Source organism: Pinus tabuliformis, chromosome 4_2, assembly GCF_031772625.1.
Source record: "Pinus tabuliformis cultivar Carrire ecotype Pingquan chromosome 4_2, CPIR1, whole genome shotgun sequence".
Lineage (NCBI taxonomy): Eukaryota > Viridiplantae > Streptophyta > Pinopsida > Pinales > Pinaceae > Pinus > Pinus tabuliformis.
The window spans coordinates 683,076,033-683,148,121 of NC_142304.1; the positions used below are offsets into that span (position 1 = coordinate 683,076,033).

At 36.6% G+C, this 72,089-nt stretch overlaps 1 protein-coding gene and 1 pseudogene across 1 annotated transcript; both read right to left on the reverse strand.

The window, feature by feature from the left end:
* Window positions 1-20,174: 20,174 nt before the first annotated feature.
* Window positions 20,175-20,762, reverse strand: LOC149171281 (putative pentatricopeptide repeat-containing protein At3g23330 pseudogene; annotated as a pseudogene).
* A 12,086-nt stretch (window positions 20,763-32,848) lies between these two features.
* Window positions 32,849-36,290, reverse strand: LOC149171282 (putative mediator of RNA polymerase II transcription subunit 26b). The gene is given in 9 exon segments (XM_089427460.1): window positions 32,849-33,467; window positions 33,586-33,676; window positions 33,895-34,021; window positions 34,310-34,337; window positions 34,666-34,751; window positions 34,860-34,927; window positions 35,191-35,514; window positions 35,731-36,031; window positions 36,033-36,290. Coding segments are annotated over 3 exon segments (576 nt in total). The 5' UTR covers window positions 36,164-36,290; the 3' UTR covers window positions 32,849-33,467; window positions 33,586-33,676; window positions 33,895-34,021; window positions 34,310-34,337; window positions 34,666-34,751; window positions 34,860-34,927; window positions 35,191-35,370.
* Between the last annotated feature and the right edge of the window lie 35,799 nt (window positions 36,291-72,089).

A 72,089-nucleotide genomic window follows, 5' to 3' on the forward strand; every position in this document is an offset into this window, starting at 1 on the left:
CCATGGGTGAATGAATACCATGGGTGGATTTTACAATACCACGGGCAAATGCCATTTACAATACCATGGGTAAATTCCATGGGTCGATGAATAATATGGGTGGATGAGTACCATGGGTGGATTTTACAATACCACGGGCAGATGCCATTTACAATACCATGGGTAAATTCCATGGGTCTATGAATAATATGGGTGGATGAGTACCATGGGTTGATGCCATTTTCCATTCGAATCATTCCTCCCTCCTTAAGAAGCAATGGTCCCCATTGCGTAAAGTTCCCTCCTGCAAAGCCTTTGTGGAATACGAAGAGCCACTGAAGATAAGGGTTTTATGTGGTTAACCCAAAACCCTGATAAACGAAGATCCGAGGATAGAGATACCCTGTAATGCGTGTGACCAACTGTGATACTAACAATGTGTGGCCTAGCAAATGGACTTCGATGACAAAGATTTTGTGCAGTTGACCCATAACCATGATGTTGGTTGCTGATGAAGTAGCAAGTGCCTACATAGCCTAGGGTGGGAGGGCACGTCTCCAAATAACCCAAGTTGAATGCTACTATGTTGAAACTGATGAATGTGAAGCAGGTGCCTACTAAAGTGGGGTGGGAGAGCACGTCTCCAATGGAAACCCACTCCGAATGCTGCTCCAAAGTTAAAATGGACATAACTCGGCCAATATAGCTCATAATATTTATTATAACTCGTTTTTAGAAGCAGAAGGATCATTTTGCATCTTCCCATGAGTTGGAAATCCCTATCTGGACACTCTAAGATCTCAGATTCGCACTGCAACAATTCCGTCGTCACAAAAATTCTGATAAAATAACTGATTTTAAAGAAGCGATATCTCCCACGTCCGAACTCTGATTCGACCCATTTTTTTTTTTGAAATTGGGTGATTTTTCGAGAGGAATCCAGATCTGGTATTTGTTTTTGTAAATTTGGTACCAAATATTTCAGATCTGATCTTCAAAGTCTCCGCCCAAAAAAAAATTCCTGCAAAAAATGAGAAAAGAAAAATTCTTCCTGCTTGACCCAAGAAAGTGCTCTGTGGAGGTTGTAGCACATGCCTTAAGTTTGTTGAATATTTCTGCAAAATTTGAAACTGAAATATGCATCAAACCCTCATTCCCATGGAATCATAACCTGCTCTGATACCACTGATCTGGATCTTGGGAGGGGGCCCCCGAGATCTAAAAGATTGAAATGGATCTTGGGGTAGAGAGACCCCAAGATCTGAAAACTTGCATTGCCAGAAGAAAAATAGGAGAATGCCCAATAAGCAAAACCACAAATAAGCTTTTTATTAAAACCCACTGATCTAGATTTAAACAGGAATGCAACAAAATACAAAGATAACCATAAAGACAGATATGCAGCGGAAATAATACTTCATTTCATTACTGGAAAATACTGAAATATGCTTACAAACAGAAGTGGAAATAAACCAGCTAGGGCAATGGTAGCTTATCTCTGAGAAGAGATGTGGCAGCTACATGCCTCTGAACTGTAAAGGCTACCTTGTGGCGGACAATCTGTCCTTTACAAAATGTGACTTGTTACTTATAGCATTTTTCAGTTACAATACCACGGGTCAATTCCATGGGTGAATGAATACCATGGGTGGATTTTACAATACCACGGGCAGATGCCATTTACAATACCATGGGTAAATTCCATGGGTCGATGAATAATATGGGTGGATGAGTACCATGGGTGGATATTACAATACCACGGGCAAATGCCATTTACAATACCATGGGTAAATTCCATGGGTCTATGAATAATATGGGTGGATGAGTACCATGGGTTGATGCCATTTTCCATTCGGATCAATGATTTCATGTCACTTTATAACACTTTCCAATTCAACACTTTCATTTCCTAGAGTAGGCAACATTTCCTTTCTGCATTAAGAATAGTTTTCCCTTTGCTATTTGGTAGTCAGACTCCTTCTAGTCAATAGAAGACTAGTTTGAAAAACCCTAGTGGTATATTGCCCTAGTTGAAAAGTGACAAGAGTAGACCATTGCATCTACTGTGTATACAACACTGTCACCTCCAAGTTTGAATGAACCCTGGGTTGATGAAGTGAAGTTGTAGCCCTAAGAGTTGCAACATTCTTGCTGCAATACTAGAGCTCATCAACTTTTGGATCCGTTGTCGGGGAGGTGTCTAAGTAGATGTGATTTATTATTTCTATTTTGTCTTTCATTCAACAGATAGTTGAAATATTTTCTTTCTTTCCATTCTGCAAGTAGTTCCATTCAGCAAATAGTTGCAAATATTTTATTTCTTTCCATTCTACAAGTAGTTCCATTTCAACAAATAATTGCAAATCCTTCTTTCTTTCCATTCTGCAAGTAATTCTAAAAAAACCCTGAAAAAAAGAAAAAAACAAATTCCTTTCATGCCTCGTAGGAGTAGAGACAACTCAGGAAAAATTTTGTCAAATACCCCCACCACATCTAACATCCAACCTTCCCTCTTCTTCGGTGGTTGTGAGCTAGAGGACCCACTAGGCAAACAACCAAAGATCTTTGAAGATCATATTGAGGAGGAAGAAGAAGAAACCATTCCACCAACCTACACCATGGCTGAAAATAGAAATGGGATTGAAAATAGAGATGGAGCTGAAAACAGGACTAAGGGTATTTTTCCCATTAGAGAAACTAATGGAGATGCTAGGATGAAAAAAATAAGCCCCTCTGCCCTTACTTACTTCCATGGCTTAACCTTAGAGGATCCGGATACCTTTTTGTTTGAATTTGTTGTAATATGCAGAACTTATGATTATATCTCTGACGACCAGAAGTTGAAATTGTTCCCATCCACCCTCAAAGATGTAGCCTTGTGATGGTTTATGGGTTTACCTGGGGACAATATCATTACCTGGGCTCAAATGCAACAAGCCTTCAATAATAAGTACAAGGATTATTGTAGGTCCAAAGATACCAAAGAGGAAATATTTAGAATGACCTTGGGACATGATGAGTCTTTGGAAGATTATAAGGAAAGGTTCCAACTCAGTTACAAAAGGGCCAGACGAACCCTTGATCCTGAATCACTTAAGCTAGTCCTTCTTAAGGGGATTAGGGAAGATCTCCTAGAAATCATAAACATGCTGTCAAGAGGGGGCATCTATCAGTTACCCTGTGATGACAAGACAATTTTCAAAAATCATTCTAGCGCAGCCAGGAAGAAGGGTAGGGGTAGTCAAGCTTTGGCCATTTCATCCTCCTCCAACACATCCATCAAAAGTGAAACCGGGAACATGTTGGAAGACTTCAAGAGTGAAATTTTGTATACCCTTTCTTTGCAAATGGACACCATGCAAATCAAGAGGAAGCAGGAAGAAGCAGAAAGAGCATTAGCTGTATTTTTCCCTAGATGCACCAGAAGGCACCCTAGATATGAATGTCCATTGAATCTTATAGAGATCTACTTGGTCTGTGAGGAGAACCACTCCATAGAAAAGTGCCCTTATCTGCATGATTGAAAGTTGTGTATCAGGGAACTGAAGGGGTGACTGAACAACTCTGCTATATCAACCAAAGAATGCATTAAGGAACTTGACCAAACCAGCAAGGCATGCAAGGGGCATCCTATTCATATTACAACCCTAACCAGAATGCATCCAATCCCCCTTGGTTCCCTCCTGCTAGTCCTTCATGGTCCACACCTTCTCCCTAGTATTTTCACCTCAATACCATTCCCAACCTGCCGATCAATCATTTCAGCCATATGCTCCTCCACAACCTCAGTGGAATACACCATCCCAGGGGTGGAGACCCCCATACAATCAATCTCCAGCCTTATTGCCTCCACCTCCATCTCAACCATAGCTCCTTCACCCTGCTCCACCTAAGAAAACTCAAATTCCTGCTCAACCAAATCAGAACCCGAACAAAAAACAAGCACAATAGGTCTATAGTGGGGAAACATCTTACCTTGCCTATTATGTGGAAATTCAAGAAACCAACCTTAGGTCTGGAAGAGTTCTTCCAGATAATCAACCTCCATCTCCACCTGAGGATCTTGAAGAGGAAAAGGAGGAGAATGTTCCTCAAGCCAATCCACCTCCTTTTCTTGAGAGGTTAATCCATCCTATCCAGCACACCCTAGAAGAGACTGAACTTCTGGGTGAATTGAAAAACATGTGTGTTAAAATCCCGCTCCTCCAAGATATTAAGCATATCCTCATCTACAACAATTTAATCAAGGATAAATGCTTCAAACATCCTGGGAGGTGAAAGAAAGACAACCCTACCATTAATGTCAGTGGACAATTGTCTGACTTAATGTTGGGGCGAGTGATTTGCCTGAAGTATCTAGATCCTGGAAGTCATGTGGTAGATGTGCACATCGATGGTATCATTGTCCCCCATACCTTGATTGATATTGGGGTTGCCATCAATGTGATGGCTAAGGAGACTATGCTTAAATTGAATCTCCAAGGATTATTAAGGAAGACCGCAACCCTCCTGCAACTTGTAGACAAATCTATAGTAGCTCCTGAGGGAGTTATTAAGGATGTGATGATCTCCATTGATTCCTGGGAATACCCTGCTGACTTCTTAGTTCTCCAACCTAATACCAAGTTCAATGGTTATTCTCTCATCCTTGGAAGGCCATGGTTAGCCACTGCTGATGCTTACATAAGTTGTAGGGCTGGGAATATGACCATTAAAAATGGGCATTTGTCCAAATAATTTGTCTTGTACCCGCCTGCTCAACCATCTCTAGAGCATGACTTACCTTTATGGTTATAATAGGAGGAGGAAGATGAAGTCTACTCTTCCCCAATCTGTACCCTAGATGCCGCTATAGGAGGGGGGCAACCTGATGAAGACGACCTGATTGAGCAAATCCTCTACAATCATCCCCCCAACACCATGTCTCTTGAGGAGTTAGTAAACAAAGCTGAAGATAACCCTTGGAATAATTTGTGCCTAGACGACTCAAGTCCCACTCATGTCAAGATGATAAAATTTGGGCCAGAACATTGAAAATCAACCCCTCTCTTTCTGCACCTCAGGAAGAGGAGTTATGTGACATGCTAAGAAAACATCTGGATGCCTTTTCCTGGAGTTATAAGGAAATTAAGGGAGTGTACCCTTCTATGTGTGCTCACCACATTTACATCAAGGAAGACTACAAGCTAGTGCACCAACCTCAGAGGAGAATGAACCCAACCCTTAAAGATATAGTTAAAGAAGAACTGCAGAAGTTGTTGGATGCAGGGTTCATTTACCCCATCTCAGATAGTGAGTGGGTGTCTCCTCTGGTTCTGGTCCCAAAGAAGAATGGGAAGTGGAGGATCTGTGTGGACTACAAAGAGCTAAACAAAGCCACAAAAAAGGACCATTTCCCTCTACCTTTCATTGACCAAGTATTAGATGGTCTAGTAGGAAAGAAGTTCTTCTCTTTCCTGGATGGATTCAGTGGTTACAATCAAATCCAGATCAGCCTAGAGGACCAAGATAAAACCACCTTCACTTGTCCTTGGGATACCATTTCTTATAGGGTCCTTGCTTTTGGATTATGCAATGCCCTTGCCACTTTTCATAGGGCAATCCTGAGCATCTTTGCAGAGCTACCCCATGACTCTGTGGAAATTTATATGGATGATTTATTTAAATTTATGTGGAAATTTATATGGATAAATATTTTGAGCTGAAAAAGGATGGAATCGTCATGCACAAGGGGAGAATTCATGTGCCGAATTCACAAGGATTAAAGAAATTAGTGTTGAGTGAGATGCATAATGTACCCCATGTTGGACATTCAAGGTACTAGAAGACTATATCAACTATCAGAAATCAATATTTTTGGCTAGGTATGAAAAATGAATTGGTTGATTATATAGTCAAGTGTATAAAGGGCCAAAGGGTGAAGGCTAAGCATAGACATCCAGTTGGATTACTATAACCAATACCCATTTCTAAGTGGAAACGGGAAGTAGTATCAATATATTTTATCACCACTATGAGGCAACATGACTCTGTAATTGTGGTGGTGGATAAACTCACTAATACTCTCCGTTTTATTCCAGTAAGGTCCATACATAAAGCAACCAAAATTGTGGAAATATATAAGAGAGAAATTGCTAGGATAGATAGACTGCCTAAAGCAATTATTTTTAGTCAGGGAATCCAAGTTCACATTTATTTTTTGGAAAATGATATTTAAAGGACTTGGGATTTACATGAGCTTTTGTAAAACATATCACCAAAGTCATATGGGAAAACAAAGAGAATTAATTAGGTGATTAAATATATTTTAAGGATGTATGTGATGGAGAAGCCAACAAGATGAAATAAATACTTGCATTTGGTGGAGTTTTCATACAATAATGGGGATCAAGAATCTTTGAAGATGAGCCCATTTGAGGTTTTGTATATTAAGAAATACAACAAACCTATGAGTTGAGATAACCCAATTGACAAGGCTATTATTAGGTTAGATTTGCTCCAAGAAATGGAAGAGAAAATAATGATAATTAAACAAAACTTGAAGGTTTCCCAGGACATGTAGAAGAAGTATGCAGGAAAAGGCAAGATAAATAAGGATTTTAGAGTGGGAGGCCATGCCTTCCTAAAAGAAAAATCTAAGAAAATGTTATTGAGACTGGGAATATACCTAAAGTTGACAACCAAATATTGTGGGCTATTTAAAAACTTAGAAAGGATTAGTCTGCTTGCACATAGGCTTGCATTGCTTACCTCCATGCATATTCATAATGTGTTTCATGTATATTTTCTTAAGAAATAAGGCACTTGATTGGATTGTCATCCAATTGGGGCACAAGGGAGACCTCCAGATCCTACTAGTGTGAATTTTGGGCAAGAAGATTAAGGTGCTATAGAATTGAGCCATCATCCTTATAAAGGTGCAATGGATGTGTTATAGTCCTAAAGAGGCAACATGGGAGCATACAGATGTCATGAGGGAGGAGTACCCTCAACTTTTTGAAAAATTTTGAATGTAAATATGCATATTATACATTAAGGAAAATGCATAAATAAGGAGGGGCGGGGTGATGTAACATCCCTAGGTTGACCCCTATGTGTATTTGTATATTTCTATTATGATGGTGAGCTAGGGTGTGTTGGACTTGCATGGCTATGTACATAAGTGTTTTGGGGCATGTGTGCTTATGAATATATATTTTAGGGCTAGAGATCCTCTATGGTTTTAGGTTGAAGAGTTTACGTGCTTAAAGGTCAATGAGCCTAGAAATGTAATGTGTAATTACACTCATTATAATAAAATATGGCATTGTTACAAACTAAGTTAGGCAAGAGAGATGGGGGCCTAAGAATCCACAGGTGGGAAAGGGGGCTTAAACCTAGGTAGATAAGTTAAAAAAAAATAAAAGTAAGCCTAGGTCATTATTTTAAAGTTTTATCCTAAGTTCCCAACGAGGTGGAACACATATTCAAGTGTTAGGGTAAGTGAGTTCCTAAAGTGCCACTTGTCATTTTTGGCACATGTATATATAAAGTGAGGATTAGTAAGTCACTAACATCTTGACCATTTTAACCATTCCATTCCATCATTTTGAACATTTTACTTACTTTAGGGAGAGTGAGATCCCCTTGGTACTATGTTTACGTTATGGATCCTAGGTGGATTTAGGTGTGTGCGCACTTCTCTTTGGGTTGTCATGGGGAAGGTTGGAGCCATGGAGGGAGAAGTGTGGAGATAAGTTCCCTAGTGTGAGGCATGGAATGTACCTATAGACACCTAATATTACTTGGAACAACTGGAGCCACAAGGATTTTTGATTTCCTTCTTGGCTTGTGCTAAAGCCCTAGAAAGGTAATGACACAGCTTGAGGAACTGTAGATGCAGAGAAAGGGGTGCATTACCTTGGTTTTATAGACTAATGATGGATGAGAGACCTTGGCCCAAACCTTTTGTTGTGTTTCTTGAGTTTAATACCTTGGCCCAAACCTTGTTGTGCCAACTGTATGACCATAGTGGCTTTAAGTGAGCTTTTTCCCCAGTGAAGTCATAGCCCCAACTCAAGGTTGACCCATTGCTAATAGATTTGGAGAAATGTGGTATTTGGTTGGGTGGGACATTTGAGGTTTGCAATCAATTGGTAATTTATAAAACATGAATTCTCTATTTATGCTTTTATATGTGTTTAATGCTATGGTACTCTAATAATTATATATTGTCCATGTTTCATTATGTTACACATGTTTATATTGTTGTTCAATTCATAATTATTGCTAAATATCATATAGTATGCATTAGGTATGCATCAACAAAGATTAATTAAGGTACCATGAGTACTTGGAATTAAGCTTGGTAGGATGATCTAGCTATGTCATAGAGTAATTATTCAAAATTTGGTTGATTGTGGTGCCATGGTGGGCATAATAATTCATGGTATCAAAATAATTATGGGCCAATTTAAGAAAAAAATTCATAGTTTTTAGGTGGTAATGTGCCTTGGTGGGTGGCTAGGGCGCAATACATCACTAATGAATGATTAAGCATATGTAAATGTTTTAATAAGGACCATGTGGTAGCATTTACATGGTATGCTTAGCATTTGTAATCATGTATGTTGAGAAAGAGTACCTAAGGTCCAAGGCTAATTGAGAAAGAGTACCTAAGGTCTATGAATCCACTAAAGGGGAAGAAGTGATGGGGTCCAAGGGGAATAATATAATCCTATTTAACTCGCATCTCTTAATCTTGTCCTTTTTCTTATTTACCATGTGCCATATTCCAACCTCCTTTCTTTTAATGTTGCTAGTGGATAGTGAAAATGCTAACTTTCATTTTTATAAAGATATGATAGTGGGAATAGAAAGGAGGAAAGGAAAGACTCCATTTTTTTGGGAAGTATAACCACTTCCTACTTTCACCCATCCATGAAAAGTTCAAACAAAATCCTGTTACCCCTCTCACCAACCATTTTGTTGGAAGTTATGGGGGAGCATTACCATTCAATCTCCATGAAAGAAAATGGGTTATCCTTAAGAAGAAATGTAGAAGAAGGGTGGAAAACTAGAGATAGTGAAATCATATTTTACTTTAGCAAGATACTAGGTTGAGTAGTAAAACATCCTTAGAACCTTGTAGAATGGTTGTTCATTAAGTTTGTAGGAACTAAACTCTACTAAAACCTAGTTTGAAAGTGGAAAATGGATTGGGATCCCTTTGTACATATTGAAGAACATTGAGAAGAAAATAATTCCTAAGCTAAAAATGTTACAATCTAAGCACTTTAGTAAAAATAAAATAAAATGGAAGTGCACTTCAATTTGGAGACCTACAAGACTTCTTTAGATAGTTTTAAAACTTAGACAATTTTCATATGCTATACTAGATAACAATATGCAATTGCCACAATATCAAATGCTATGCAATCATTCAACTTACAAGAACAATAGATGTCCCTTCTAATGGTGAACTATTCCAAATTGGGTGTTATATCACTTTCACGAACTGCTTACATAATCCATTTTAAGACACATCATTTCCTACAACATAATTGAATATCCATTATCCATTTCCAAAGGTTAATTACTACATATAGCTCAAGTTCACTAGCCAAAACCAATTAATCAATTCTCTAATATATCAAACCCAAACTAAATGACTTACATAATTCAATCTGAAACACATTGTTTCCTAAAACAAATTTGAGTAGCCATTATCTACCACCTAAGGCCAATTACTACACATAGCTCAAGTTTAATAACCATGATTAATCAATCAATTTCTTTAATATGTAAACTACTACTTGCCTTATAATAATCAAATATAATTTAAAAAAAAACTCAAATTTCATTTGCTACAAAATACATTTTACAATCAACCACCCCCCCAAAAAATTAAAACTAAGACCATGACTCACTTCATTTCCCAACAATGACCACATAATGGATGCTTCAATTATTCTTGAATCTAGAACATTTAATAAATGAAATAAGTCAAAAATCTAAATAAAAATGATGACAAATCTTGAAGACAACTGATATGTACCTAAAAACAATTCACTTTACAACAATGGCTTTGATATCAATGTTATGTCGTATAAATTCGCAATTTAATGACATAGAATCAACAATGCACTTGTACATTTTATTCTTCTAGGTTCAAGCTAAAGCTAAAATTGTCAAAATTTCTGATTGAAATCCACCTTTTCTCAAATCTATACTACTCCTGAAGATAAATCAAAGCATCAAATAACACACAAGCTATCTAGCCTCAATGATGAACATTAGTTGAATAGCATTAATCATTAATGGTTGTAGGACATCTACACACCAATCCAAGAATTTTGACATAATTTATGGATTTAAAGTGCAAGGACATATGGCCTTTTTTCTATTTTGGTTCACATGCAATTACATCTAAAAGTTTAGTGTATTAGGGTTAAAACTGTGAGAAAAGAGACGCAAATGCTTGTTCAAAGATATAATAATTTAAAAATTTTCATCGCAATCGATGATGATTATTATTTATTAAACTTGATTTTATCATAGGACGAAGAGTAAGCCTCCCAATTTGGAAAACCACAACGTTCGATTGTTGGCACACTCATGTTGTAGATTTCAAACACTACGCAATGAAGCTTAGTATATTAATTACGTAATTAATCCTAAACATTGAATGATATGAAGGTTGTAATAAGACCTCAAACATATTAGTAAATAATATTTTAGAAAAACAAAATTTGTTATTATATTATAAAATATATCTTTATTTTCCTATGTTAAACATTATAATCGACACACATATAAAGTCGAAGGAAAAGTAATATGGATCAACTGGAAAACTGATTACTATAGTCCTTGATAGGGACTAATAACTTATTTGGTGAACATATTTTGCCTTCACATTAGAAATTATTAATTTTTTTTTTTTTTTTTTCGAACTAGGCTGAGCCTAGGTCAGGGCTAGTCCCAATGTTGGGTGGAAGAACAATATGCCCACCAGTGGGACGCTATCACCAGGATTTTGCAAAGCTCGATCGAGCTTGGACACCCCTTGGGATAGTTTAATTCCCCCAAAGGTGGTTCCCATCCTCAACCCCTCCCCATGAAATTTGAGGAGGGGTTATAAATCTTGCATATAAACAAAAAATCATGGCATTCATTTCAAGTAATATTTCTATTCCAATAGTTAAAATTACATTCTTAAAAAAAATATTTTAATCTTTGTTTTTATAATGCTAGTAAATCAAAATGAAGTAAAAACGAGATTTCATGTTAGCTCAAAAATTATATGATTAGTCGTTCTATTGTTAAAATGTCATGAAAGTAACCACATTTTAGAAGCAACTTTGTGGAGTACTCATTTCATTAGCCTACTTCAAAAGTAACACTTCATGGGCAAGGAGAATCATAGCAAATATAAAACAAAACCTTAAAGCACTGATTCCAACATGGGAACAACATTTGAAATAAAACCTTGGGAAATCATTTATGAGGTGCCTTTTGTGTATCCAATTCAATGCCTATTGCACCTTTGCCCTCTCCAAATGTCCCTCTCAATTTGGGTATCTAGTTGCTTCTCTTCAAAGTCTGCTCCTAAATATTAACCTCTTTATTTTCAGTATTGTCTTTTACAACAATTGAGGTGGTGCCTGCTCAAGTTCCATCTATTTCAAATGAAGGATTAAATAAATACAAATCCATATAATAGTTCACTTAATTAAAGAGAAATGCATCCAATGATAACTTGTGATTTTCATTGATATTTCAAAACATAAAATAATAAAACAACAAATGTGGTAGGATACAGGGAAAATTTTAAGAACCCCCCTAAATTTATAAATATAATAAATGGTGAATCTCCATGGTATATAGGAAAAATGGAAGGCGATTTTATCAATAATATAATAATATAATATGTATATATAATTTTTTGGCGAATCTCTCACCAGGCAGGCATGGCGAATATTTTACTCAATTATAAATTATTGTAAGATCTTGGCGAGTCTTTCACTAAATAATAAAACTTTGTAAATTCCTAGTGAATCTTAGCATAGGCTACGGCGAATATTTTACTCAATTATAAATTATTGTAAGATCTTGGCGAGTCTTTCACTAAATAATAAAACTTTGTAAATTCCTAGTGAATCTTAGCATAGGCTACATGCTGGTTTAATTCCCCCATTTAAATAGGCTACATTCCAGGTGAATACCATGGGTCAATACCATGTGCCATTTTGGTGAATACCATGGGTCAATACCATGTGCCATTTTTGTTTTTATTAATTCTAATATTAGGGTTAATAATGGTTTTTTTGCATGGTATTAATAACAATCTAGTCCATGGTATTTGTCCCATAGTATTTTGGCCATAGGTTTCACCTAAATATAACCCATTTTTTGAGTGTTCGTAAATATAAGGTGACTTATGGAGTAAATATAAAAAAATGTTTTATTTGTTTACCATACCTCTCGTTTATTTATATTTTTATTAATTTACCATACCTTTTTTACAAATATGGTATTTGGCCCATAGGATTCACTTAAATAAAACCTCTTTCTTGAGCCTTCATAAATAGAACGAGGGTTATGGACTAAATATAAAAAGAGGTTTTATTTATTTACGATACATCTAGTTTATTTATATTTTTATTTATTTACCATACATTTTGAGTAAGTATAAAAAGACGTTTTATTTATTTACCATACCTCCACTTTACTTATATTTTTATTTGTTTACACCCTTACATGTATATAAGGTGACTTATGGAGTAAATATAAAAAACATTTTATTTATTTACCATACATCCACTTTACTTATATTTTTATTTGTTTACACCCTTACATGTATATAAGGTGACTTATGGAGTAAATATAAAAAATGTTTTATTTATTTACCATACCTCTCATTTATTTATATTTTTATTAATTTACCATACCTCTTTTATAAATATGGTATTTGGCCCATAGGATTCACTTAAATAAAACCTATTCTTGAAAATGGGCGAATGGATTCACTTAAATAAAACCTATTTTTGAAAATGGGCGAATGGAAGGTTGTAAGTCCTAATTTCGAGGGCTAAATTTACCTTTTTTACCCTCTCCCTTAAAATAAGGTGGGCTATTTGAGGTGATTTGTAAAAATGTACTATGATACAAAATATTCGCCCACTAAAAATTTAAAACCCCTTAATTTCGCCAAAAGGCTAACATTCGCCCCTAAAATTATCCTTGATAGGATAATCATATAATTTTGTGTAGGTATAGAAAATTTTCAAGGAGGCTAATGACATTGACTCTTCACATGTAAGAGCTCCTAATAAAACAAGTCTATGACTATTTATTTAGGAATGCTTGAGTCACATGTCATATTGTTATTTTGAATGCCCTCTATACAACTAAAACTATTCCATGTGAAGCTTCACACATATCCTCTATCATGAATTTGATTTCCTTATTTGGCCATATCAATTTCCCACGATCTTTTTGATTCATGAATTTACGATTCATGTTTCGCCATTACATGATCCATGTGACAATAATATGGTAAAAAAATAGTCATATGAATCATAGTCAAGATCAGGTTCCAAACCTTGGCTACTTAGTGCTTGTGTAATTTTTCTCTTTCTAATATAATGTTTACACATGTCATTTACGCAATGGTATTTAAAGCAAAATGATAGAGTATAACTTGGGGAACTCTTTAACCCTCTATCTTTGTTCACATGTCATTTACCCAATGGTATTCCAAGCAAAATGATAGAGTATAACTTGGGAAACTCTTTAACCCTCCATCTTTGTTCCCTATATAACACTTAAGCTATTTATTGGAAAATAGTTATTGTTTGTATAAAATAATCCATTATTTTCATAAATGAGATACTACTTTGTTAGAAGAGACTACAAAATGTTTTTATGATAGAAGATATATACAAATTCCATGTAAAATATATTCACATTCACATGTCCAAAATAATTCACAAAATATAAAATATTTATATGAAAATATGTACATTATACCACTACTGTTTTGGAGGGCATAAACACTTATACTCTTATATGATCTTTGTTTTTAGAGATTGGTTAACACTTCATTTAAAATCTCAGTCTTCACTCTATCATTTGTGCACACTCTTGATGACAAAAATTATAGTTTTGGTCTTTTTTTTACAGATTTGTTTACTTTTGAATATGAAATGTGTATAAGGTAGTAAATTATGTTATATATAACTTTACAATTCCATCCTTTCAATATACCAAAGTTATTTGTTTCGAAAACAATTATAGTACAATCTACTTCAATAAATATAAATATGATATAATTATAACCGTTGTCCCGTGAATGAATGGTATAGTGGACTCACATGACACGTAATTATAGGAAAAGAAAGATCTATTCCCAACTAGAAAAACCAACAAGTTGTGTCATTGTAGAATAATAATGTCTTGGTAATGATTAACTTTACAATCTCAATTAAAGATTAGCAAGATATGCTCACACAAACAATATTGAACCAAATAAGTAAAAATTATTAAAATACAACATAAGTTTCTTAACGCATTTATAACTTGTATATATCCAACTTGTAAAATGAACTAGTTCAAGTATGGATAAACTAGTTTATTGACTAGTCCAAAAGCCTCAATAACAATGTTAATGGAAATATGAAAGTTTAAGGATACAAAAAAATGTACTCTTTTGGCATAATGAAAAATACAATACAAACTTAAATAATTTGAAATATTCAGTATCATATGCAGGTTAATGGAAATATGAAATCTTAAGGATACTAAAAAAAACTGTACTCTTTTGGCATAATGAAAAAGACAACAATATGATGAACACCATAGACTTAGACTTACAATGATGGAAGTTTAAATCTCAATCACTTAATTCCAATGGAAGATGAAGGATTCAACCCATTCAACAGGTTTCATGATTTGAATCAATGTTACATGGTCATGATGAATGAATGGCTAAATGGTTGCACACAAGGTTGTATTCACAACACAGATTCACAATTTTATCAACAACCTTTGCTGGAGAACAATATGAACAAAAGAGAGCAACAAATAAACATGCAATATACAATCATTCATGTTTCACATACTAATGATAATTTGTTTCATTCCATTTGGTTCTTCTTCCACAAGATTGCAAGAAGCCTCATTCTAAGCTAATTGGCAATGAATTGGGTAATAGTTTGACACAACATTAGATTGCCTTCATGTATAAGTTAGATTTTAGGTCTGTAACAACGATAACAAGAGTTGTGTGGCAACTTAGTACTTGCCATAGAGTTCTAACACATGGGCAACTATGAGAGGGTAGAAAAACAAAGCTTACAAATTGTAAAACTGTTGATAAAAAAATATTATTCCATCCTTTTGCTGCAGTGTCCATTACATTTTTCAACTTATTCTTATTGGTTTCCAGTGTGCATTAAAAAAACATATAACTTTCAAGCTTATTCTCTCCTTTCGATGCAATATTCACTGCAATTTTCAACTTATTCTCATGGGCTTCCAATTTGCTTTGAGAAAGAAAATAATTTTTAACAGGGAAACAACATTAAGTGCCACATAAAAGAACTCATGGAAAGATAAGGTGAGGCATTACATAATGGGCAACTATGAGAGGGTAGAAAAACAAAGCTTACAAATTGTAAACCTGTTGATAAAAAAATATTATTCCATCCTTTTGCTGCAGTGTCCATTACATTTTTCAACTTATTCTTATTGGTTTCCAGTGTGCATTAAAATAACATATAAATTTCAAGCTTATTCTCTCCTTTCGATGCAATATTCACTGCAATTTTCAACTTATTCTCATGGGCTTCCAATTTGCTTTGAGAAAGAAAATAATTTTTAACAGGGAAACAACATTAAGTGCCACATAAAAGAACTCATGGAAAGATAAGGTGAGGCATTACATAATGTTTCTCGACTTAGCTAAAAAGGGATGACCATTCATTCAGTCGGGAACAACCCAAAATGGATAACCCTGAAACTTTTTCGTTGTGCAACTATTTTAATATTTAAACTTTATCACTTGCACTTATTTAGTCGCAACGCATACATATAGGTCATCAACATTTACATATTAAAGCCAACTTCACATGGTGTGAGCTTATAGCATTTTCAAAATATTGTCTTTCCCTTATATGCCAGCCCCTCAACATATATTACTCTTGCCCACATCAAGTTTGATGCCAAATTTTCAATCAACCAATGGAGTGAAATTATAGAAATAAGTTAGCTCAAGGATGTGCTTTAATGCTTGCCAAAAGGGTGAACAAAACACCAAGTAGAGGAATTATAAAATCTGTGGTTACTAAAACTCAGGATGTTCAAATATTTAGCATTCAAATAAACTTTGGACATGTTTTCCATATCACGATACATCCTCGAGCATTTAAGAGGTTGTTTACGAATAGCCATGTGATACAAGGCCTATGAAACACTGCAGTATGTTAAACAGATTTAGAAAATTAACATAACCTGCAACTAGAAATTGACAATGGAGAAAAATTTAAGTGTTGATTAAATGAGGAACATCATCTACAAGGCATCCAGATTTTATTCCAATGCTATTAACGATTCCAAGACTTAAACATTTTAGTGCAGGTCTAAAACATATTTGCATCCAACTTTGACAAATATAAAATCTCCCAGTTTAGCTATAATGGGTCTTATAAATAGTTGGAAGATATCCTTCAGAATCAACTCTCCTAAGTACAGGAATAGGAAAATACTCATTCCAAAATTGACTGGTCATTCATGAATGCAAATGACCATTGGATGCCTTCTAAAAATTAGTAAGTGTGGTAAGACTTCCAAGACTGGGATGTAACAAGGTTGCAAAGTACAGTTGTGAATCCCTGGACAGCATAACGTTACCTAATGTCCCGACATAAAGGTGAAGAACTGGCTTTTGCACAATCTCTGCTCCGTAGGTGCAATGTTTTAGAACCCTAAACTACAAGAGTTAATCTAATTTAAGTAAAAAAGAAAGGATGTGCTTACGAGAATTTAGGTTAATGGAATTTGGGCCCTATCCCTTTCACTTTGTAATCCCATGTTCCAATTTGGGATTCCAACATGGGTATTAACAAGCATTTGCAAATTACTACAATGGCAAAAATTCATGTTTTACATTTAAATTCATCTTCTTGAAGAACGATGTAAGGATTAATGAATACTTCCTATTTATCATGATCTACATTCAATAAAATAATATAATTCAAAAATATAATATAAACCATGAATTCTATCTCCAATAATATACAAATATAATATAAACCATAATAAGTAGTCTAAAACTACAAACTTATTGTCCAATAAAATTTGTTGAAAAAAAAATATATATTAAAAACTATCTATTTATATTTTCAAAGTCAAACTTTAGATATTGTGTTAATCAAACAAAAATTAATAAGAGTCAAAGGGAAAATCAATTGCTATAGTCCTTACAACTTTAGGTACTATAAGAGTTTTTTCAATGTAGTTGTATAGAAACAATGCTACTCTAGAAAGATTGTGAAAGCAAGAAAGTATTAATCATTGTCATAATCCTCTGATTTCCATTAGACATTTGAAATTCCTAGAATTCTTTATATAAGGGAAAGGGGGGCCAAAATTTCAAAGCAAAACAAAATGTACATGGGCTTGTGTCATTTGTAGTACACTTGGTCTACTACGAGAGAAATAATAAAGCTTTCTATAAATATTGGAAAAATGCTGTGTTGCAAAGAATAAACATGAAATTTTGGTTATTTATATAAAGCGATTCCAAATCACTTTAAAAAGAAGAATAAAGTTCAAGTTCAATGTTTCAAGACTTCAATTCCTAGTTAGATTAGATAAATAGGAGACGGGTTGAATGATGGTGCATAACTTTGTCCACTAGAAAATTGTTTGTGTGAAAGATGGACTAAATTAATCAAATGTTTAGAAAACTTTGTCAATAAAGGAAAAATAAAAATAAAACCAGGTAACATGAGATTTAGGACTAATCCAAAGAAGATAGTGTCTTAGGTATCATGGGCAAAATAAGGGAAAATTTCAGATTCAAACTTATATGATATATCCATGGAAGATTGTACAAATGTAGAATAAATGTCAAAAATGTGTTGGGAAAAGTGGAGGAATATTGTCTCAAATAAATAAAATGGAGTAACAAAGGAATGATCTGTGACAGGATTTGAAAGGGCATAGTTTGACCTTCTAAGATATTACTTGTCCGCTGAAGTTTGTGAACATTAAAAATATTGCCTTATGGCAAGCTGACCCGTACCCACTGGATGAAGAGTTATAGACTTAGCAACGCCTATGTTTATGATTGAAACCCTCTTCTATATCAATTCTCAATATTTAAGGTTCTCATAGTCATCAAGTATACAAGTTTCATGAAAAATGAATCTGGAATATTACATAACCCTACCAAATTGTTTAAGTTACAGAAAGAGTCAAACTTGGGTGGCTACAATTTGCACATCTAGACAACTTTTAAGGATTTACTATGTCTAAGACACAAACAATGTCAAAGACACCCTGCACTTGAAGACATTTAAAATTGGCTCTGCCAATGTTAGAAACATGAAAAAACTATAAACAAAAAGTACAACCTTTCATTATAAACCATGTGGGACTCATCAAAGTCTTAAAATTTTCCATAAAAAAAGTTTGCAAAGGAAAAATGAAGACACAAAATTTAAGCTCTAGATTCATAAATGCATACATGGAGTTTGACAAGAAGGCTTTATTCAGAGTAGATGTTAAAGGCTGAAACTATTGAAAGAGACCAAACTCTCTGATAGCTCATTAGATTTGGCAGAATTAGATAATATTGATAAAATTTTACATTTGGAATGACATCGCTTGAGATTTCTCTTCTTCAACATGACTAGTCTCCACACACTCTTGCAGATGGATTCACATGTCTACTAGAGTTTAATACTTAACCATTGGCAAGAGGTATGATCTGATTCTAAAATATTTGGCCCTAAATATACTAGGATATAGTAGACTTCCCAATAATAGCACTGCGAGAAAATCTGGGTAGGGGGTGTTCCTCAACACTTCAAAAAGAAAGGAATGAGGGGAGATTTTCAATATTTTAAGCGTGTGTGCATATGTAAAATTAAAGAAATGAAAAAAAACCTGTTTCTTGTTTCTCTTATCTCTTAATAAATATAATAACCTCAAAAAGAAGGGAATGGAAGCACCAACATGTTATTACCATACCATATTTAAACAACTCTAAATAAAGTGGCATAGATGCATTTTAACCTTGGATTTATTGATCAAATATTTGTGAGATTTGCACCTCAATTGTTTTGATCACTCTAAGTGTTTAATAAATACATGTTTAAGATAGATCAATGCCAATTTTAATGGTCTAAGAATAGAGTAGCCAAACGACATTCACGACATGTCATCTATTTGATTGCCTGACATATATTCATAAAGTGTTCCCTTTTTTTTCGTTTTTGTAAGCAATATTTTCCTCTTACATGACCCACCAAGAAAGTGTCAAACTTACATTAAGCTAAGATGCCATGACAAGGGAAATTGTTGCACCAAAGTTGCCCAAGACTTGCACCTTGCACCCGAGCCATGCTGCCAAGGGTTGGAGGACCTCCCATGAATTGGAAACCTGGAATAGCATGCCATCTCATCATCCTCACCATTGAACCAACATCCCTTTGGTATAAATGGTTCTTTGTAAGTTTTTACATAACCATGTATCACATATATATTACATATATACATATAAACGTGCAAACCTTTACCATATCTTTGTTTTGACATGAGAAGAAAATTAGGATAGATTTTTATGTTGTCTGTATTTTTACAAGGTAAAATGGCCTCTGACATGCATTTATTATCAAATTTTAACTAAAGGCTGAGACTGATATCTCGAGAGGAAAGCATGCACCTGTTTATTGACCTCAATCCAACTACACCCAGTTGTCTTTCTGACACCTCTGTCTTTCATAGTTTTTCGAACCTTTTCAAAGTCACCCCAACTCCCAGCCGCAGCATAGATGTTTGAAAGAAGCACGTAAGGTACATCACTTTTGGGGTCCAACCCAAGTAAGCTTTCTGCCACACACACTGCCCTAGTTCTAAATTGTTATGGACCCTACAGACACCAAGCAAACAAATCCACACAGCAGCATCACGCTCAACTAGCATTTTCTCTATGAAGTCTCGTGCTTCATCCAGACGTCCAGAACGGAAAGAAGGTCAAAAATACACCGATAGTGCTCCATTGTGGGTGAGATATGATAATATTGGTTCATCTGATTGAAGTATTGATAACCCTCATCCACTAAACCTGCATGGTTACATGCAGACAAAACACAAAGCATGGTGCCATGGTCTGGACTAGTGGCGGAATGTTTCATTTCTTCGAAGAGTTTGAGGGCCTCCTCACCATAGCCATGCATAGCATATCCCGCAATCATCGTTGTCCAGGAGACAACATCTCGTCGCTGCATTTTGTCAAATAATTCATATGACATTTGCATGTTCCCACATTTTGCATACATGTCAATTAGGGCATTGGCCACAATGACATCAGATTGAAATCCACTTCTAATTATTTTTTCATGGATCTCTATACCTTGTTGCAGAGCTGCCAAGTTGGCGCAAAGTGGGAGGATTCGAGCAAACATCTCTGAATCTAGCTTTGCACCTGCCAACTGCATTTGTTTGAAAAGCTTCAGAGCATCCTCATTATGACCGTTCTCGGCAAATCCCGTAATCATTGCATTCCATGAGACCATTACATCCCAGCTTTGGTTCAGGTCTCTAAATTCCCATTCCCGTCCTCCTCTTCCAGCGAAAAAAATCCTCCCCTCTGCTTCTCCGTGCTTGATAAGTAACCCTCCTAGGCGGTCACTGCCTTCTTCACCGTGCTTCTCAGATTTGATTTGGCATATTACATTACATGTAGAGTGAGGTGAGAATAATCATATATTCTTAAGTCATTGTCATGTTCTAAATTTTAATAATTTTATGTTTATAAAGTTTAATAATATTTTATCTTTTATAAAAAAATTAATTATAATAACAAATTTAATAGTTATCAAATATTCATCATATTACTTTAAAAACTATAACTTATATATACATATATATTAATAATAATTAACTTATAACTTTAAACTTTATAATGAACAATTTTTATATTAGAATGATTGGAATTATAAATTTTATTTAACACCTTATAAGTACGAAGTGTTTCATATGTATCTTTTGAATGTTGGGTTTTAGGTAATAACTCTCTTCTCGATCATTTAGGTGTTTAGTCCCTTTTTATTCATTTAAACATTTTTTCTTAATTATTTAATAAGTATATTAGTGCAAGACCTGTGATGTGTGCATATCTAGTTATCATATGCATACAACGTATGCACGCTAATACTCTTTTGCTTATAGATCAAAATGGGTCATTACAAATTTTGTCTTTTGTAATGCTAATAAAATAACATCACTTCTTGCTTTATAATTTTAATTTTTGATAATATTATACCATGTGTATGGTAATAATAATAATTATGAAAAATGGAGAGATAAAAGAGGTATTAGTTAACATCACTCTAGGTTTTATAATTTTATTTTTTAGTAATATTATACCACGTGAATGGCATAATGATAATTATGAAAAATGGAAAGATAAAAGGGATATTAGTGGATTACTCTCTTGATCCATTGAAAATTCATTTCAAAAACTCTATTTCACTTTTAAGAAAAGTTTATTTGAAAAGACAATATAGTGTAAAGTTTTTATGAAAGGAGGAAAATGGAGGAAACTCCAGAGGTTTATTGTTTTTATCTAAATTTTTTATGTAAAAAATATTTACAAAGAAGACTTATTAACCTAAGGGGAAATTCAAATAAGGTGTAATCTTTTGAAATTATCCAAGTTATTATCATGCTCTTCAGGACCACCTTTGATCTAATCAATCTCCATCTTTGATCTAACCAACATTCATGAAGAAAGAATGAAAGAATGAATATGAATAAAGAAAGTGTTTGGATAATCATGTACATAATAGAGTTTCACAACTTCCCAAGGGAAATTATCATCTTCCAATGACTAGCCTCATCATGATATCACAAGGTATGGTGGAGCAATTAATGGACCATCTCAAAATCAAGAGAAGGATTGGATGTGTCATAGAATCATCACATAAAAAGGACACCTAATTTCATCACCTTTATACATGGTATGCAAAAGGATTCCTTCTCAATAGTCTTTCTTAAACTTTGATTAACAAATACAAGAGATAAAATAATCATTTCAAGATCTATTAAGTCATTACTCCCATTCATTGCAATATCACCAGTGAAATTTGTTTTGCTAACTCTCCATCCAAGATCAACATTTTAGTAATCTATCTATCATTAAATGATCTCTTAGATAGATCCAACACTAGGGAAGGGATAAAAGCTATACCAAAAGAAGATGAGTTGTTAACAAGAGGAGATCGAGGAATAGGGTTAAGAAGTGTGTCAAACTTACAAAGGAGAAGAAGAAGTCAGTTTTCAGTAAAGAAAACATTGTTTTGGAGCAAGATTTACCAAAAAAAAAAAACAAACAAACAAACAAAGCTACTTTAGTTAGTAAATTCCATGGTGTATGACTTTCAAACAAATCCCTTACTTGGCGGATTAGGAAAATATGGAAGCAACAAATTGGGTTTCTCCTGTTTTTGACATATTGACTAGAGGCTAGACTACCTCCATTTTCAAGGATGGGGATGACAAAGACAATATCAATAAGGGTAAGTGGTATTGGCCTAGGCATCCTTATTTTGACTCGAACAAAAAAATATTAAGTTCTTATCTAGGTCAAAATGCATTCTCTATCACTAAATGTCCATTTCATTAAGTTTGGGTTATTCTCAATCTAAGCCCCATTGGAGACGACCCAAAATTTGTGTTTTTAAAGTGTGAAAATGGGATTTTTAAGGTGATAAAAAATAACTTTGAATGTGTCAAAATTGTTTTCCAAAATTACAAAAATTGGATTCATGGTGTGCAAACTTAGAATCCAAAAAATCGAAAATCAAATTTTAAGAATATAAAATTAGACTTTAATAAAATTCTAAATTATTACTTAGTCCAATATTAATTGTTTTTAATAGTTATATACTCAAATGATATAGCACAACATATTAGTCACACATTCAAAATAACAAATTATTATTGAATTTCTACATATTTATCATATGAAATCAATATTTTTCTATTCAATAATTAATATATTGAGCATATGATATATCAACCACTTTGGTAATGAAAATATCAAATATTTCTATTAACCATAGAAAACCTTTCATATATTCACAATACAAAAAAAATAAATAGTAAAAGTTTTCAATTATATTTGGTCTATGTCATTCAAATTTTTCAAATTGGATTAAACATCATTTACATGTACTTATTATTCATGCATTCTTAATTATAATTCTTTTCATTATCACATACATTATTTTCTTTAGAGTCATCCATAATAATTGTGTTTCTATGATCATAAATACTATTAAACATTAAATACAATGTTTCAAACATTTATCCAAATTATTTAATATGAGGCAAAATTCCATAATTGAATTGGTTAGTATTATATTTTGCATGAATTCCACTGTATGACAAAAATATTTCAGTACAATAAAAAAATAACAAATACATAACATTTGCACAAAGAGCTAGAAAAAATTACAAGATTTAGTTTTGAAAGTGGTTCTAATAATTGTCCCCTTCATTTGAGGTGGTGGAAGATCAATGAAAATTTGGGCAAGAAAACATTGCGAAGGTGGGTGAGTGGATTAGAATTGAGGATGTGTTAACATGTGTGGTCGAAGCTTATTGGCTTTTTCATTTTGATTAAGGAGAAACTAGCACTAGCTAAATCCTAGTTGCACCACTTATTTTGAGGATCTTCATAAGTTACTAGATTCCAAGACAAGTATCCAAGTTGCACCACTTATTTTGAGGATCTTTGTGCCTATCAAGGCCCCACCTTCATCTGTCAAGCCTCGCATTGGCCTCATCACCTTTGACTTGACCTCGTTGCTCTTAATGAACTATTTCTCCTTCCCTGCTGACTCAGTCGACTTTGTTTTTTTTTTGCGGCTCCACTTCACTCCTCTTGGCCACCCTTTTCATTTTGGTTTGCACAGCATGCCCCAATAGCAAATGAGAAGTCGATGATGCTCCTCTAGCAAGGGAGAAGGAAGTTCTAGGGCTTGTTTTCAAGTTCATTCCACTGCAAAAAGATATTATGAACATACCCTTGATCATATTCAACTTTCCATGGACCATGCATCATTTGAGGCTATGGCAAAAAAAAACAGTACACAGATGCAAAAATTCTTGCCTCAGTTACTGACTAGTTTCCAGTTCCTATCCATACCCACGATAGATAAAATCAATACCTTTGTACCGTGGAATTATACTAACATATCAAAGGCCTTATTGACACAATTCTTGTGGAAAGAGAGGATGCCAAAAGGGATCTTTCTCTTCAACTAGCTATCATTCAAGCAAAACACAGAGAAATGTCTAGATGGGAGAAAATAGGCCAAAGTTGGAGGACGACACGACTGGTCCATGAAAGGAAAGAAAAAATAAGAAATAAGAATTGGATGGCGAAGGAAGGCAACCAACCAGGAAGGAAAGGAAATAGAGGATCGGGAAAGGTGGGAAAAAAAATGAAAGGCCTAGAACCAACTTCAAGTAAAGGACCGAGCAAAAGAGGAAGGAAAACATGAAAGGGAGTATGCAGAACTTGATCAACGCATACTACGTAGGAACCCCAGCTGAGGTGAAAGCTGTAATCTCCGAATGGGAAAGAGAACTAAACACAAACATTGAAAATCAAGAGATCGAGGCAGAGGAATGGGAAACAATCATCAAAGATCCAGGGAATACCAGAGGTTGCCAAATGTTGTTTCACCAAACCATCCAGCAGTATTGGGTCATGAAAAACATCCTGGCCCGCGCTATGACAACCTATAAGGAAAGAGAAGACCCGGAGGAGGATAGACCAACAGAGCCAAGTATGAAGGACCTGCAGAGGGAGATACAATCTATGCAAATGCAGCTGTACAACAACAACCTCAGTCTGAACAGGATCGAACAGAGTCTACAATATATAATGAGAGGTGACGTTCCGGGTTCAAGCGCGAAATCCCCAGCCCCAATTGATTCTTCAGATGAATGAAGCAAACCAACTAGTTTATTTTTGTCTGTATGACGGCTAGCATTTACTTTTTTAGCAAGAATTATATAGATGATAAAGTCGCCAATATAGCATGGATGGTAAGAAAAACTCTTTTTAAATTTTGGACAACGTTTGATGCAGACAGGTGGCCAACAAACCTGGTTTCCTGTGGGCAGGTTGAGGCCACCTGCAATTTTGTAGAAATCAAACTTATTTTCATGAAATATTAATAGAAAAAGGGATCTACCAAGCTTACACAAAAAAATAAGATTATATAAATATTTTTGTTTTTTATTTTTTTTTATCATACATTATCTTATAAGATTATATCAATACAAATACATAAATATAACTGATTTATAAAATATAAATTAATTATTTGTTATTAATTTAATATAAATTTATTTTTATCTCAAATTTATCAAATACAAAAAAAAGCAAAGATATAAACGTCCCTTAAAGAAAAAATCATTAAAATGAATTCAAACTATTATATATTTTATTATTAATTTATTGATATTGTTTTTTATCATTAAGCTAAGTTTCATTAAAATGAATTCAAACTATTTTATATTTTATTATTAATTTATTGATATGGTTTTTTATCATTAATCTAAGTTTCTCCCAATATTGATTAAAAATGGCTTATATGTTATCCATAATGCAGTGTAAACTAATGAAATATATGATAATACAATTATATTATAGATAAAATAAAATTATAATTATTCCATTATTACTTGTGTTTATTTTGAAATAAGTTTTTAGAATTTTAATTAAATTACTAATAAATTAGGTAGATGGTAAGGATTTAACCTCTATGAAATATTCTGAAATAGTTTTAGTAATATGTACAATTTTTTTATTATTCATTTTTCTATTTTTTTAATTAAAATCAATTAATTAACAATGTGCCATATGAACATGTGTCATATTAATAAACGACTTTATTGACCCATGATATTGTAACAAAGGTTATTTAAAAATCTCCATGGGAAAATGGAGGTGAATCCCTCTAGTTAAAAATCTTTTGAAATGTTTCTTTAAATCTATGTATATTTAGCTTATACATTATTGTTTTTATAATTAATAATAATTGAAATAAAATTATAATTTAGTTAATTTTTATGGTTTTTTTAATTTTGACAATGTGAGATGTATCATGTGGTAAGTGTTTTGATGGCAATGAACATTTACTAGCAATTTTATTTATATAGTTGTGCTAATATTAAAAGATTTCACCATAATTAGTTTTGAAAATGATTATGCAATACTTTTATTTCTAGTTTATTTTCAATTCAAAGTTTTAATATGGTACCCAAAACTACTTCGAGACAATATAAGAATATGGCTAGATTCGAGTAATGTTTGCTTGAATAAATAAATTGAGTTATAGTAACAATCATGCCAACCCGTCATCATTATTTCCAATCCAATCTTCATGTCCATTGCTTTTTATCAATCCCCGCTTTTAAAAAAGTTTCAAATTTCATACAATGGGTGAGCATCATGAACAACACTACACCTTCTCACCGTGTTATCTGGGAAAATTTAGGGGAATTCAAGGCACAATTTTGGTTTTAGCCTGATCTAACAAATAATGTTGTTTGCCATGGAATTTAGGTTTAATGATTGATTAACAACTTCTGTGGAATAGGATCAGGGTTCTAAGAGGCCTAAAAATGGAGTAATGGAGAAAGTTTTTAAAAGTGCAAGTACTAATATATGTAGTATGATGTAATATGCAATTCTAGTTGCAACCTTTCGCTGCCCAAATAAATTCAAGAAGAGAGATAAGGTTGCACAGAGACTATGCATAAAGATTTCTCAGTTATTGTCAGTGTGATGTTGTTACTTCAACTCAACTCCATGATGAGATCATTGATAATGAGGAAGATGAAGAGGAAATTATCACATGTTGCCATGATAAAGACAATGACAAGGTAATAATAACACTGGTTAGGCAAATGGAAATAGGGTAGCAATTGCAGCTATGATGAGGCCGAAACCCTCACCAAAGAGATTGAAGAAGAATCCCAAGTTCTCAGAGAGGTCTTTAGGATCAAAGATACTTGCAAAGGCAGAAACACAACCCCATCTAGGTTTGCATATCATACACTTGAGTTAGTGTAAATGTGATCTTCAACTTTAATTAGAAAGTTGGTTTGGCATCATCAAGCAATGTAATGAAACTAAGGAAATCCAAAACTCTGCCAAAGCTTCCATGTCATTTTTTTTTATGGTTAAAACATTTTAAGTAGTCTCACTAGTTGATGCCCATGTAAGTAAATTTTGAAGAGTTTGAATCCATTTTCAAACATTCAAAAATGTGTTAAAACATTTTAAGGAGTGTCACTATTTATGCCCAAGTAAATTTTGAAGAGGTTGAATCCATTTTATACATTAAAAAATGCAACTTATATATATATATATATATATATATATATACACACAAACCACATTTAAGTTTTCATTGTTTAAGTTGCATTTTTTAATATATAAAATGGATTCAACCTCTTCAAAATTATCTTAATTACATAGCTATCAAGCTTCCAAAGAGGTGCAAACATTTTATTCAAGTTTTGCACTCTAAAAGAGGTTTGCACCTAAAGAGATTTGATCTCTCTCGACTCTTACTAGATCCGTGGTTAAGATAGATATGGAGGCAAGGCCCAAATAAGTGCGAAGGAGAAACTAAGTCTCCAAGTACCCTTAATATATATATATATATATATATATATATATATGGTTTCTTGGAAAGGCTAATTGTTTCTCTGTGCATATATGGGCCCCACGTCCATCTCTTAAGCCTCGCATTGGCTTCGACACCTTTGACTAGACCCCATTGCTCCTACCTTGTTGACTCAGCCACCTCTGTTTCTCTTCAAAGGCTCCACTTCTCTCCTCTTGGCCACCCTTTTCATTCTGGTTTTCTCAGGATGCCCCAATAGCAAATGAGAAGTCGATGAGGCTCCTCTAACAAGGGAGAAGGAAGTTCTAGGGCTTGTTTTCAAGCTCATTCTACTACATAGAGATATTATGAACACACCCCTGATCTTATTCAACTTGCCATGGACCATGCATCATTTGAGGTCATGGCACACCAAAACGAGTACACAGATGCAAAAATTATCGCCTCAATTACTGACTAGCTTCCATATCCTAGCCATACCCACAATAGACAAAAGAATACCTTTGTACCGTGGAATTATACTGGCATATCAACGCCCTTATTGACAAAACTCTTGTGGAAAGAGATGATGCCAAAATGGAGTTTTCTCTTCAACTAGCTACCATTCAAGCAAAACACATAGACATAGGGACATGGCCCTTGGTTGGCCAGGATCGAGACCATCCTTTCAAAAGGGAAAGGCCCTACTTCACTTGGCACTATGGCACTAATAGATGTTTCCACTTCGACTTAACCAGTGCTATGAATTTCCTTTTTGTTTGTGGCAACTCATCTCCGAGCCTTTTAAAGTTTATTATTATCATGGGTTATGAGTAGCATAGTTGCAACTTTGTTGTATTTAAATCTATGTATCTTTTTGGACAAAAACATTGCTTTTCCGCTAATAATCCAAAAAGAGACTTTATCCACCATTGATTTGATTTCCCAAGTGACATGAATCTGAAAAATTGATGATATGATGTAATTTTATGACTAATCAATTGAACTTGAAGCTTTTATAAAGGGAAAAAGAGCAGAGCGGTATTTTTTTTTTTTTATTATCCTCCCCACTTAAATCCAATTTATACAAGTGACATGTTGAAATCATATTAAATATATTGTTATAATGTCATTGTATAACTTTAAACCCTATTATATATATATAATTTTATCTTTTCTTTAATAATAAATAAAAATAGTTTTTTTCTTACATTATTTTGTAAAATTTTATCAATGCAAATACAAGATGTCCTTATTTTTAAAAGGTTTTAATTTAAATGAATTTAAACTATTTTATGTTTTATTATTAATTTATTACTATTGTTATTATCATTATTCTAGATTTTCCCAATATTGTATAAAAAATGGTTTTATGCATTGTAAATTAAAAATAATGAAATATATAATAATATAATTATTTTATAAATAAAAGGAGTTGTATATAATGCGACTTTTTGGACATTCCGGTGACGGAATCCGGCGGAAGAAATTGAGGTTAAATCTTGATTTGTTGCAGTTAAAATGGTTTTTTAACTGCATATTTGGATTCAGCACCTGAAAAACCCCTGGGACGCTTTCATTGTGCAGAAACTAGCTATCAAACTTGCGATTCCAATAAATTCCTGCCGGATTTTGACCGGAAAAACCCCGGAAAGGCTTTCAAAAAGTAGCGTTATAGACAACTGCTAAATGGAATAAAATTATAATAATTTTATTATAACATAAATATGTGTGTTTATTTTGGAATAAAGTTTTCATATTTCTAATTTAATTATCAATGTATTAGGCAGATTGTACAGATTTAACCTCAATAAAATATTCTGAAATATTTTTATTAGTATGCATGAATTAAAGATTGAAATTTATTTTCAAAGTCTTTATTCCTTTTCTGCCTTTTTAATTAAAATCAATTAATTAAAAAAATGTCATTTGAATATATGTGATGTTAATAAGCCATGGTATTAGCCCATAATATTGTAATAAAACCTATTTTAAAAATCTCTATGGCAAAGTAAAAGTCAATCCTCAGGGCAGGCCTGGAATTTGATGCCCTGTGGGATTTATTTCAGAACGTATTTGACAGCCAGAAAAATATTTTCCACGTCAAGTTTAACGTTTGGTATACCTCTCCAACACGTCAAAACGACGTCTAATTTCACAGGGAAATGTAAAAATCTATTATGCCCTATTTCATAAGAGTCAGGACTTAAAACCGATACATAACACAGTTTGAAATTAAAAGCTCTATAAATATTCCAGCGTCCCATTGCCTACTACCCTAGTACTTATCATTAATAGAAGAAAGTCTCGAGCTACCATTAGCTGCTCACCCCATACTAATGATATGTAAATAATGGTAGCTCACCCCATATAATGATATGTAAATTTATACTAATGATATGCAAATTTAATATGATGAGACATGGAAATTGCAATGTTACGGACTATGATCTCGCTAGACGCAGCTATTGTATGTTGAATGCTAAATTGGTACGGGTGGGTTTGTATTGGAATTTGGCTGTATCTGATGTTCATTACCTCATTGTAAAACTATTTGTTGCAGCCTCGCAACAAACCTCAATGTAAAACCAAACTGTTGCAGCCCCACAACAAACCTCAGTGTAAAACCAAACTGTTGCAGCCTCACAGCAAATCAAATGTAGTCTGAGTTCTGGACATGCAACTCTGTCCTCCCTAGCGAATTGAAGATGTCTAATTGGAACTTGCCAGCAGTCCTGGATTTGAGTCACCGGCTCCTTTAAAGTAATCTGGTACTTCCCGCATACACTTGTTTGATTTCTTCATAAGGCAGAGGCTTTCAACCATGCCCTTCATCTTTGACGTAAACTGGACTTGCTCCATCTTTGACAACATGCGCTTTCATGGTTCTCGTTTGAATTTTTATCATTGCACGCTAGTTTTTTCCTGTAAAATTCGCAGAATAAATCTGTCATGACTGGCATATTTTGACCAGACTTGATAGTCGTGAGTAATTGTTTCAGAAAAAGAAACACATTATATTTTTGAAGAATATCTTTATCTTCCTTAATCAATCAATTAATTTAGTGATAATTAAATAATATAACCTCGTAAGATTTAATGCAGAAGTCACATGTCAACTGCTCTTGACTTTTCCTCATGGAAGAGAAAGAGAACGGCCATCGAAACTCAGTCTTGAGATGAGATGAGATGTGAATTGAAATTTTAGATTGTGAATAAAAATATTAATTGAAATTTCATGAGCATGTGAGGTGAACATGGAAGGACTTGTCATGTAACTGAAATATGAAGATGAGTGCGGCATTGATTTCATGTTGTTTGGTGAGAGTTTGCAGTGGTCTGGACCTAACAAGGGGTGGGTTTTTTTGGTTGTTAGTGTCAGTGTTTTTAGATGGTCATGTGACCTGGAATATGGAATACTTCTTAGTGTGCCCCACTCTTGGTGGCTTGGGATTGTTAGTGTCAGTGTAGATTGATGGATGCAGCGGCTGCAACTTGACACCGGGCTCGAGATTGTAGCGATGAGCATGAGACACAAACTGCAAACCAGCAAGAAATTTGTTGTTTTATTGGCCATGATGGAAGACTATAAGATTTTTTTCACAGGGAGAATGTCAAAATACAAGAACTCTTGTTAATTTTTTTAATATGTAACACAAAAGAAAAAAATGATAGTCATAAATTTACTGAAAAGGTAAATTGACAGGCATGGAAAACCAACACCCGTGTCCAAATTTTCAAACACCCGTGTCCAAATTTTCAATTGACAGACATTTTTTTTTGAAATTCTAGGCCTGCCTCGGGGTAAAAATCTTTTGAAATGTTTTTTTAAATGTATAAGTTTAACTCATATATTAATTTTTTTAAATAATAATAATAATAGAAATAAAATTATAATTTAATTAATTTTTATGGTTTTTTAATTTTGACACTGTAAAATATATTATGTGGTAAGTATTTTTTATGCCAATGAACATTTAGTAGCAATTTTGTTTATATAACTATACTAATATTAAATTTCATCATAATTTCACATTACTTTTATTTCTAATTTAATTTCAATTCAAAGTTTTAATATAGCACCCAAAACTTCTCATTTAATTTCAATTCAAAGTTTTAATACAGTACCCAAAACGTCTCATTTATTTTCAATTCAAAGTTTTAATATGGTACCCAAATGAATTCGAGACAACATAAGAATATGGCTAGATTCAAGTAATATCTGCCTGAATGAGTAAATTGTATTAAATTGAGTTACAGTGCCAACTCCCATCATTATTTCCAATGCAATCTTCATGTCCATTGCTTTTTATCAATGCCTGCTTTTAAAAAAGTTTCAAATTTCATACAGTAGGGAAGCATCATGAACAACACTACACCTTCTCACGTGTTATCTGGGCAAATTTAGGGGAATTCAAGGCACATCTAACAAATAATGTTGTTTGTCATGGACTTTAGGTTTACTGATTGATCAACAACTTCTGTGGAATAGGATCAGGGTTCCAGGAGCCTAAAAATGGAGTCTGCAGATAAATGGAGAAAGTTTTTAAAAGTGCAAGCACTGATATATGCAGTCTGATGGAATATGCAATTCTGGTTGCAACCTTTGACTACCCAAATAAATTCAGCAAGAGAGATAAGGTTGCACAGAGACTATGCAAAAATATTTTTCAGGTACTCTGAGTGTGATGTTGTTACTTCAACTGAACTCCATGATGACATCATTGATAATGAGAAAGATGAAGAGGAAGTTATCACAGGTTGTCATGATAAAGACAATGACAAATTAACAACAACACTGGTGAGGCAGATAGAAATAGGTTAGCATTTACTGCTATGATGAGGCCAAAACCCTCACCAAAGAGATTGAAGAAGAATCCCAAGTTCTCAGAGAGGTCTTCAGGATCAAAAATACTTGCAGAGCCAAAAACACTAGCCCATCTGGGTTTGCATATCATACACTTGAGTCAGTGTAAATGTGACCTCCAGCTTTAATTAGAAAGTCGGTTCGGCATCATCAAGCAATGCAATGAAACTAAGGAAATCCAAAACACTGCCAAAGCTGCCATGCCATTTGTCTGAATACAGACAGCACATCAAAACATGAAAGGACGTTTTCTCTTCTGCTTTTTTACATTTTGATATGGCATACTCTCAGGTTAGGCACATAGGACTGAGACTTCAAATCAACAAAACCAGGAGAGGAAGGAATCCCAAAGAAAAAAACCTAGTTTTGTCATCTCGATCTTGGAGCTCCTCAAATGTGAGAGATCTAGCCAATCTAAAATTCATCTTCTAATAGATCTAGATCTACTGGAAACAACACAATGCAAATCAGGCCAGCACACAGGCTAGTCAGTTCCTCCTCATCAGAGCTTTTCACACTGGGGCTTTACTTCCTCATTAGAGCTTTTCACACCTCATGGAGCTGCCTCTTGACTACTTTACCTTCCAATATGATGTCACTATATCCCGTTATTCATCCACTGACGATGATGTTGTGACATTGGCCTACTATGAAACAGTTCAGGTCCTGTTTAGGCAGGTCTTGCAATTCCATTACTTGAACTATACGTTGCTTCTTGGCTGCAAAAGCATCATTTTTCCATTAGTTACCAAGTTCATAAGCTAATATCCACTTCATAATTTACCCTATTGCAGGAACAAATTTAAAAATAAAAATACATTCCAACAGACTACAAACCAGTTTCTGATCTTTGATATCTTTTCAGAAGCTACCGTTTTGGTGCTTTGAACTTCAATTTAACATATGCATCACCTGGGGAATTTGGTTTCTGCTGTACAAATACACAAAAGCATGTTTAAAAACATTTCGCTATATTACAAATAGATACAAATAAGTAATGCATATTTACCTACTACAAGCTCCGTCAAACGTACCAGTTACATAATACATAAAAAGCAAGGAATGCTCTTTCAACAGTGGATTATCCATAAATTTATAATCCACAAATTCATCTTCAAATTAGCTTTTACATCCTAGTTTGCTTACATTGTCTCAACATCCCTTGCAATCTGAAGACATTGAAGGTCTACCAGGGCCAGTCTGTGTTTGAGTATTTCTTTTCAAAACCCCAGGTCTTTGTCTGTTTCTTGCTTGCCACAAGGACTGCTATACCCTGTCAGATTACTCTGGTGAGCTAATAGCTTTATTTTATGGGGCTGTTCTACTGTATATTATTTTTTATCATCAAAATTATTATATTTGGCGTTCTCAGTCTTTGCATAACATTAAGATCTACATCTATTACAGAAAACAGTGTCAGCGATGATCAAAAGTCATAAATAACAACAAATAAACCTAATGGCTTCAGGATAAAACAATATCACTTTAGAAACAAAATAGAGTACGTATTATGAATTCCAACAAAAATATATATTTAGAAAGCGAGCCAAGAATAACTTACTCCCATTATCAGCCCTGCAATCAAAGATCTTTATTTCCAAGCACATACAAGCAGCATAAAACCATGCAGTCACAACAAGCTCAGAATCAGGATATCGATACCGATTAGAATCTGCAATATGTATCAATTTCTTCCAAAGACAAACAATATTCCTCTTATATTCAACTTTGGCCTCTTCCTCAATGTGTTTGAAGGTGAGATATCATTTGGTCGTGGAAGAAACCCTGAATTAAGCATAAATTATATGATATTGAAAAAATACCCCAAGACTACTGGGTTTATTCCACGACCAAGTGACATTTCACCTTCAGCCACATTGAGGAAGAAAGCATACTAAACACATATTTGAAGATTACCTAAGCCTGGGTTGTCAGAAAGGAACCCTCATGAAATGGGGGTGAAGGGAGTCCATGTTCATCATCTGCAGAATCTGACAAGGTATCTGCAACAGGCAAAATGACGCATATGAATAAAAACTTATTTTTAAGATCAAAAATCCCTTCTAGTAAAGCATAGGAAAAACTTCAGTAACTTTGGCAGATTCCCATGCCTGCAATTGCTGCCACAGCGACATGAACAGCAGTCTTCACCCATTCATCTTCAAGTTATTTCCAGCCACTGCAGTAGACCACAGAGAAGCAATAAGCACGTTTAAGGCTTTTAATAGGTATGTAGGTAAGTCCAAGTCAGCGGAAATGAACCAGAACGAAAGCCATAAAAGCTGCTCATTTTACTTGTGTTAAGATAAGTTCCCATAATGCAATATAAAAGAAACTGCTGCTGTGACTAAATACTACATTTCTGCATAACCAAACGTTGGAATTCAGAATTAGATTATTCATGCTTCCAATATTGAACCAAGAGGTTTCCGCTTCAAATACCTGGTAAGCCTTTTCACCATATAGACCAAGTTTCCTTTAAAATGTGCTTCTGCAGCTAGTTAACTTATTTCGCAATCTCAGTTGCCGGGATAGAATAAACCATTGCACATGTTGGATATTGAACAAGTTGGAAAAATGGTGTGTGACCTCACATCACATTGGGAAGAACTCCTCCCATCCCTATTTTACATAAAAGAGGGAACTGTGTTCAACTCTGCCATGAAGCACATTTTTCAAATGACTGAAGAAGCATATTTTGAGGGTTTCCACTGTGATTTGAATCAATTACAATCTTCTCAAGCACTTGTACAACTGTCTATCAGACTGCAATACAAAACAAAAGGGGATTTATTTTTTAGAGAAATGAGCGAACCCTTGTGCATGAACTTTTCAAAACTTGTTATTGTTTCAATAAAATATGCATGAGTAGTTATGAAACGTATGTTTAATGGTTGCTAACGAAAAAAACACCCATCAAAGTACTATTGATGTACGAGTTGATCCAATAAAACTGATTGATATTTAACTCAGAACAAACACTACCTCATCTAGGTTTGCAAGAACGTCTTTGATTCTGAAGACCTTCCTGAGAAACTGTGATTCTTCTTCAATCTTTTGGGTGAGGGCTTTGGCCTCATCGTAGCTGTAATTGCTAACCCTGTTCCCATTTGCCTCACCAGTGGTGCTGTTTATTTTGTCATTGTATTTATCATGACATCCCCTGATACCTTCATCGTCATCTTCATCATCAATAATTTCATCATAGGGTTCAGCCAAAATAAGAGCATCACACTCACAGCACCTACAAAACCTAGATGCATACAGTCTATGTGCAACCCTACCTCCTCGTGAATTCACTTGGGCAATCAGAGGCTGCAACCAGGACTTTATATTCAATCAAACTACATATATCAGTCCCTGCCGCTTTAAAAAAACTTTCAATTTCTCCACAGAATCTATTTTTAGCCCCCATAGCACCCTAATCATATTTCACAAATCCTGGATCAATCAAGAAACTTAAAATCCACAACAAACATTGCTTATTAGATCAGCCCAGGGGCATGAATGGATGGAGCCTTTATTTCATGACCAAATGTAGCTGCTCAAACCACCGAATTTTCCATCCAAAACCCAAAATTGTGCCTTGAATCTCCCTAAATTTACCCAGATAACAGAGTGAGAAGGTGGAGTGTAGTTGTTGTTGACACTCTCCTGCTTATGAAATTGAAAAATCTTTAAAAGCAGGCGTTGATAAAAAACAATTTACATTAGGATTGGATTAAAAAAAATGATGGGTAGAAATAACTGATACTGTAACTCAAGATTTTAACATAACTATTCATTTACAAGGTAACATATACACGAGTATTGACAGCTTAAAATGACGCTATACACAGAAGAATCATAGCGCCATGAAAGCCATTCATTCATTTATTCTTAAGACCTGTGTAGGACAAACACGACAATAAAACACGAAAATAAAACATGCATGTCCAGGGAAAAAATAGAACGGTGGGAGCACCACCTCTGCTTTGCTTTGCATTTGTGCAGACACACAAATCGAAACGGTCCAATAAACCTGCATGCAGCCCTATTTGGAAACTGTAGTGACAGACAGGTAAACAGAAATAACAGTACTGCTTTTTTAAGTAGCTCTAGTGGGTTAGTCTGGCTGCCCGCAACTCATGCCGGTCTGCTTTTTCCGCCTTTAATATATTCTGCAGTTACACTCTCTGATGGGACTTGCTTAATTTGGGGCAGGGCCAAAACAAGAATTCTGAGATGCTGCCTTGTATTTTGTAATTAGCTTAATTTGGGGCAGGGCCAAAACAAGAATTCTGAGATGCTGCCTTGTATTTTGTAATTAAAATCGGCATATTTAGAGACTGGACGAAAGCGGTAATTCCTGAGACCCGTAGATGAGTGGCCATGGGAAACGGCATTCCAGTCCCTGCCATGAATTTAGATGTGTATTTAAAATGACAGACTCTGCGATGCTATCATTAATGTAAGCATCCTTTATCACCAAACCTAAGGTATAAATAATGTATTGAAAGAGATGTCAAAATCCAAGCGAACAATCCTTAGAGGAGCGAGAATGAAGTGGAACGAAATTAAAATACAAAATAGTTGTTTCCAAAATTAAAAATATATGGGGCACTTGATTTTTTAAAATTTGAAAATCAAATTATTATTATTAACCAGGCTTAGTTGCTAATTAGTTTAATTATTAAATTTTGAAAAGTATAAAGAGGTTTTGATAAAAATTAGTTTAGTGGAATTAGCATTCGGTGGAGGGGAAAGGTTTTTATTGTTCAATTAAAAATTAACTCACATCAATTTTGGTGTGAAACATGGCCATGGAAAAGCTTGGGAAGAATGGATGTGTTGGAAATAGCATTCACCAAATGTGTTATACACTCTCTGCAACAGGTATAATAAAATTCAAATCTTTAACTTAATAAAAAATTATGAACTGATAATTTCATCGAGTGGCTTGGAATACTAGGTTTGTTTGGTTAACATAGTTAAGGAAACATGTTAATGACTCAAAACCCAGAGAGATATCTGATAGGAGTGAAAGGCTGCCCCTTTACAAATCATTAATGTGTAATTTCAAATAGCTCACTTTTCCTTGAATAACAATAATGAGTTTGCCTACATTCCTCAATAGTGAAATAAGTTATTGAACAATTCCTTAAACTTATAATGTCCAAATAATCTTATTGTTATGACAATAAAAATGTTAAAAATGAAAAACATTTTTATTAAATATCTACATTATATTTCAATTCTCAATATTTCCTTCACCCTAAATGTTAAATTTAGGCACATAGTTCTCATATAATTATTGTTTTGAAATACATTATCTAAATTTACTTTTATATACTATTTTATTAAATATTTAAAAAAAATTGTATTATATGATTTGTGGGAAAAATTCTATTATATGAAAACAATTATGTTATATCATTTAAAAAAATAACTTAGATTAAATGATTTGTGACACTGTTTAAATTAGGGACAAATTTATTTTAAAACAAGTAATGATTTGTTAATGTGTAGAACTTGCATGAAATTTATATAAGAATATAACTTAGATTAAATGATTTGTGACACTGTTTAAATTAGGGACAAATTTATTTTAAAACAAGTAATGATTTGTTAATGTGTAGAACTTGCATGAAATTTATATAAGAATATATGCTTATTGGATAGTTATTTTTTTATATATAATTTCTTTTTCAATATTTTTTCATTAAATTGAAACGTAAATTTGATATAAACGTTTTGTTAAATTATAGTATCAAATTGTTCATTTTCGAAAATTATGATCAAATGCAACAAATTAAAATTTCATTTACAAACCCTGTTTAATTATGCATAATACAAAATGACAAATTGCCAAATTCTTTGAGGAATCTCATCAACTAATCCCTGATTATCTAGGAAAATCACATCTGCATTACACTCTTGGTATGCGGAGGCATGGACACCTACAGTGGCCATGTTGGAGGGATCTCAGATAAAATAAGTCTTGGAACCCCATATGCAAGTCTCTTTGGATAAAATAAGTCATGAAACCGCGAATGTGAATCTCAGATAAAATAAGTCCTGGAACCCCAGATGCAAGTCTCCCCAGAACTTAGGTATGAGTGTGCCCCATTGTTTTCTTCTGCAAAGGTTTCCTCTGGGATGAATTGTTGTCATTAATGAAATCAGATTTTATGAAACCATTGTAATGCTAAGATGAAAAATTCGTATGTTTATGCCTAATGTATTTATTGTTTTCTCTTAAAATGTCTATTCCATATATTAGAGTTTTGAATTTAGGAATTTTTCGTTGCTGAAGAACTGTGTTAACCCAGGTGACAACTTATGTTAAAAATTATGTTTCCAAACCTTGTTCATACTAGAACCTGGACGTTGTCAACCTGCCTTTGATTTTTGTCATTCTTAACGATCTTCGTATCCAATTCAAATCTTCATTACGAGTTTATATGTAGGCATCATTGTGTAGGTTTTAACCCTGCATAGAATTACCTGCAAACTAATTGTTAAAATGAAAAATATACAATGGCGAGAACATAAAAAACAAATATACAGAGATTTTCTCCCGGAACCCAAACCAGGAAAATGAGATTGATTTTTTCATTATATTTCTTTCAATGTTACAATACATTATATACATGCCGAAGCATTCATAAACTCTAATCCATTAACCATGGATTAGAACATAACTGTAGTTCCCTTGACCGAATCTACAAAATACCATGGGTAAAACCATCATGCCAAAAAACCATGCGTGCAAGGCACAAAACCATGGATAGATATGTCCACCATCCTTGGGTCCGCCCAACTGTTATTGACTATATATATATATATATATTAATCGGAGCAATGTGCAATGCTTAAGACTAGTTGTAAAAAGGATATAACACATACGCAACACATTAGAGCTTCCAATCGTTAGAAGAGTCGATGGGGAGGAATAAGTGGAAGAGGGAGGGGAATCCATAGTCGTTTTATATTTAAGCATTGAATTTAGAGTAGTTTCCAACCCTTTCGTGCATGCACAACTTCAGTGTAGAGTGTGGGCACATAGGGAGATGACATTATGTCTTCCCAGCGATTTAATTCACTGTCATATTAACCACATACTCACATGATTATAAAATCAATAACTAACAAATGCCATGGCATCAACACACATATCTCTCATACGTGCATATCTCAAACACATAACAACTAACGATAGCCCTCAGGCAATGTAGCGGGCATGCGATGACGCTATGATGCCACTGAAAATTTTATAACAAAAACCAAATGTTTTTTTCAGTAGGAAAAAATCTGCATAATATATATTGTGTAATATATGGATCGTGATTACATTTAAGACCGCAGTCTTGGAGTATATGGATATAAGGCTCCGAATGGGCGCATATGGAGATGCGTCGGATATAACAGCAGCGTGAAAGCTATGAATCAAAATAAAAAAGAGAGCAGCAGCATGTGCTAGCAACCGAGGCAACATATTTAGAGAGCCTGATAGTATAGAGAGAAAAAACAGATGTACAAACTGTTACCGCCATAGGGAAAAAACATGATCAAATAGAAACCTGTGCACTATTGCGTCTGATATAGATGGATTCGCCAGTCAGTTCTGAGTGGACATAGATCCCATGATGAATGGGAGGATGGAGAGCAAAGGCAGGCTGGAGGCCTGAAAAATGCGCCGATTCCTCCATGTCCAGATATTCCAGCATGTGAGGCAGAAGAGAGCCTGTCTATCAGAACTTTGTTCAGCCCACCATGTAAAAGCATCCTGAATGGAAGAGAAGAGACTGAGTGGGAAACTGTGGAGAAGCGAGAGTTCATGCCAGATTGCTTGGGCAGCAGGGCATTGTAGAAACATGTGAAAATTGGATTCATTGTCCTGAAGACAAAGAACACATCGACCAGGACCGAGCCAACCTTTTCTTTGTAATACATCCCAGGAGAGATTCTTATCATAGAAGAGCAGCCATGAGAAAAGTATGACTTTAAGAGGGCAAGGGGCCTTCCAAAACTTGACTGGAAAAAAAGAGGAAAGGGGAGGGAGATCAGCAATAATGGTGGAGTAAATTTTGCGGACAGAGATGAAATGGATGTTGGAGTCGATGGACCAAATGAGGGAGTCTTTTGTGCCATGTTGGAGAATCCCCTGGTGGGAGAAATGTGAAGTGAAGGATAGCCATAGTGCGTGGAGAGGGGGAGGGATTGCAAGCTGGAGGACGGATTTCCAAATCGGATGTAGAGACGACCAGGAATCAATGAGGGTGTTCCATGTGAATAAGCCTCTAGAATGGAAAAATGAGAGGAGGGGAGGGGGGATCATAGACTCCAGGTTGTAAAGAGTGGGGTCAATACCAATGAGAATGGAGGAGCCAGAGTAGAGAGTCCATTTGAGATGATTCCTGAAGAAAGGATGAATCTTTTTAAAACTGTTCCAAATGGGAGAGCCACATCGAATGCCAAGAGTGGGTCGATGAAGCCAATGAGCCAAGGGGCGTCCTTTGAGATACTTCTGATTTATCAAGTGACTCCATGGACCATCGCCAAATAAGCCTCTGTGTAAGGATTTGCATATGAGCGCCTTGCCAAAAAGATGCATATCGAGAAGGCCCCATCCACCCTTCTCCTTTGGGCGTGAGATGGAGCCCATCTTAACCAAATGGAGTTTGTTGGGGGAGGATCGGCCGCTCCACAAGAAGGTGGCAGCGATGGATTTGAATTGATTGATGACAGAGATAGGTAAGAGAAAGAGGTGACACCAATATACTGATAGTTGAGAGAGGACAGACTGAATCAAGATGTATCTTCCAGCAAGTGAGAGAAGACGCATTTCCCACCGTGAGATCTTGTGGAGGAAACGGTCCACCAGCCATGCCCAGTCCAAACATTGATATCCCATAGCTTTGAGGCGAAAACCCAGATAAGTAAAGCCGTCCTTAATGAGGGCAAGATTGATTCCAAATCGATCTGCAATCCAGAGAGCCAAATCAGGGTCCGAGTTATTATGATATATCACAGATTTCCCACAATTTATCGAAAGACCAGTAGCAGCCTGGAATTTTTTGAAGAGCATGAAGAGGAAAATCCAGGATGGCTTGCAGAGCATGGCGAAGAGGAGGATGTCGTCAACAAAAAAGTTGTGGGAGAGGGAGATGTCTCTGCATATTCGGACCGGCTTGCATCTACCCTCTTCCACAGCAAGGTTGATGTGAGAGCTGAGGCAATTCATGACCAATATAAACAGGAGCGGGGAGAGAGGGCATCCCTGTCGGAGCCCTCTCTCGGCATGGAAGAAAGTTGTTGGAATCCCATTGATAATGACTGAAAACTGGACTGATTCCACGCATGCCATAATCCATTTGATAGCCTGGGGCCTCAAGCCGATTTTGGAGAGAAGAATGTTGAGAAAACTCCAATTGACACAGTCAAAGGCCTTTTTGAGGTCAATTTTGAGAGCGGCAGCGTTGATGTTCTTATTGCAGATAGAGTGGATACACTCCTGAGCCATGGCAACCGCATCCATTATGAGCCGGTCCTTGAGGAAGGCGTGTTGTTCTCTTGATATAAAAGAATTTAAAACCTTCTTCAATCTGTCTGCAATTATTTTTGAAATGATCTTATAGAGAGAGTTGCATAATGAGATCGGTCTATAATCGCCAAAAGAGGAGGGTCGATCGGACTTTGGGATTAGGGCAATAAAAGTGGCCGCAAGAGCGCTGTTAATGCTTCCAGAGAGACGAGACATATCGACCATACATAGGAGATCTTTTTTGAAGAGCTCGTAAAAGTGTGAGAAAAATTCCACCGGCCAGCCATCAGGGCCGGGGCTCTTGTCTTTGCTGAAAGACTTTAAGGTTGCAGAAAGTTCTTCCTCCGTGACAGTCCTGAAGAATGCATCGTTGGCCTCGTCATCGAACATAGTCGGAAGATGTTCAACCGCCCAGAAAGAGTCGGTTATGTCATTTTGTTGTCTCGAGTATTGTTGCCTGAAGAAGCGTGTGGCCTCCGCTGCGATTTCATGTTGAGAGGAGAAACATTGACCTTGCTCGTTTTCAATCTTCCAAATGGAGTTTTTGAGTCTACGTCCATTTGCAAAGGAGTGGAAGAACCGGGTATTCCTGTCCCCATCTTTGAGCCAGGTGGCACGGCTTTTGAGCCGCCATGTGGCCTCTTCTTTTAGGAGAAGAGCGTGTTTTTTCCTTTCAAGGGAGCACAGGGATGAGGCCTTTGCAATAGTTCTACCACTGTTGGGTATGGAGGAGACGATCTCATCTATTTCTGAGTTGATGTCAATAAGATCTTGAGAGTCCTTAATCTTCTTTGAATGCTGCCATGTTTTTGTTTTATCTCTGAGAAGATTGACCTTATCCCGAAATGTTAGGAGGAAGGCGTCTTGTGAATTGATTATGTCCTCCCAGCATTTCTTTATATATTCATTGAAAGAATCGTCCTGGAGGTGGATGGAATTAAATTTAAACGAGTACCCCATTCGACGCTCCGCCTGTGCCCATTCGAGGAAGATGGGCTTATGATCGGAAGTAAGCTCCCCGCCAGTCTTTGCATGAGGCATCCCCCATTGTTGGATAACACTGACGTGCAAAAGAAACCGATCTAACCTTTTCGCTATAAAGGCAGTGTCCAGTCTGCCATTGTCCCAAGTGGGGGCCATGACTGCCGGGCAGATGTCGACAAGATTCCGGTTGAAAAACTCCCTCCGCATTCGGACCGCCATTCTGTCAACAGGGAGGCCGTGCCCCCAACATTCTTCTGAGCTTAAAGTGAGATTGAGATCGCCAGCAACAAGCAACGAGTCAATGTCCATAATGCCTGTGGAAAATAAGGAGTCCCAAAAAGGGGATCTGAGTCTGTATGGGGCATATATATTCAGCAGATTTAATGAGTTCGAGCGCCCCCTAATAGATGCAGTGAGAAGGATGCCTGCGGAGCATTTGTATGCCTTTGCCTTAATAATAGTGGGATCCCACATGGAAACCAATCCTCCAGAGAGACCATCCGCATTGGTGGCGACCATGTGCCAAGAAGGAAACATTTTGCGGAAAAATGCTAAGGAGACCGAGCTGGGGTGCATAGTCTCTTGGATGAAAATGATGGAGGGCCGAGCAGAGAGGAAGGTACCCCTTAGAGCCAAAAACTTTGGGCCGGCTCCTAGGCCTCTGATGTTGTAGGATATAAGAAAGGTCATTTGGACGTCTGTCCAGCCGAGCCTGCTCTAAGGGGCTGAGGGGGAGGGGATTCGAAAATAGGGACATCAACAAGGGGGAGGTTTGATAAGCCTAAATCAGAGGATATGGCCCGGCCTTTGTAGTGTCGACTCCCACCCCGGGTCTTTTTTCTGACAGTGATGTTTCTGGCCGAGTTGGGACTGATAGAGGGGAAGGATGGTTTATGAATAGTCAGTGGCTCCAAAACGGGAGGGTTGCAATTGAGAAGTTGCTCGATGTCACTGTCAAGAGTGTTGGCCGGGGAGTCGGTTGGGGAGTTTAAAGGGGTCGGGGAGTGGTGAATTCCTTTCCCTTTTTGGGAAGCAGAGGGAGGGGACGTGGAGGAGGAGATAGTGATGGGGTGGGAGCCGACCACGAAATCTGAGGCATTCATGGTCGGGGGGGCAGTGACAGGGGCCTCTTCATGCTGTTCCTTGACCGGGGAGCTGCAAAAATCTTCCCTTGAGATATTTGGAGAAGAAGGGATCGCCTCGGTTGCCCCCGGTGAGATGGGAGTGCTTCTGAATCCTGTGAAAATGGGCGAGCCTGGTCTGGACTGTGTGACTTCATTTGAACATCTGAAATCTGCCGATTGGAAAGAAAAATTCTCCCCCAGGGGGGCTTCTTTTTCAGAGTGGGATATAGATCCTTCATGATCCTTGTTGACCCGTGTGGGGGGACGGAGCCTGCGTCTGCGGAAGTGGCAATCCTTGACTAGATGACCGGTGCGATGGCAAGCAGAACAACGGAAAGGAATGCCCCAATAATCTAGCCTTTGGAAGATCTTAATTCCATCCCAAGTGATCTCAATTTGGTCCGGATAGCCCCCTTTATATGGTCTTTCTATGAGGATCCATGCAATTCTCTTATCCTTTTCACCACGGACCCAGGGGTCGACATAAATGAATTTTCCAATAGCACCACCGATGGTTGCAAGAATCTCAGGCGTCCACAGCTGCAGAGGAAGATTCGGCAGTTTGACCCATATCATGCTGTGGGTGGGAGTGTTCTTAAGAGGATCGAAGCCAAGGTACCATCTCGAGAGAGGAAGAAAACTTCGGCCCGAGACCCATGGCCGATTCAGAATCAATTCCAGGTCTTCCTCTTTTTGGAAATGGAAGGAAAACCAGTCCTTCATTAGCCTTGAGATGATTGGAGAGTATCCTATAATGGGAGTCCAGGATTTGGAGATCCAGCTTCTCATCTGAGTTTCATCGAGCTCCGGAAAATACCATTTCCCCACAAGGGCGAACCTTTGGAGGCTTTCAATCCGATCTACAAGAGTTGGACCGGAGACAGTGACAGTCGGTTGTGGAACCGTTTTGACCGGACGTTTTTGGCGCCCCTTTGTGAGACGGGTGGATCCCATGAGGGGAGGGTCCCGCAGCTCTGGTGGCAGGAAGTCGGACAGCGTGGAGTGCCATCTTGGATTTCTCTTGGACAAATTGTGAACTGTCTCGGTATGAATTGCCGCGGCAAATAATTCCTTTGTGGCTGGAGAGTCGCTGTCGGTGGCCATCCCGAGAATAAGAAATAGACAGAGGTTCAATATAAAATCCCTGAAAAAGGATACCCCGTACCTTAGAAAGTGCCTGAAGAAGGATCCCTCGTACAAAGGTAGATCTGTGGAAGAGGAACCGGCGGAGAATATTGCCTAGAGGGAAGGATCTCTAATGATAAAGGACGATAAGATGACAGGCCCGAATGCTTAGAATAATCTAGAAAGAGATCCTTTGGAGAAAGGTGACGGGAGGCTGCCGCCAATTTGACATTTTGAGAGAAAAGGTGGCAGAAGACATTTAAAGAGTCTGATTTGGAATTAAGGAATGTCGCCGGAAAATGGATTTGAAAAAAAAGTTGCGGGAGGATGAACGGAAAGAGATCCGGGAGGGTGGACGGGAAGACCCCCACGTCGTCGAGGAGAATCGATGGCAGGATCAAGAATTACAGTCGATGCAACAACAGCAGCAATGTAACACACACCACCATTTACAGATGCGAAAACGAATGTCTCGGCATGGTCTATAGATATAAAACGTGGATCTGATTCTGCTTAATAGTGAACAAAAACACATCCACATTGAGCAGGGACGACGACAAATTGCTTCATAAAACCAAATGTTAACATTGTAAAACCATAAAAAATATTTGTGTACAACAAAATTAATAGCTCTTAGTCGATACTATATGTCACTATAAAAAGTGACATAATAATTTTCAGTCCATTAAACATTTATACGTATTTAATGTAAATTAGCAAATATTATATAAAATTGTTTAATGCAACTAATATTGTATGTAACTAGTGAAAAATTATTTAATTATTTAATGTGATTGATTTTATTCTTTTACGTTTATACTAGTATGACACAGCAAGGGCAAACCAGCCAAGGACAAAGAAGGATAATGATTAAGCTATGGTTGTGGTTATAATAAGCAGACATAAACAAACTCATGATTCAGATCTTTTTGACAATGATAAGGAAAGGAAATGAAAAACAAGGATGAGTCCATGGCATTGGAATTGTATAAAGGTAATACGGTCACTAATTCTTTTACAGTAGGGTAGGTTGATATAGTGGCTTGGATCGATGTTCAATGGAGAAAAGGGAAGAAGGAAAAACCCAGGTCCTGTCTTGGGAATTAATTCAAGGATTGCAGGATTTATAGTTGGTATTCCAAGATATCTCTATTGGGATAAGCATTTTGCTCCCGGTCTCTTAGTTCTATGTAATGGGGTTTTTATGGGGATTTCTATTTGTGATCTAAAGTTCTTGGGTGTGTCGTAGTGTAATTTTCACCCCAAAAAGAGTTGTATGAATAGTCACGTATTCATGTTTTCTATTGGAATATAATTATTACAATTAAAAAACAACATTTATACTAGTATGAATTTGGATTGTATAAATATAAAATATTATTTATAATTAATTTTAATTAATATAATTTTATCTTAATATTATTAGCTTATGGGTTTTGGATTGATGGTGAGTGAGTGCATTGTTAAGACATTCTTTGTGATAAGTCACTACTTCAAATCCCTGTGGATTTTAATTAAAAAAAGATTTAATATTGTTAAAATGTCTTTTGATTATATAAATTTAATATATTATTTATAATTAATAATTAAATTAAAAATAATAATAATGATTATTTTATATTATTTTAATTTAATTTTAATATTGATATATCAAAGAAGAACTCTAAGTTCAATGCTATTATATATATAGTTGTAAAATTGAAATAATTCCAAGTTCTAGTTTATTTAATAGTTAAATGGTAGATATAACTTATATTTATAATAATATTTTCTTATATTTGGTTGAGGTAACTAAGTGTTGTGTTATATTTTATTATTTTTTTGCATGGAAGTTTGAAAATAAGAAGAAGTTTGAAGATAAGAATGAATAGTAAAAATGACATGTTATTTAAAAAAGGCGAAGAGGATGATTAAAGGGGAAATAAAAACTAGCAATTGCACCAAATGTTGCACAGGAAACACCGTAAGTTGATGGCATGCAGAGAAAGAGCATAGAATGAAGACATATGTGATACATTACAATTTGCGTGAGAGAAATCTTAATATTATTGAATAAGGTATTTAAATCCGCTATTAAACAACAGAAATTTACTACAATATAAATGTTATTATACCTGAACATGTTGTTGGGTTGTGTTATATTCTTTCCACAATTAGCCCACGTAGTTAACGGGGGGCAGAGCCCCCCCTTCGTTGCGCCGATTGTGTAGCGGGGGGGGGTGTCACAGGGGGTTTGAGGCATACCCCACTTTATGGGGTCCGGGGTAGCGCCCTGAAAAATTTTGGTTTTGGACCCTATGTTAGGTTGGGCGGACCCACCTATGGTTTTGTGCATGATTTTTGCACTTGTTTTTTGGACGCGATGGTTTTCGGTCCATGGTATTGGACGTGATGGTTTTCGGTCCATGGTATTGGATTCTTTGGCGTGTATAAATATGTATTGTAACATTGAAAGGAATATTATGATGAAAAATCAAGCTAGTAGTCCCATTTTGGGGTCCGGGGGAAAATATCTATGTATATGTGTTTTATGTGTTATGCTCTCGCATTGTTTATTTTCTATGTTTTAGAATTCGTATGCAGGTAATTGTATGGGGTTAAAACCTACATTTGGTATCAGAGCTATTTTGGCTTCAAGGGGACACCTTTGTTGCTAAGGGTTTTGCTTAGGCCTGTGGTAGACCCTGTTCAGTGGGATATCTGCGAGATTGATTCTGGTGGTGAAAGAAGATGGCGAGCAGTGGAAAGATAAAGATCGAGAAATTTAATGGTCAAAGTTTTGAGTTGTGGAAACTCAAGATGGAGGATTTTTTGGTGGATAAAGATCAGTGGATCGTGGTAGATCCGTGTACTAAACCAACGGGAGTGTTCGATAAAGAATGGAAGAAGTGGATCGGAAGGAAAAGAGCACAATATGATTGTGTGTCTCAGATTAAGTATTGCTGAATGTATCAGGGGAAGCTACGGCGAAGGCTTTGTGGGACAAGTTAGGGACTTTCTACCAATCTAAGTCTTTGGTGAATAAACTGTTGCTGTGGAAAAAGCTTTATAACCTGAGGATGAAAGATGGAGACTTGGTGACAGAGCATCTAAACGCATTTAATACTGTGGTAAGTCAGTTAGCATCTGTTGATATTAAAATTTCAGATGAAGATAAGTGCATCAGTTTGTTGTGTTCTCTACCAGATTCGTGAGATAATCTGGTTATTGCAATAGGTAGCAATGCAACTGCCTTGCAGTTTGATGAAATAGTCTCAGCCTTGCTGATGGAGGAGATGAGAAAGAAAAATATGGAGAGCCAGAATGGTGATGCCTTGTCTGTATGAGGACGGTCCCAGAACAGAAACAAAAATAAGTCACCGAGTGGGAGATCTAAATCTAGAGGGAGATCTAAATCTCCAGGAAAACCTGTAAAGGTGGTGTGCTGGAAATGCGAAAAGGAAGGGAACTACAAAAGGGACTGTAAATCTAAAGCTCCTGATAAAGGAAAGGGATATGATGATGCTCCTTCTGTAGAGGCGAAAACCACCTTAGATGAAGGTGGGGATGTGTACTTGGCTTCTTCAAGTACACATGTGGATCATGAGGCATGGTTGATTGACTCAGGTGCATCCTTTCACTTCATTCCCCATAGAGAGTGGTTCTGCGAGTATGAGAATATGATGGTGGTGATGTCTTCTTGGGGGATGACAGGAAGGCTAGAATCATTGGTCGTGGAAAAGTAAAGTTGAAGTTGCAAGGTGGAAGGGTTAGAACACTTCCGGGTGTTCTACATATTCTTGCATTAGCCAGAAATCTGATTTCTGTTAGCAAGCTGGATGATGCAGGTGTAAAAACAGTGTTTGAGAAGGATACCTGCAAGATGGTTCAGGGAGCACTGGTATTGATGCGGGGAGTTCGAATTGGAACTCTGTACAAGCTGCAAGGTAGCACTGTTATTGATGGGTGCAATAGTTCTATCGGTCCTGAAAGTGACGCAGAAAATCTAGTGGTCTCTGGAGAAAAGACGATGCTGTCGCATCAAAGGCTTGGACATATTGGAGAGAAGGGCCTTCGAATACTTCATGGTAAAGGTATGGTAGAAGGTATGTGTAATAGCTCTCTGGATTTTGATTTCTGTGAAAATTGTGTATATGGGAAGCAGAATCGGGTGAGTTTTCCCTCTGGTAGTAAGAGGGCGAAACAGATATTAGAGCTTGTGCACAATGATGTGTTTGGACCTGTGAAGGTTCCATCACTGGGCAAGTCTGTGTACTATGTATCATTTATAGATGACTTCTCAAGGAATACATGGATATATTTCCTTAAGAAGAAATTTGAAGTCTTTGACAGGTTTAAAGAATTTAAGGCTCTCATGGAAAATCAGACAGAGAAGAAGATAAAGCTGTTGAGGACAGATAATGGTGGAGAGTTTTGCAACAAAGAATTTGAAGAATTATGTAAGAAGTGTGGTATATCATGGCAGAAGACTACTCCATATACACCTCAGCAAAATGGACTTGCAGAAAGAATGAACAAGACGTTGATGGAAAGGGCAAGAATCATGCTCAATGGTGCCGAGTTAGGACAGGAATTCTGGGCAGAGACGGTGGATACTGCATGTTACCTGGTCAATACGTCACCTTCATCAGCGTTGGAGGATAAGACTCCACAAGAGGTATGGACTGGTAAGAAACCCTCTCTTTCACATCTAAGGGTATTTGGATGTGATGCATATGTACATGTTCCAAAGGAGAAAAGAACCAAGTTGGATAGTAAATATGAAAAGTGCATCTTTATTGGGTATAAGGATGGTTTAAAGGGTTATAAGCTTTGGAACCCAGCAACAAGGAAGGTTGTGTACAGCCGAGATGTGGTGTTCAGAGAGGTGAAAATTGTTATTAAACATGAAGTCCAACCAAAGGAACCTGAGCAGATAGAGTTTGAGCTAAAGGAGGAAGAATCAGACTCTAGAACAGAGGAGGAATCAGAAGATGAAGAGCCACAAACTCCAGGTGTAAGAAGATCAGTTCAGGAAAGAAGGCAACCAGAAAGGTATAGTCCATCTGCTTTCTGTTCAAATTTTGTTTTATCTATTACTAATGATGATCCCAGAACTGTGAAGGAAGCAGTAGATTCAGAGGATGGAAAACTCTGGAAAGAGGCCATGGTTGATGAAATGGCATCTTTGCACAAAAATAAAGCTTGGGATCTGGTGGAGTTGCTAGCTAGAAGGAAACCCATTTGCAGCAAATGGGTGTTCAAGAAGAAGACAAATGCAGAAGGAAAGGTGGATAAATACAAAGCTCGGTTGGTAGCAAAAGGTTATTTCTAGGTGTCGAGAATTGATTTTGGTGATATTTTTTCTCCTGTTGCCAAGGTAGCTTCTATTATATTACTTTTATCTGTTGCTGCTGCTTTTGATTTTGAGGTAGCACTGATGGATGTAAAGACAACATTTCTTCATGGGGACCTGGAAGAGGAAATCTACATGAAGCAACCTAAAGGCTTTGCGGTGAACGGTAAGAAAGAATTGGTATGCAAGTTAAATAAGTCTTTGTATGGGTTAAAACAGTCACCAAGGATGTGGTATCAGAAATTTGATACATTTATACGAGGACTTGGCTTCACCAAAAGCAAAGAAGATCACTGTGTGTATTTTAAATTAATTGGTGAGAGTGTTATTTACTTGGTCTTGTATGTGGATGATATGTTGCTAGTTGGAAATGATAAAGAAATTATCCAGGATTTGAAGACCCAATTGTCCTCCAAATTCGACATGAAAGATCTTGGTGCTGCAAACTATATTTTGGGCATGGAAATTAAAAGAAATCAGACAAAGAGGAAGCTTTGGATAAACTAGAGGAAGTATGTCAAGGCAATATTGCAGAGGTTTAATATGCAGGATAGTAAACCGGTGAAGGTTCCTATTCCTGTAGGTGTGAGTTTATCTGTTGAATAGTGTCCCAAGACACAAGAAGAGGAAGAGGACATGTCTCGTGTTCCATATGCACGTGCAGTCGGTAGCCTGATGTATGCAATGGTCTGTACTAGACCAGACATTGCACATTCAGTGGGAGTATCGAGCAGGTTTATGTCAAAACTAGGGAAGGAGCACTAGACAACAGTGAAGCGGATTTTCAGGTATTTGCGTGGCACTAGTGATTATGGTTTGTGCTACCAAGGAAGACCAGGATTGGACATAATGCTGGATATTCATGGCTTTGTTGATGCAGACTGGGCTGGAGATCTGGATCAAAGAGGATCTACAAGTGGATATGTGTTTAACCTATTTGGAGGTGTAGTCAGTTGGATGAGTAAGAAACAATCTGTAGTGGCACTATCAACTACAGAGGTAGAATACATGGCAGTCACTCATGCAAGCAAGGAAGCACTTTGGTTACAGAGATTGTGTTCAAGTATGGGGTTAGTACAAGGAGCTATAAGGATAGACTATGACAACCAAAGTGAAATTTTATTGGTAAAGAACCTTGCATATCAATCAAAGACAAAGCACATTGATGTTTAGTATCACTTTGTGAGGGATATGATAGAAGACAAAAAGGTGTTGCTAGTAAAGGTGGACACTTTGAAGAATACTGTAGATGCATTGACAAAATCTGTGAGCTCTTGAGAAGTTCTCTTGGTGTAGAAAGACAATAGGCGTTTTAGGGCTGGAAAAATGACTAATCTCTCTTGTGGCCCCTTGTGGAAAGAAAACAACAAGTGGGAGAATGTTGGGTTGTGTTACATTCTTTCCACGACTAGCCCACGTAGTTAACCGGGGGGTTAGGGGGGGGGGGGGGAGCCCCCCCTTCGTTGCGCCAATTGTGTAGCGAGGCGGAGGGGGGGGGTGGTCACAGGGGGTTTTAGGCATACCTGTAACCCCACTTTATGGGGTCCGGGGCAGCGCCCCAGAAAATTTTGGTTTTGGACCCTATGTTAGGTTGGGCGGACCCACCTATGGTTTTGTGCATGATTTTTGCACATGTTTTTTGGACGCGATGGTTTTCGGTCCATGGTATTGGATGCGATGGTTTTCGGTCCATTGTATTGGATGCTTCGGCATGTATAAATATGTATTGTAACATTGAAAGGAATAATATAATGAAAAATCAAGCTTGTAGTCCCGGTTTTGGGATCTAGGGGAAAATCTATGTGTATATGTGTTTTATGCGTTATGCTCTCACATTGTTTATTTTCTGTGTTTTAGAATTCGTATGCAGGTAATGTCTGTATGGAGTTAAAACCTACACATGTCACAATAGGGATTTGCTGAACTATGATTACTTTTTAACAATGATGGATATCAAATGCAACAACTTAGACAAATTCAATTTCTCAATCAAATGCAACAATGCAACATTGACGATTTCGAATATTAGAACCTTGTAAACAATTTCCTTCCTTTTGTTTAATAATGCCATCCATTTCAATATTTTGAATTGAAAAGCTTCATTGCATTTGTTTACGCTGTAAGTTTCATGCTGGGTACGCATATGTAAAAGGCAAGGTAATTTTTAAACTAATATTTCGTTAGAAGTAAATATTAACATAGTTTACTTCTCAATATGTAAAAGGAAATGTAATTTTGAAACTAATATTTCGTTAGAAGTAAATATTAACACAGTTTACATCTCAATTCATCAATCCAATAAAAGAGGCTTGTATTTGAAGTTAAGAAAAAAGTATGTTATATACTTTCGTGTAAGGTAAACTGCATGAAGACTCCCCATGAATATCAAAAACCCTTCTTATGCCAGAAATGGAATAGACCGCTAGATTCAACTACCGATGGAAAAATATGAATATGAATCACCTCAAGAGAAAAAGAGTCTCTGTCAGAAATGCCAAAAAAATAATCAAAATCTTATAAGTCTTTGATGCTCTACATTGATTGAAAGTTTATGGAAGCTCTACATTGATTGAAAATTTATGGAATTGTGTTGTGTAATGAAGCCCAATTCCATCTAAAGTCAAGTTTTCCTTGAATGAAAATATGTAAATCAATAACCTAGAATTTGAGAGTAGTTTCCCTACCTATGTTGTCCTCTTCATCTCCATCTACAGATTGAAATGGTTATTTTCTGAGAGACAAATGCTTTCCCATATTTCTTGCCTCCAATTTTTTGGTATTTTCTTCTCTTTTCCAACTATAACTCTCTGATTTTCCATCTCCTCCTACACTTTCCTCTCTGCCACCATCCATAGAGGTTTCCCTAACAAAAGATGAATGTCCAGTTAATTGTAAAGGGCCTTGGGGTGAGCTTAGAGACTATGAAGGAGTCTGATGTTGTTCACAGTAACTAGGTCCCGGGAGTTACAGTTGGGAAGACACATTCATTTGAGAATAATGCTCTTGAGGCATTCATGAAATTTGGTAATATTGAGATTGTGAATGAGAACTATTAGTGTTTGAAATTGTGCTATAAAGTCCTATGCCTTGGTGGGCTGACACAATAGCATGTGTTCCATGCTCAGGAGGGACCCAAATGCATCCAAGAACTAGCAACTGATGTGCTTGAGAAGTTGGCGTTGGTGGAGAAGGACTAGGCCTTCTAGTGTGTAGACAATATTTCTGTCAAGTAAGACATATACACATATCATATTTCCATTCAAAGTCTGAACTTAATTGTAGATAGAAATGAATTCCAGAGCACAAACCTGCAAATGAATTTTGACTTCGTCATTGGTAAACCCATCCACCTTCATGAGTTCTCTTATTTTCTTTGGGGTTGGTAATTGTCCAAGTAAACAAGATACAACAATCACATTAGTATCCCAAAATTTGAGAAGTTATAACTAATTCCACACTCACCAAAATAGTTTAGGTTTCTTTAAACAATAGTTGAAAGAGTAGTTTAACAACTCTATGAAGAAACATAGATTTTGACAAATAACTCCAATAAAAACATAAATCAAGCTACAATATGCAAGGATTCTCACTCCCTAAAGTATAACCTAAGAAGAATTTAAAGAGAACATAAGCACAATGTGAAAAGCTAGCAAGATAGAAGCAGTAGTGCATCAAAAAGTACAACATTAGCGATGAACCAAACTAACCTTTTTTGAAGATGAACCCAACATGAAAAATGGTCGAGGCTTACCATATCATTTATTTGAAATTGAACTGAGCGACATTTCCCATTAGAGATAAGACAATATATTTTATGTAAATGAGAAGTAAAATGGCACTAACATTGTAGAAACAAGTGCTAATGACACCATTTTGATAAAAGTTGTCAAACAAGTAGAGCTACTGAAATAAGCCAAGCTAGATGCACCAGGCTCTTCGATCTTGCAACTTGGGAAGGATATGAAAAGAATGGTGTACATATCAAAGTGGGAAGAACCTGAAAAATGAATTAGTGCCAAACACCAAAGCCCAATTCCATGTGCAGTCAAGTTTTCGTCAGATGAAATATGTAAATCAATAACCTAGAATTTGAGAGTAGTTTCACTACCTCTATTGTCATTTTCATCTCCATCTATAGATTGCAGTGTCTATTTTCAGAGAGACATAACCCTTCCCATATTTCTTGCCTCCACATTTTTAGCATTTTCTTGTCCTTTCCAATAAGAACTCTCAAATTTGCCATCTTCTCCTACACTTTCCTCTCTACCACCATCGACAGAGGTTCCCCTAACACCAGATGATTGTCCAATTAATTGTAAAGGGTCTTGGGGAAAGCTTAGAGACTGTGAAGGAGTCTTATGTTGTTCACAGTAATGAGTCTTTGGGAGTTGTAGTTGGGAGACATATTCATCTAAAAATAATGCTTTTGAGGCATTGGTGATTAGAAATAATGAGATTGTGAATGAGAACTGATAGTGTTTGACACTATGCTATGAAGTCCTAGGCCTTGGTGCACTACCACGACAACATGTGTTGCATGCTTAGGAGGGACCCAAATTCCTCCAAGAACCACCAATTGAGGTGCTTGAGAAGTTGGTGTTGGTGGAGAAGGACTAGGCCTTCTAGTGTGTAGACAATATTTCTGTCAAGTAAGCCATATACACAGATCATATTTCCATTCAAAGGCTGAACTTAACTGTAGATAGAATTAAATTCCAGAGCACAAACCTGCAAATGACTTTTGACTTTATCATTGGTAAGCCCATCCACCTTCATGAGTTCTCTAATTTTCTTTGGGGTTGCTACTGTCCAAGTAAACAAGATACAACAATCACATCAATATCTCAATTTTGAGAAGTTATAACTGACTCCACAATCACCAAAATAGTTTAGGTTTCTTTGAATAATAGTTGAAAGAGTAGTTCAACAACATTATGAAGAAACATAGGTTTTGACAAAATAACTCCGATAAAAACATAAATAAAGCTACAATATGCAAGGATTCTCACTCCCTAGAGTCTAACCTGAGAAGAATTTAAAGAGAACATAAGCACAATGTGAAAATATAGCAAGATAGAAGCAATAGTGCATAAAAAAGTACAACATTAGCAGATGAACCAAACTAACATTTTTTGAAGATGAACCCAACATGATAAATGACTAAGGCTTACCATATAATTTGTTTAAAATTGAACTAAGCGACATTTCCAATTAGAGATAAGACAATACATCTTATGTAAATGAGAATTCAAATGGCACTAATGTTTTAGAAACAAGTGATAATGACGCGATTTTAATAAAAGTTGGCATACAAGTAGATCTACTGAAATAAGCCAAGCTAGATGCACCGGGCTCTTCAATGTTGCAACTTGGGATGGATATGCAAAGAATAATGAATATATCAAAGTCGGAAGAACCTGCAGAGAGAATAGCTCCAAGAAGGACAATGTTCGAAAATGGTACTGGTGGAAGACATGCCACTGACAAAAAAAGTGTTCAGTACAGTTGTTCAAGAAAGTGACAACTCCAACATGGTGAATAGGTAAGATGTGTTTGGATTTGTAAAGAAAATACAAGAAAGTGAGAAAAATATAACAAAGAAATAGAACACATGACTGTATAATTAATTGTAAAGGGCCTTGGGGCAAGCGTAGAGACTCTCAAGGAGTCTGATGCTGTTCACAGTAGCCAGGTTGTGGGAGTTGTAGTTGGGAAGACATATTCATCTAAGAATAACGCTCCTGAGGCATTGGTGATTGGAAATAGTGAGATTGTGAATGAGAATTGGTAGTGTTTGACATTGTTCTATAAAGTCCTAGGCATTGGTGGGATGCCACAACAACATGTGTTGCATACTCAGGAGGGACCCAAATGCCTCCAAGAACCACTAACTGAGGTGTTTGAGAAGCTGGCATTGGTGGAGGACTATGCCTTCTAGTGTGTAGACAATGTTTCTATCAAGTAAGCCACATACACAAATCAAATTTCTATTCAAAGGCTGAACTTAACTGTAGGTAGAATTAAAGTTCAAAGCACAAACTTGCAAATAACTTTTGACTTCATCATTGGTAAGCCCATCCACCTTCATGAGTTCTCTAATTTTCTTTGGGGTTGCTATTGTCCAAGTAAACATGATACAACAATCACATCAATATCTCAATTTTGAGAACTTATAATTGACTCTATAGTCACCAAAATAGTTTAGGTTTATTTGAATAATAGTGGAGATAGCAGTTCAACAATATTACGAAGAAACATAGGTTTTGAGAAAATAACTATGATAAAACATAAATAAATCTACAATATGCAAGGATTCTCACTCCCTAGAGTCTAACCTGAGAATAATTTAAAGAGAGCATAAGCATGATGTGAAAATCTAGCAAGATAGAAGCAGTAGTGCATCAAAAAGTACAACATTAGCAGATGAGCCAAACTAACCTTTTTTGAAGATGAACCTCACATGACAAATGACTGAGGCTTACCATATAATTTGTTTGAAATTGAACTGAGCAAAATTTCCCATTAGAGATAAGACAATATATCTTATGTAAACGAGAAGTCAAATGGCACTAATGTTGTAGAAACAAGTGCTAATGACACCATTTTGATAAAAGTTGCATACAAGTAGAGCTACTGAAATAAGCCAAGCTAGATGCACCAGGGTTTTCGATGTTGCAACTTGGGATGGATATGCAAAGAATTGTGTACATATCAAAGTGGGAAGAACCTATGGTGAGAATAGCTCCAAGAAGGACAATGTTGGGAAATGTTGTTGGAGGAAGACATGCCACTAACAAAAAAAGTGTTTAGTAGAGTTGTTCAAGAAAGAGACAACTCCAACATGGTGACTAGGTAAGATGTGTTTGGATTTGTAAAGAAAATTGTAGGAAAGTGAGTAGAATATAACAAAGAAATAGAACACATGGTTGTCTAGTTAATTGTGAAGGGGTCTGATGTTGTTCATAGTAACCAGGCCGTGCGAGTTGTAGTTGGGAAGACATATTCATCTGAGAATAATTCTCCTGAGGAATTGGTGATTGGAAATAGTGAGATTGTGAATTGTTGAAAATGCAACAAGATGATGGAGCTTAGTGGAAAGGAGTCACCTTCACTAAGTGGGCCCACAGGCTATTTTTGGCGCAAAGTCTATTTTTAGACTATGTCTATTTTTGGACATATGGATCATGGTCTATGAGTTGCCGGATGCTATTTGTGGATGATTGGTCATGTTGGTAAAAATAGATGGACTTCTATTTTTAGACATATGGGCGGAGTCTATTTTTAGACTGCCAGTCTAAAAATAGAATAGTCGAATATTATTAGCTCTTAATAATATTTGGACTATAAACATTATCTTATCCTCTTGGAGCACTTCAGTTCGAGCTACGGATGTGGCACATGCAGCTGTCAGAAGGAAATACACTTTTCTTATGGGTCAGCTGAGTTATTGCATGATGGACTTCAGTTAGAACTCAAGTGATTGATTTTGGTGGAGTTGATTGAGGAGTTGATGGAGTTGTGTTCATTTTGACTTAGTTGAACTAGTTGTATTTAGTCTAACTGCAAAATACACTAGTGATGAGTGATGTGAATTAATTATTAATTAATTCACTAATTATTAACTCATAAATCAACTAAAGAATACATCAGTTAACTCAGTGCATGGACAGTTCAGTGGAGACAGGTGTTAGAGGTGAGTGAAAGGGCAAGACAGCTGTTAGCTGTGACTATAGTTGTGCATGAGATTTGCACAATCAATGGATTGAGTATTGCCAATGAGGATTGCGTGGTTCAACCAAGGGAAATACGAGTTTGGATCAGCCATTCTCATCTATTCTCATGTAGCATTGCGCAGTGGAGGCAGGCAAGCAGTAGAGGAGATTTGAACCTGTGATTGATTCAGATCTGAGCTAGTTTGTGTGTAGTAGGTGGAGATAGTACTGAGTACTTGCGAGGAGTATTTTACTATGTATTGTTACATGTTCTCAATCAATATAATATACAGATAGTTGGGGGTTTTCAGCTGTATGCTTTCCTCGTGATATACTGTGTTGATATGTGTGATTGATGCTTCAATGTGCGCATGCGATTGTTTCTGAATACTGCAAATTGATGATCAACGTAGAGGAGGTTATGTATTATGCATGCATTCCGCAAATAGTGTATAATAAGGATAATCTCTGTGAATAAGTGTCATAATATTCAAAATTTCTACATGGTATCATAGCAGAGTTGATCATTAGATATATTATTCAGAAAGTGTTTACATTTTATTTCTTCAGGCAGAGTCTGTAATTGGGCGAGGTAGCCTCTGGATTCATCCTTCTTTTGGAAGGTGAGATATTCGGTGAATTCCCATACAGTCAATCTCTGTACGAGAAATACTTTGTTCTCACGAATTTTAGATCAGAAGCGGTTGAGTTTTGAGCTGGTGGAATTTGAATTTGCAGCAGTGTTTTCTTGGTGTCAAAGTTGAAATATCTTTCAACGGTTTGCGATTGGAGTATGCCATTGAAGGCAGCTCGAATTATATTGCATGGAAAGACAGGATGGAGGCAGTGTTAGATGACAATGGGCTGAAGGAGTTCATAGAGGCTGAGGTCCCAAAGCCTACTGATGTTGCTCACGTTGAGGCTTGGCAAAAGAAGACATCTGTCGAAGGATTCAGTTGGAGGGCGTGAAGGATCACATTGTATCCAGCCTGCATGAAAAGGCTTCTCCATACTTGATGTGGAAAGCGTTGATAGATTTATTCCAAAGCAAGAGCGGCCAGAGGAATTTGGCGCTCAAGGATAAACTCAGAAACATTAAGTGTGAGAATGGAGACAGTATGCCCAAGTATCTCACGAAGTTCACCCAATGCCGGGATGAGCTGGGGAGTGTGGGGGTGACTGTCGATGATGAGGACTTGGTGAGCTTGGCTCTCCTTGGTTTTCTGAAGAGTTGGAATTCCTATCAGGACTCTGTCAATGGTTGGGAGAAATTGCCAGGATGGGAGAGACTTTGGTTGGATCTTGTGCAAGAGGAGATTAGGCGGAATACCAGGGACGAATCTTCATCAAAGGCATCTGATGAAGAAAATTTCGCTTTGGCTGTCAAAGCAAAGAAGGGGAAGGAGAAGGGTTCTCTTTCCGAATCCAGTTCTTCCAATGATGGGAAGAAGGTTGACAAATCAAAAGTGCGATGCTTTCGTTGTCATGAGGTGGGCCATTATGCTGCAAATTGTCCACGGAGGAAATCCAAGAAGGGATCCGGGGAAGGATCTGAAGGTGAGGCACTTGATTCACAGTTTGAGTTGGATTTCACACTCTTCGCATGCATGGTTTCATCCATGGTGGGAAGTGGTTGGTTTCTTGACAGTGGAGCTTCTTTCCACATGACCGATGACAAGAGTTTGTTCAGTACTTTGGAGGAGAAATATCTCTAGATACTCATAGCGATGGGTAATGATGAGAAGTATAGTGTCTCAGGTGTAGGCACGGTTATTTTTCAGAGGGAGCATGGAGCTTGCCTTACCTTGACCGATGTCAAGTATGTACCAGGACTGGAGAGAAACTTGGTGTCGATCGCGATGCTGGAAGACAGAGGCTATGATGTAGTCTTCTGTAAGGGAAAGGTTTTCCTTAGACACATTATCACTAGACAGGTGAAGTAGATTGGTTCACGGGTCAAGAACCTGTATGCTCTTGAGGTTCAAGATGCATGCAAAGCCTTGAGCAGCGAGGCAAGTGATGGAGACTTAGTGGTTGAGAGGGAGCATATATTACCTCTCAACATGCAGAGCCAGAAGAAGTCTCAGACGACTGTGGAGGAGCCACGATTGGCGCAGTAGCTTCAGGAGGTTGTGGAGCAGCCACAACAAGGGAAGATGAGAGGAGATCGAGTAGAGACATCTACTCATGCAGAGACCTACAGTAGGGGGAAACTTCGAGCCAGGTGGGCTGAGGGATCACATGCAGCCATACCTCCAAGTAGGAGGTGGGGCGATATAGAGTGATCGTCCCAAGGAGGAGGCGCAGGATCCTTGAGGTACCCAACCTCTTGGATGAGACCTTGCTACGGGAGCCTCTATATCGAGTAGCAGGAATTCACTGATTGGGTAGAGACAGATGCGGATGGAGTGGTAAAGAGAGCGATAGTGTAGGGAATCCTAGGACAGCGCATAGCTAGCAGGCTGCAGCAATGCGAGAGGCACACGTGTTTTGCACAGTGCTAGGTGGCATAGAGAAGTGTGCAATGGTGCGAGATGCATGGAGATGTTGCAGTAGCACAGATGTCAGAGAGGGAGAAATTGTCAGCAGCAGGTAGAGCTTCAGCATCAGAGTATGTTCCTAGCCCAACAGAGTGGTCAGTTGGGAGTGTTTTTGTTCCAAGTGTTGTTGGAGCAAGTGGACCGGGCAAATGTGTTGCATGCTGAACATTCCAGAGTTGTAGGATAAGGGTTGCAGATAATCCATATCTTGTTGAGAGGGAGTGTTGAAAATGCAACAAGATGATGGAGCTTAGTGGAAAGGAGCCGCCTTCATTAAGTGGGCCTGCAGGCTATTTTTGGCGCAAAGCAGATTTTAGACTATGTCTATTTTTAGACATATGAATCATGGTCTATGAGTTGTAGGATGCTATTTTTGGATGATTGGTCATGTTGGTAAAAATAGATGGACTTCTATTTTTAGACATATGGGCGGAGTCTATTTTTAGACTGCCAGTCTAAAAATAGAACAGTTGAATATTATTAGCTCTTAATAATATTTGGACTATAAACATTATCTTATCCTCTTGGAGCACTTCAGTTCGAGCTACGGATCTGGCACATGCAGCTGTCAGAAGGAAATACGCTTTTCTTATGGGTCAGCTGAGCTATTGCATGATGGACTTCAGTTAGAACTCAAGTGATTGAGTTTGGTGGAGTTGATTGAGGAGTTGATGGAGTTGTGTTCAGTTTGACTTAGTTGAACTAGTTGTATTTAGTCTAACTGTAGAATACACTAGTGATGAGTGATTTCAATTAATTATTAATTAATTCACTAATTATTAACTCATAAATCAACTAAAGAATACATCAGTTAACTCAGTGCATGGACAGTTCAGTGGAGACAGGTGTTAGAGGTGAGTGAAAGGGCAAGACAACTATTAGTTGTGACTATAGTTGTGCATGAGATTTGCACAATCAATGGATTGAGTATTGCGTGGTTCAGCCAAGGGAAATACGAGTTTGGATCAGCCATTCTCATCTATTCTCATGCAGGATTGCGCAGTGGAGGCAGGCAAGCAGTAGAGGAGATTTGAACCTGTGATTGATTCAGATCTGAGCTAGTTTGTGTGTAGCAGGTGGAGATAGTACTGAGTACTTGCGAGGAGTATTGTACTATGTATTGTTACATGTTCTCAATCAATATAATATACAGATAGTTGGGGGTTTTCAGCTGTATGCTTTCCTCGTGATATACTGTGTTGATATGTGTGATTGATGCTTCAATGTGCGCATGCGATTGTTTCTGAATACTGCAAATTGATGATCAACGTAGAGGAGGTTATGTATTATGCATGCATTCCAAAAATAGTGTATAATCAGGATAATATCTGTGAATAAGTGTCATATTATTCAAAATTTCTACATGAATGAGAGCTGGTAGTGTTTGACACTGTGTTATAAAGTCCTAGGCCTTGGTGGGTTGCCACAACAACATGTGTTTTGTACTCAAGAGGGACCCAAATGCCTCCAAGAACCACCAATTGAGGTTCTTGAGAAGTTGGCATTGGTGGAGAAGGGCTACGCCTTCTAGTGTGTAGACGATATTTCTATCAGGTAAGCCATATACATAGAATAGATTTCCATTCAAAGGTTGAATTTAATTGTAGATAGAAATAAAGTCCATAGCACAAACCTGCAAATGACTTTTGACTTCGTCATTGGTAAGCCCATCCACCTTCATGAGTTCTCTGATTTTATTTAGGGTTGCTACTGTCCAAGTAAACAAGATATAAAAATCACATTAGTATCTGAATCTTGAGAAGTTATAACTGACTCCACAGTCACCAAAATATTTCAGGTTTCTTTGAATAATAGTTGAAAGAGTAGTTCAACAATGCTATGAAGAAACATAGGTTTTGAAAAAATAACTTTGATAAAAATATAAATAAATCTACAATATGCAAGGATTCTCAATCCCTCTAAGAAAAATTCAAAGAGAACACAGGGATAATGTGATAAGCTAGCAAGATAGAAGCAATACTGGATAAAAAAGTACAACATTAGCATATGAACCAAACTAACCTTTTTTGAAGATGAACCCAACATGACAAATGACTGAGGCTTACCATACCATTTGTTTGAAATTGAACTGAGTGACATTTCCCATTAGAGATAAGACAATATATCTTATGTAAATGAGAAGTGAAATGGCACTAACGTTGTAGAAACAAGTGTTAATGACACCATTTTGATAAAAGTTGGCATACAAACAAAGCTACTGAAATAACCCAAGCTAGATGCACAAGGATCTTCAATGCTGCAACTTGGGATGGAAATGCAAAAAATCGTGTACATATCAAAGTGGGAAGAACCTACGGTGAGAATAGCTCCAAGAAGGAAAGTGTTGGGAAATGTTGTTGGAGGAAGACATGCCACTAACAAAAAAAGTGTTTAGTAGAGTTGTTCAAGAAAGAGACAACTCAAGCATGGTGACAAGGTAAGATGTGTTTGGATTTTAAAATAAAATTGTAGGAAAGTGAGTAGAATATAGCAAAGAAAGAGAACACATGAGTTCAAGGAAGTAACAATAGACCTCACGGGGATGAGGATGAGGTTATATTATATAAAGGAGGTGCAGGCCTTGGATGGTGCTTGGTAGAAAGGAAAGCCAAAGATGGCTTATGAGAGTGAAGATGAGTGGGAGGAGGTGTCTCCTAAAGAGGCACATCATCTTGCCTTAGAAGCTAAGCAGAAGTTGAGCAAGCAAAGTAGATCCACAAGATGAAACATATAAATATTTTAAAGTAGCTCCACAAAATAAAAATTATGAAGATTTTGTTAAGATAAATATGTTTATATACACAAATTAAAGCATAAGAATTTTGAAGATGAACCCAACATGACAAATGACTGAGGCTTACCATATCATTTGTTTGAAATTGAACTGAGCGACATTTCCCATTAGAGATAAGACAATATATCTTATGTAAATGAGAAGTGAAATGGCACTAATGTTGTAGAAACAAGTGATAATGACACCATTTTGATAAAGCTTGGCATACAAGCAGAGCTACTGAAATAAGCCGAGCTAGATGCACAAGGATCTTCGATGCTACAACTTGGGATGGATATGCAAAGAATCATGTACATACCAAACTGGGAAGAACCTACGATGAGAATAGCTCCAAGAAGGAAAGTGTTGGGAAATGTTTTTGGAGGAAGGCATGCCATTGACAAAAAAAAGTATTCAATAGAGTTGTTCAAGAAAGAGACAAATCGAGCATGGTGACAAGGTAATATGTGTTTGGATTTGTAAATAAAATTACAGGAAAGTGAGTAGAATATAGAAAAGAAAGAGAACACATGAGTTCAAGGAAGAAACAGTAGACCTCACGAGGATAAGGATGAGGTTATATTATATAAAGCGGGTGTAGGCCATGGATGGTGCCCGACAGAAAGGAAAGCCAAAGATGGCTTATGAGAGTGAATATGAGTGGGAGTAGGTGTCTCCTAAAGAGGCACATCATCTTGCCTTAGAAGCTAAGCAGAAGTTGAGCAAGTAAAGTAGATCCACAAGATGAAACATATAAATATTTTAAAGTAGTTCCACAAAATAAAACTTATGAAGATTTTGTTAAGATAAATATGTTTATATACACAAATTAGAGCATAAACATATAACAGAGCAGGCAAAATCAACCTAACCTTGTTTTTCAAATGTTATTGGAACTTTTAATGTGTCATGGATCTCATATAAAGATATAATATTCTATTCTATTGATTCCCATGAAAAATGATAAACAACTATACTCTGTCATAATTTAAAACTATACCTTTTCCTGGAGACTCCTCGCTTGTCCTTGTTGCTTGTGTGTTCATTCTCTGAAGTGTTTTCAGGGTCATCGTGCTTGAACTTTCCTAGAGTATCCAAAATTTGGACAGGGGACCCTTCAAACATGTCGCTAGGTGGACTGCCACTCAAGGAGGATCGACCTCCAGACCGAAGAGAAGAGTTTATGTTATCTTTAAGATTTCTTCTGAGAATGCCTTGCTTCCAGGCCTCTAAGGATAATCAGGAGGAAAATGAATAGCAACCACAAATACACCCCCTACATATGGACTATCAGAAGGTCCCATGATTGTGGCTTGCCAATGAAACATATCATTAGCCACTAGACCTGCAAAGCCATTGAAATATCGTCATACAAAGACCCTCAACAATTACAATCTCCTAAATATAAAAACCAGGTGCATTTGTTAAAATGTTGAAAGTGGAATTTCTAATACATGTACCTATTTCTGAAACCACATAAACTTCCCCTGTCAGCAAATGATATTTTTAAGACTTATTTTTTTCCAATTTAGTTTATTAAGATTCTAGACATGAAACATCTACATGTATTGTATATGCACCTCACTACTCTCAATGCAAGTGCAAAAAGGTAAAATAACCTTGGTTTGGTTCATCACCGCCTCTTAGCACCCTTTCTATGTGTTCACAATAAATGCCCTTTGTATCTACTGGAGTCTGCCCATTTGCATGGGTCAATTGAGCAGTGTGTCTCTTCTAGTTGATTCAGAGATAGTGAACAATTATCTCTAGATAATCCACCCCTGTCTATGCAACCTAATCATGATTCAGTGGTTGGCACTAGAGGTTGTTTATTAGTCATTTGTGAGGCCTGTGGGGTTGTTTTCAACCATCATATGACAAACTATGGACTTTTTTGGTCTTGATGAGCCTCCTCCATGGATTTTGGCAGCATGGAATTTTGTTCACAGTGATGGTATTGTCGAATATCTTTGCATCCCATTTGGTGTGGTCTTACACCAATTTCCATGTCCAATTAGTGTCTAGAGCAGTTGCAACATAAGTTTCTCCTGACACTATTGGGTTTTTCCATTTACTAGAAAGTTAAGTATAGAACATAAGGTTCTCCAAACTTACTAATGAATTATGCGTCCTGCTGGCTTCCTAGTAGGGCCAAATATTGTGGGGAAAACAGTTTTTCTATGGTTCCCTATGATGTTTGTATTGTGCCCATGGATGGGAGAGATCTTGGATTGGTTGATGTGACAAGTCAAAGGAATAATCTAGCAGTTAAGTGGGTTATTTGATGTTTAGGGCTTTGTAATACTACCTCAACTCCTCAATGATCCAGGAGGATCCATCGATCCAAATGCATAAGTGTTCAAAGTGTCATCATCAATGTTCATGAGTGTCTTTCAGTGTCGTTCAATGTCGTTGTCTCTTCAGTTCCGCTTCGACAGATCGACAGTGTTGGTCATGATCAGGTTGTTCAGGTAATGTTATGATTTCATGGTGTTCAGTTGATGTGATGTTTTTCTTGGCTGTTAACTTATGTCATCAATAGTTCCGCCAGGGTTTGGTCGATGACATGTGTTTTGTTGTTCGACTTTGTAGGATTTATGGTTGATATAGTTGATTGTGTAAAAGGATTCAAGTTAAAGTACTTGGTCGACAAAATAGTCTTGTCCTCATCACCACTAGTGTCAGTTTCAAAGATGTGATGGTCGTCGTCGTGCAATGTTGACGAATGTCACACGGAAACCACAAGGATGTATAAGGGTCGATCGTCTGGTAAAGGCTTCAGTTTCACTGATGTCGCTTTGTAGAGCCAACATGGGTCTTGAAAAGTTAAACGAAACTATTAACCTAAGCCTAGACCTAAATCCTAATGCCTAAGCCATCTATTCATCATTTGTTTACCCTAAGAATCCTAATGCATTCTTACCTAAGCACTAAACCATATATAAAATGATGTTTACCCATGATCTATGCCTAAACCCTAATACATTAAACTATGTATTACAACCCTAAAGCCTATGATCTAAGCCTAATCTACATCCTAATGCACACCTATGTATTAACATACACAGAAAACCCTTAAAACCTAACCCTAAACCTATCCTAATACCCCTAGGCCTTTGAAAAAGTTTAAACAATACATAAAACATTGTTAAAACAAGACAAATAACATAATAGTCCTAAACTGCGCGGGTTGGAGACCGCAACAGAGAACCATGTGACCCCATGTTAATAAACTGTCAGAGTATAGACCACGTAGGAACTGTGAGGAGTAACTGCGGCATATGAACAGGTGCACTCGGAGTTAGTTCGGAGGTTAGCCGTAGCGGTCAAAGAATGCAGACACATGAACCGTTAGTCCTCACTATCAACTAGAACCGCCGACACTTAAACCATGGGAAATTAGTGCCAGCCACATGGACCGTTAAGAACCTCCATCTGGTTAGTTTCTAGCTAACGGTTTCAGGCTATTTCAAATGTCATTTTGGGTTTTTGTTTGTTAAAATTGGTTTTTAATTAATTCGACCACCTGACTATGAACCAAGGTGTCCCCTAAGGTGGCTAAACTCAACCAAATCAACCCCAAAAGTTAGCTTGTTCATCTCTAAATCAGGAAGAGGTGGTTTTCATGCATTTTAAAGCCTATAAAGGCAGTTTTTCTCCACTGGAGAACAAAGGAGTGGTTTTCAGTTTTCATGTGCAGGTTCTGGAGGTTAGAGGTGAATTTTGTTTTCAGAGTTTCGAGAGCATCGGGAGTCGGATTTGTAAACCATAAGCAGCGTTGGAAAGCTAGTTTAGAGAGCTATCTGATGACAAAAGTCAGAATTGCCTGTGTGCAAGTTCAATCTGTCCTTTTCACTGTGTAATCCACTTCTTCTTCTCATTCCTAATAAAATGGTCGCCCATCTTGAAAGCAGAACTGGAGACATAGTCCATCAGGGACGAACTCCATAATCAATCTTGTTGTCTGGTATATTTATGTTTTCATTGTTTGTACTTTTGTTTTGCATCTTTCTTATGGTTTATCAGCTATCGTAAAGTGTTCTGCTCCAGCAGTTTTCCTCATTTTCCGTGCTTTCTGTTATCATTCAAACTCACTAATGGCTAATAAATTCTACACCAGTTTTTAGTATATGATCATATCAGATCATATAATTTGGTATCAGAGCAAGTTTCGTTTGTAGAGTTTCCATTGAATGTTAACCAGGTCTAAGACGCAACGAGGAGAAGGAATCCTTGAGTAGATCGATCCAGAGATTGGAAAGCGACGAGTCATTCATAAATCGACCATGTCAGGACCTGATGCAGGTGAAAACACTGAGACAAAGATGAGTGAGGAACAGTTTCAACAGGCATTCTTAACTATGCAGTAGATGTTGGGAGAATTGTACGAAGACAAGAAGGCGAGAGATGCAGCTTCTTCTTCGAAGGCATCGAAGAAGGACAAAGGTAAAGGCAAGGCAGATAAACCTCCTTCACCTCCATCATCTCCATCATCCTCTTCTTCTTCTTCTTCTTCCAGTGCAGAATCTGAAACAGATAAGAAACCTAAGAAAACATCTCTTTTGAAACTTGATGTTAAATTTGAGTTACCTATTTATGATGATGAAATGAATCCTGGAAAGTTAGGTAAGTGGATATAGCAGTTAGAAGTGTATTGTCGCATTCAAAACATTTCTAAAGATAAAACTAAAATTCAGTTAGCTACACTTAGAATGGGGGGAACAACTTTAATCTGGTGGGAAAGAAAAACTCAGTTAGATGTAAAGCAAACAAGAAAAGTCATCTCTTCATGGTCTAAGTTTTTGAAAGCTCTTAGGAAACAGTTCTATCCTTTAGGATACATGCAACAAGCTGTTATTGATTGGCAGCATCTGAGGCAAGGTAAAGGGCAGAGTGTTTAGGAGTTTACTTAGGAGCTCAGAAAGAAAGCATTGGTGCTTGGTATTTCATTGGATACACTGGAAACTTTGTTAAACTACATTGGCAGTTTACATTCATATTTGCAGCATAATTTATTAATGTTTAATCCTGATGATTTTGACGAGATGTGTGTTTAGGCCATACATATTGAATCAGGTGGCAGATCATTCAAGTTGTCATCTCAGTCATCCAAAGAGATGGAAAACGGAGAATCTAGAGATAGAAAGGGGAAGAACATTTCAAAGAGAAAGAAATCAGCGATTGTTCAGAAGGAAAGACCTACTTGTTCTCATTGCCAGAGAATTGGTCATGATGAATCAAAGTGCTGGAAACTTCATCCAGAACTTAAACCCAAAAAGTTCCTTAAGGCGAAGGATGAAAAGAAGGCCATTGCAGCAATCCAGTAGGATCTAGGTTCAGATTCAGGTGATGAAAGGAGGATAACCGCCATGGTTACGATAGGTAAAACTTCTAATACTAGTTCAAGTTCAAAATCTAATGTATCTTCTTCAAACATAGATCCTTCACATGAGGATAAACGAGTTGAACTCTTCCACGTAAGGATAACTTCTAAGCATACAAAGATTGACACAATATTTGATAGTGGGTCGCAAGAAAAATTAATATCTCAACATATAGTTAATCAATTGGGATTGGAAACACGAAATTGTTCAAGACCATACCCATTAGGTTGGATTAATAAATCAACTCAGATACATGTCACAAAGCAGTGTCGGTTAAAATTTGCAATTACATCTAAGTACATTGATGAAGTGGAATTAGATGTGGTCCCAGTAGACATTTGTGGAGTTGTCTTAGGGAGTCCTTATCTTTATGATAGAGATGCAGTCTTTTACAGAAGAGAACATAAATATCACCTAAAGAAAGAAGGGGTTGAATTTATTGTTAGGGCACATAAAGTCAAATCAAACTTGGATTTAATTGTTTCAAATCAAGTTAAGCAGTTTATAAGTTCAAGTAAATATGTACTCATGGTTATTAAGGAACAACATAAGGTTGATTGTTCAAGATGCGAGATTCAGTTTATAGATCAATTGGTTAAGGTGGTTAATTCTTTTCCAAGAAGTCTTATTCATGAACATGATAAGCAACATGAGATACATTTAATGTCCTATGAACATCTTCTTAAAGATAGAATGAATCTCAATTCATTCATTCAATTGAATTATAGAAGCTATCATCATCAGCAGTGTATTGTAGGGAATGGTACATGTGAGTCTAATCAGAGACTTGTTTCAGATGGTATGTTTATTTTCAGTTTCAGGGGTGCAGGTCAGTATTGGGGAAAGTCAGTGTCGCATTTCTTTAGTATTGCATCATCATTTCATGCTTTTAAAAGTAATGAAACCTCTCTTCAAGTGGAGAGGAAGTCTATAAGTTTTCATGACAAAGCATTTTCAAAAGCAGATCTAAAGTTTCCTTACCAAGGTTTGAAAACTAATGCATTAACTGAAAGTGTTAGTCAATGGAAATATCAGTTAATAGACATAGTGATTCAAGTAAATCAACAATTACTTAGATACTTTCAGAATCAAACTAAGTTGCAGCAGTCTTTACATCACAACTAGATGAGTTATGGGTAACAAATTCACTTAGTAATTGGTCAACAAGAAAGTAAATCAAGTCAAGTAATTGATACAAAATCAAAATCAAAGTAGTCTTTGAATATTTCAGTTATTCCGGAAAGTAGATTGTTATTACCCATCAAATGTATCGAACAAGGTTCTACAAATACTGTTTTCAAAGATGTTTCTGAATCACTAACTCATGATTCTTCGTGGAAAGAATTCAATTGCCATGTTGATAACAGGTTATTTGCCCATCGTTGCAAGTTGTTCATACTGCGGATGGAAGAAACAGGTCACCAAATCAAAAGGTATCATGGTCAGCATCATCAGGGTCATCATCTGCAGGTGATTGATCGAATGCATTGGTACATTGTCAGGTCAATATGGAAAGAGAGGGAGTTCTACCCTCATCGACTAATTGTTTAGTCAAAATTTTGTGGTCCAAAAGCTTTCAAGTGGAGAGGAATGATCCAAGAGGATCCATCGATCCAAATGCACAAGTGTTCAAAGTGTCATCATCAGTGTTCATGAGTGTCATTCAGTGTCGTCGTCGCTTCAGTTCAGCTTCGACAGATCGACAGTGTTGGTTATGATCAGGTTGTTCAGGTAATGTTATGATTTCATGGCGTTCAGTTGATGTGATGTTGTACCTGGCTGTCGACTTATGTCATCGATAGTTCCGCCAGGGTTTGGTCGACGACATGTGTTTTGTCGTTCAACTTTGCAGGATTTATGGTTGATATAGTTGATTGTGTAAAAGGATTCAAGTTAAAGTACCTGGTCGACGACATAGTCTTGTCGTCGTCACCACTAGTGTTAGTTTCAAAGATGTGATGGTCGTCATCGTGCAATGTTGACGAATGTCGCACGAAGACCACAAGGATGTACAAGGGTTGATCGTCTAGTAAAGGCTTCAGTTTCGTTGATGTTGCTTTGCAGAGCCGACATGGGTCTTGAAAAGTTAAACGAAACTCTTAACCTAAGCCTAGACCTATACCCTATCTCCTAAGATCTCTATTCATCATTTGTTTACCCTAAGAATCCTAATGCATTCTTACCTAAGCACTAAACCATATATACCATGTTTACCCATGATCTATGCTTAAACCCTAATATATTAAACTATGTATTACAACCCTAAAGCCTATGATCTAAGCCTAATCTACATCCTAATGCACACCTATGTATTAAACTACATAGAAAACCCTTAAAAACTAACCCTAAACCTATCCTAATACCCCTCGGCCTTTGAAAATGTTTAAAAAATATGTAAAACATTGTTAAAACAAGACAAATAACATAAAAGTCCCAAACCGCACGGGTTGGAGACTGCAACGGAGAACCATGTGACCACATGTTAACAAATTGTCGGAGTATAGATCACGCGAGAACTATGAGGAGTAACCACAACATATGAACTGGTATCGTTAACCGTCGGGGCGCAATCGGAGTTAGTTCGGAGGTTAGTCGTAGCGGTCGGAGAATGCGAACACATGAATCATCAATCTGCGTTGTCAACCGGAACCGTTGACACTTGAACCGCGGGAAATTAGTGCCAGTCACATGGACCGTTAAGCACCTCCTCCCGTTTAGCTGCCAGCTAACGGTTTCAGGCTATTTCAAATGTCATTTTGGGTTTTTGTTTGTTAAAATTGGTTTTTAATTAATTCGACCACCATGACTATGAACCAAGGTGTCCCCTAAGGTGGCTAA